At 42.4% G+C, this 72,089-nt stretch overlaps 2 protein-coding genes across 6 annotated transcripts in view; one reads left to right on the top strand and one right to left on the bottom strand.

Moving 5' to 3' along the window:
- The first annotated feature begins 22,914 nt into the window (after positions 1-22,914).
- COMTD1 (catechol-O-methyltransferase domain containing 1) lies at positions 22,915-46,965 on the top strand. The gene is made up of 7 exons (XM_060694130.2): positions 22,915-23,090; positions 29,229-29,371; positions 32,972-33,077; positions 35,813-35,931; positions 38,634-38,688; positions 40,542-40,675; positions 45,743-46,965. The coding sequence occupies exons 1-7, from the start codon at positions 23,006-23,008 to the stop codon at positions 45,893-45,895; spliced, it is 795 nt and encodes a 264-aa protein (XP_060550113.2). The 5' UTR covers positions 22,915-23,005; the 3' UTR covers positions 45,896-46,965.
- A 12,171-nt stretch (positions 46,966-59,136) lies between these two features.
- The window catches only part of VDAC2 (voltage dependent anion channel 2), an 18,636-nt gene continuing 5,683 nt past the window's right edge, over positions 59,137-72,089 (bottom strand). For all 5 annotated transcript variants that reach the window (XM_034435422.3, XM_034435423.3, XM_087871902.1 and 2 more), the window contains 7 exons: positions 69,506-69,555; positions 68,229-68,381; positions 68,092-68,144; positions 67,133-67,360; positions 64,626-64,776; positions 61,381-61,438; positions 59,137-59,695 (listed from right to left, as the gene is read on the bottom strand). In XM_034435422.3, the coding sequence (XP_034291313.1) occupies positions 59,604-59,695; positions 61,381-61,438; positions 64,626-64,776; positions 67,133-67,360; positions 68,092-68,144; positions 68,229-68,381; positions 69,506-69,555 (785 nt within the window). In that variant the 3' untranslated portion in view covers positions 59,137-59,603. The remainder of the gene's footprint in view (positions 59,696-61,380; positions 61,439-64,625; positions 64,777-67,132; positions 67,361-68,091; positions 68,145-68,228; positions 68,382-69,505; positions 69,556-72,089) is intronic.

A 72,089-nucleotide genomic window follows, 5' to 3' on the forward strand; every position in this document is an offset into this window, starting at 1 on the left:
AATTCTTGAATACAGTTCATCTGTCTGGAACCCGCACTGCATATCGGATATTAATACAATCGAATGAGTCCAGAGATATTTCACAAGAAGAGTCCTCCACTCCTCTGCTCGCAACAAAATACCTTATGCCACCAGACTCGTAATTTTGGGCTTAAGACAACTTAGAACTTCACCGTATTCGGTCTGACCTAAGCATAGTACATAAAATCATCTGCTACAATGTCCTACCAGCCAATGAATGCTTCAGCTTCAACTAAAACAATATAAGAGCACACAATAGGTACAAACTTAAGGTAAACCGATCCAAACTAGACTGCAGAAAATACGACTTCAGCAACAGAGTGGTCAATGCCTGGAATGCACTACATGACTCTGTGGTTGCTTCCCCAAATCCCCAAAACTTTAACCTTACACTGTCTACTATAGACCTCACCCCATTCCTAAGAGGTCTGCAAGGGGCGTGCATAAGCGCACCAGCGTGCCTACCGTCCCTGTCCTAATGTTTTCTTTTATTCGTATCCTTTTCATGTATTTATAATTATGTTTACACTTGTATCTGTCATAAACTACATGCTTGATGAAATAAAATAAATAAATTAAATCAATCAATCAATCAAATCAGAATGTATCCGACTGTGATATCAATGAAGGACTATCTTGTACGTCTATTCCATCAACTTGGAAGGACCCACAGATACCATCTCAGGATGCATTAAAAAGTTAACAGCGCTTTTTTATAAAAACCCTAACCTATTACACTCCAGTAAATTAGTATACTGCTGTTAACATGGGTACTATAGTCCACGTTGAGTAAATAGCTTTGCTCTGTCTGAACTCTTCAAATCCTTCACATCCTGAAAGGGTTAACCTGGCAAAAGATCACCTAGACTCTTTCTCTGTCATTATTTCTTCTACCAAGGAAGCTCTCTTGTTTTAACACGTGGAAAATGGATGCAATTTAAGAAAATTAGACATTTGGCTTGCATAATGAGCAAGGCTGATTCTTTTTCTTTCTTTTTTTTCCCCCCCTTAACAATTTGCAGCTCTATTTTCTGCAATGTGACAAGTTTAAATGGCATTCGAGTAGCTTTTCAAGGAAAATGTCACTCTGTTTTCTTACTAATGCTTGAGCAAGTGCCTTGCCTATTGTCAGGCTGTTAATTCGCTATTATTAAGTACTCAGGAGCTTCTTCCTTGAAAGGGCTGTCAGTTATCCTTCCAGAATGGGTGAGCTTTAGAAACCTGGAGATGCGTCAGGTGTTATGCAGTCCCTTTCAACTGGCTGGAAATCCACATTTCAAAAAAAAAAAAAAACCCAGGAGGCTTTCTATAGCTTGCTCTTCCTTTGTCAACCGGTAAAAATGCACATTTGGAAAATGGGGGGGGAAGGCGCACCGAGCGAATTTTTTTAAAAAAGCAGCCGTCGCATTTGCTTGCATCCATAATGCACATTATAGGAAGAATAGGTTGGAGGGACAGTTTCCCAAATTGCTGGAAATTAAAAGAATGCATAGCCCTGGCTTGGCAATATTTTTAGCATTTTTGCCCCCGATTTGCAATATCGGTCCAACTTTTTTTTTTAAAAAAAAAAAACTACACACACACACCTTAATATTGCTTAAAGGTAAAGGTTCCCCTCGCACATATATGCTAGTTGTTCCCAACTCTAGGGAGCGGTGCTCATCTCTGTTTCTAAGCTGAAGAGCCAGCGCTGTCCGAAGACGTCTCCGTGGTCATGTGGCGGGCAGCACTAAACGTCAAAGGCGCACGGAACGCTGTTACCTTCCCACCAAAGGTGGCCCCTGTTTTTCTACTTGCATTTTTTACGTGCTTTCGAACTGCTAGGTTGGCAGAAGCTGGGACAAGTAATGGGAGCTCACCCCATTACGCGGCACTAGGGATTCGAACCGCTGAACTGCCGACCTTTTGATCGACAAGCTCAGCATCTTAGCCACTGAGCCACTGCGTCCCTTAATATTGCTTAACTTTGGTAAAGGAGAATATTGGTAGCTCAGGGTTGCAAGGAAGGGTCTTTGGTGCTCTCTGAACTTGGTTGTTTTCTTGTACACATTTCATTACCAAACTAGGTAACATCATCAGTTCTGAGACCACCAAGGACCCCTCGTTGCTCATTTTCTCTTCCCTTCGTACAAATACACTAAAGAAGCAGGACATTATGGTCCTTAAAATTCTTGAACTTTCAGGATTCGGCTATGAAATTCTTACTTGTAAGAGATATGCCTTGGGGAGTCCCAGGCTCAGCTGTTTCTGTGTTTAGCAGATGAACAGAGTTGGAAGGGACCTTGTAGGTCATCTAGTCCAACCCCCTGCCCAAGCAGGAGACCCTACACCATTTCCGACAAATGGCAGTCCAGTCTCTTCTTGAAAGCCTCCAGTGATGAAGCTCCCACAATGTCCGAAGGCAATTTCTGCTCCATGGGTTGATTGTTCTCACTGTCAGAAAACTTCTCCTTATTTCTAGGTTGAATCTCTCCTTGGTCAGTTTCCATCCATTATTCCTTGTCTGGCCTTCGGGTGCTTTGGAAAATAGCTTGACCCCAGTGGTGGAATTCTAATTATTTTACTACCGGTTCTGTGGGCACGGCTTGGTGGGCGTGGCAGGGGAAGGATAATGTAAAATCTCCATTCCCTCCCCACTCCTGGGGGAAGGATATTGCAAAATCTCCATTCCCACCCCACTCTGGGGCCAGCCAGAGGTGGTATGTGCTGGTTCTCTGAATTGCTCAAAGTTTCCACTATCGGTTCTCCAGAACCTGTCAGAACCTGCTGGATTTCACCCCTGCTACAGTAAGATGGGCAGCGAATAAATTTTATAAGTAAAATAACTACTCAAAATTTCCACTACCGGTTCTAAACCAGTATTTTCTAAAGCCCCTGAAGGCCAGACAAGGACTAATGGATGGAAACTGATCAAGGAGAGATTCAACCTAGAAATAAGGAGAATTTTTCTGACAGTGAGAACAATCAACCTGTGGAACAGAAGCTGCCTTCAGAAGTTGTGGGAGCTTCATTGACTGGAGGCTTTCAAGAAGAGATTGGACTGCCATCTGTCAGAAATGGTGTAGGGTCTCCTGCTTGGGTGGGGGGTTGGACTAGATGACCTACAAGGTCCCTTCCAACTCTGTTAATCTGTAATCTGTAGCACTTCTTCCTTATTGTGATAATCTCCACATCTGTCTGTATGTCTGTCTGTCCTTCCATCCATCCATCCAGGCCTGATCAAAGAGATAATGAAACCGCTGCAGGAATTGTGGACAGCTGGTTTTGGAATAAATTCCAAAGAATAAGTTCAGGAATAAATATTTCTGATTTATTAATGTAGAAGTGAAGTGGGGGGGAGGGAACCGAGCTGAGCCTCATGCTGAAAACAGAGAAACAATGGGGAGAAAGGCATTCAGGAAGCTTTCCCATTATTCATTGTGACAAGAATGAAAGTTCAGATTAGCGAGTCCCTTTCTCCCCTCAGCACACACACAAATACAGAAGGATATGGAAGCAATTATGCACTCTGAAGGAGATTTTAAAAAAGATTTTAACACTCAAGCACATGTACTGACACACAAATTCGGAATATTCTAAGTGTGGGGGGCGGAAGAAAGTAGAAAAAATGCTCTCTTTTAGTGAAAATAGGAAGCTGAAAGGTTAAACTGAGACGGAGAAGAAAAGATCGCAATTCGGGAGAAAAGATTTACAAAGCTTGTTCAATTGATGGGGAAAATGAGATTTCACTTCCAAAGTTGGTCAAGGATCTCTGACTCTTGGCCACCAGCCAAAATCTTGGACTTGTAGCCGAAATTACATGCTGACCAGATGTCACAAGCCAAGAAAATTTAGCATACCGTTGTACAGAAAGAGCCAACAAAATGGCTTCCTAGTGTTGGAAGAAATGTCCTTCTGGTTTCAGTTCCAAGTGGGAAGAAGGACACCGGAAACATGGTGGCTGCTTGGAAAGATGGTTTTAATGGTGGACAGGATCACATGCCTTGATTCAACCAGAAGTGTCGCGGCAAGACAGTCGGGGAATTTGCGGGCTCTGATGAGCTCCGCAAAAATCCGGACTGATGAACCGCTGCCAAGGGGTATTCAGACCGGAACCGTCCTGTAGGGACGGGGGTGAAGGAGAGGCACCTTGGAAGACCAAGAGGAACAGGCAAGTTCCTCGATGGTCACAGGTAGCTCTCTATGACGTGGCAGCAGGGGCAAAAGCCATTGCAGCTGTCGTGAAGCTGGGGCAACCGGACTAAGCATGGAGCAGGAACAGTGATTTGATCAGAGTTTTTGGAGCCGGGTGAGTGTTGGCCAACTCATAATACGGAAAAAAAATTTTTTTTAAACCTGAAACCCCCAGTGAGAAAACGGCAGCTAATAAGCATGGGGGGGAAGAAAAGAGGACATTGGAGCATATTTTTAAAGAGACAGAAAAAAGAACCCGAAATAGAAAATTGATTTTTGAATAAAACGACTTGGAAAATAATTTGGAAATTGTTAAAATAAAAGAAACTACCCCAAGATTAATTAAAGGATCGGAAAGGAATAATTAGATCCTTTTTCTCTCCTCCTTCTTGTGAACTTTAAGAAAAAATAAAAAGAGAATGGATAATAAGCCTTGTAACAGAAGTGTTGTATAAACAAAGGCAAAAAGAGCTCTGGTAGCGCAGCAGACTAAAGCACTGTTATTAACATCAGCTGCCTGCAATTACTGCAAGTTCAAATCTCACCAGGCTCAAGGTTGACTCAGCCTTCCATCCTTTCTAAGGTAGGTAAAATGAGGACCCAGATTGTGGGGGCAATAAGCTGACTTTGTATAAAATATACAAAAGTATGAAGGCTGTTGCTTAACGCATTGTAAGCCGCCCTGAGTCTCCGGAGAAGGGCAGCATATAAATCAAATCAAAAATAAATTAAAAAAGGGGGAAAAGAAAGGAAAAGAGTTGTTTAAATTTGGACTGAACTACAAAATTGACTTGGTATTCTCAAAGCCAAAAAGAAAAAGTTAAGATCATTAACATACTGAAACAAAATGGATACTTGCTAAATAACCGGAAATTGTGGATTGCAACAGAGACACCAACAGGAGCAAAAAGGAACTTGGTCTATGTTTTGGAAAATAGTGAACTTTGCAGATAATAGCCGTGAGAACTTTTGGGGAGGATCTTTTTGCTTGCAAGAGGCTTGACTTTGGGGGAAAGAAAAAAAAGGAATACTATTGAATTTTTGAAATTGGAACAATATCAACTTAAAAGGAATAAAATGGCACAGGAAATCAGAGAAATGATTAAAGCGATGTACTTGTCATGGAAAATGGAAATAAAAGAAATAACTACAATGATACACGGGGAATCAAAATTTGAGGACATAAAAAATGGGAAAGAACATGTGCAAGCTGACGAGGAAACAAAGAGGGAGAAGCGACACGCAGAGTTTGAAAATAAAGAAGACAAAGAAAATGAGGCCAAATGTGAAAATGTATTTGAATATGTGGATAGTAATAATAAAAAAGAGGTGTTTTAAAGATTACATTGGGATTAACAATGAAAGTAATAGGGAGGATAGAAAGAGACAAACATGGAAAGAAGAGTGGAACAGAAAGGATATAAAGAATTTAAATGATTACACTGGGATTTACAGTGAAAAAACACAAAAGAGAGAAAGAGGAAATATAGGGCAGAAGAGAAGAATCCAGAACTTTTATATCCAGAATGACAATATTGGGTTAAACAGTGGGCTAAATAGTGGTGAAATTAAAAAAAGAGAAAAGAGAGTGGGAACAATGGGCAAAATAGGGCAAAATAGGAGCGATCAGGATTTTAAAGTGCAGGAAAGAAGGGGAAAGAAAAAGGTAAAAATAAAACTGAAAAGGGAGAAAAGGAGAAGGAAATGAAAGAGGAATTTGAGGTATACATTTAGAACTGAAATGTGAATTGTAGTAAGTAATAATTGTAAAGTATATTATGATGAAAATGAAATGTACAATAATTGGAATATTATCATTTATATTTTTGAAATCTAGATAATGATGAGTTTGTTATTTTTTTCTTTTTTGAGAAATAAGTTTAAAATGTAATACTTGAAATACTGTTAATGGTTTATGGTGGTATGTATTAAAATGATTAAGTGAGGATTTGAAACAATACATAGGGGAAGCAAGTAAAGAATAACAGTCAGAAGTTTTTTAAATTTAATTAAGGAAATCGTAATAGATGAAATAGTCTTAATGATATATTGAGATGAAAGTAGAAATGATTAAGATGTGGTTTGGAGGAACACATGAGGAAATTATTTGATGTACGAAAATGGAACTAATTGAAACACCTATGCTTATATATATATTTTTTATTAAATGTTTGAATGTACAAATAGAAAAGATACCTATAGAAGTAACTGATTATATTAAAATGTTGGACTGTAATACTTAAGAAAAAGTAAGTTATAAAATAAGTGGGCTCACTATTCCTGTAAGAATTGAACAATTGTAACATCATAAAATTAATTATTTTGATGATGGATTGGGGTTTAATATAGAATAGAAGGGAAATTGGAATTTGGTTAAAATTAAGCATGAAAATGAAGGATAAAATTGGTAAAAAATAGATGAAAATGAATACTATGGCAAAAAGGGAGTATAGAAATGGTAACCTTAGTTGTAAAAATTAAAAACTGTTTAAATTTGTTAACCAGCCAAATACCCTGATCAGCAAAAATATACTATATGTTTGTGTGTGTATGTGTATGTGTAAAAAATAAAGAAAAACTTTTTACAAAAAAAAAAGGGATCACATGCCTTGAAGATCTTGGGTGAAGAAAAAGGGCAGAGATGCTGAGAGTGCCTGAGTTTTATACCCTCTCTGGCTTTTGAATTTGAGCTTGTATTCTGATTGGTTGTCAGACTCCCATGGGGCCCTGCAGAGGTAACTTTGTACGTTGTGTTTTTGAGTCCCGAGCTTGGTTGAGCCTTGCTGGGTGATGATGTAATGAAAGGGCTTTGGGCAATTCCTACTATGGCTCTGCCTGAAGGAGGTAGATCTTTGTTATGTAGAATGGACTGGCCCAGGCCTTAACGGCCCATTGACAAAGGTGGGGGGGTGAGTTTCTGCCTCCCTTTTAGGGGAAATATTCCGCCCTTTTAATATTTCCTAAAATATCTCATTTTTCTAGGAGCGGGGTGGGTGCCAACTTCCTACACTAGCTTCTACACTAGCTGTCTACATTAACGCAACACATTTAAGCAGGTCCACTAGCAGTTGCACTACTACAATGTGTTACAATGCATTCACATTCATTTTCGTTTTGGTCCAATGTCATGTTCTGTAGTAGAGAATCAACTGGTTTTGTCAGTTTATCATTCGGTATGTGGTGTGAACCAGTGGTGGGTTTCAAAATTTTTTACTACCAGTTCTGTGCGTGTGGCTTAGTGGGCGTGGCATGTCTTGGTAGGTGTGGCTTGGTAGGCATGGCAGGGGAAGGATACTGCAAAATCTCCATTCTGTCCCCAATCCAGGGGAAGGTTACTGCAAAATCCCCATTTCCTCCCGACCAGCTGGGACTTGGGAGGCAAACAATAGATGTGGGCGGGGCCAGTCAGAATTTTTACTACCAGTTCTCCGAACTACTCAAAATTTCCGCTACCGGTTCTCCAGAACTGGTCAGAAGCTGCTGAAACCCACCTCTGGTGGGAACCCAGAAAGTGGTCTAATAATCCCATAATCAGGATTAGTGTGTTGGGTGAGCTCAGCCACCAACCATTTTTCTTTCTGAGGTAGATATGATGATAGTTTACAGATATTCCTCGACCTAGAACCATCCATTTAATGGGTGAGGAAATTGTAACAAATCAGATTGTTCCTCTTAACTTTATACCTCATACGATCTCAATGAGTCCCTACCCAGGTACATTTCTGAAATCATCTTTGATCTACCGGCAACTTCCAAAATAAAGGAAATGATTAAAGGCATCTCACTGTCAGAAAATGTCTCCTGATTTCTAAGTTGAATCTTTCCTTGTTCAGTTTCCATCCATTATTCGTTGTCCGGCCTTCAGGTGCTTTGGAAAATAGGTTGTCCCGCTTCTCTCTGTGGCAGCCCCTCAAATATTGGAAGACTGCTATCGTGTCTCCCCTGGTCCTTCTTTTCCTCAGGCTAGCCATGCCCAGTTCCTGCAACCATTCATCGTATGTTTTAGCCTCCAGTCCCCTAATCATCTTGGTTGCTCTTCTCAACACTCTTTCTAGAGTCTCAACATCTTTTTTATAGTGTGGTGACCAAAACTGGATGTGTCAGAGTAATGATGATTTAATAGCTGACCTGCTGTTGTAAGGCTGTAAATTGAAATGATGATGCAATGAGAATGAGTCAGCAGGGTTAACACTTTAAGAGGCTGTCTATATAAGAGGAGGGACGCGGTGGCTCAGTGGCTAAGACGCTGAGCTTGTCGATCAGAAGGTCAGCAGTTCAGCGGTTCGAATCCCTAGCACCGCGTAACGGAGTGAGCTCCCGTGACTTGTCCCAGCTTCTGCCAACCTAGCAGTTCGAAAGCATGTAAAAAATGCAAGTAGAAAAATAGGGACCACTTTGGTGGGAAGGTAACAGTGCTCCGTGCACCTTCAGCGTTTAGTCATGCCGGCCACTTGATCACAGAGACGTCTTCGGACAGTGCTGGCTCTTTGGCTTAGAAATGGAGATGAGCACCGCCCCTAGAACCAGAAATGACTAGCACGCATGTGCATGGGAACCTTTACCTTTTTTACTATACAGTATAAGATAGGCCCTGTGGGGGCATCTCTCTCTCTCTCTGTGCTGTAGTTGAAGATTGATTGCCTGACTTTTCCTAGTATGTGTATGTATATATTCCTTGTAGATAAACCACTGTTTGAAAGACAAACCTCTGTGTACTGTATTTTGGTCCTGGGTTGTCTCAAAACAGTCACACTATGCCCACTCTGACAGGATGCAACTACCGCACTCACTTCTCAACAATTTAAATCAACTCAGTGGCTCAGACCAGATTTTAAAGAGAGCAAGATTTTTTTCAGAAAAAAATATATATCCAAAAACACCTGGGGAAAAGATCGTATATATATTACAGTAACAGAGTTGGAAGGGACCTTGGAGGCCATCTAGTCCAACCCGGTGCTCACGCAGGAAATCTGTACTAGGGATTCAAACCGCCGAACTGCCGATCTTTCTGATCGGCAAGCTCAGTGTCCTAGCCATTGAGCCACCTAGTCAGGCTATTAGGAAACTAATATAAATGGAATTGGGATCTCTGATAGATCAGGAGTCGGGAGAGACCATTCTAGAATCCAGAGGGCAGCTTCTTTCTTTTTTCTGCAAAAATGCAAGAAGAAGAAGGAGGAGGAGGAGGAGGAGGAGGAGGGGGGGGGAAGGAGAAGGAGAAGGAGAAGAAGGAGGAGGAGGAGGAGGAGGAGAAGGAGAAGGAGAAAAAGGAGGAGAAGAAGGAGGAGGAGGAGAAGGAGAAGAAGGAGGAGGAGGAGGAGAAGGAGGAGGAGGAGAAGGAGAAGGAGAAGGAGAAGGAGAAGGAGAAGGAGAAGGAGAAGGAGAAGGAGAAGAAGGAGGAGGGGGGGAAGGAGGAGGAGAAGGAGAAGAAGGAGGAGGAGGAGAAGGAGAAGGAGAAGGAGAAAAAGGAGGAGAAGGAGGAGGAGGAGAAGGAGGAGGAGGAGGAGGAGGAGGAGGAGGAGGAGGAGGAGAAGGAGAAGGAGAAGGAGGAGGAGGAGGAGGAGGAGGGGAAGGAGGAGGAGGAGAAGGAGGAGGAGGAGGAGAAGGAGGAGGAGGAGAAGGAGGAGGAGGAGGAGGAGAAGGAGGAGAAGGAGGAGGAGGAGGAGGAGGAGGAGGAGGAGGAGGAGGAGGAGGAGAAGAAGAAGAAGAAGAAGAAGAAGAAGAAGAAGAAGAAGAAGAAGAAGAAGAAGAAGAAGAAGAATGAAAAAAATAATAATATTCCATATACAGACAGTCCTCAATTTTCAACAGTTTATTTAGTGACCGTTCAAAGTGGCACTGAAAAAAACAACTTAGGACCATTTTTCATACTTACGACCGTTGCAGAATCCCCATGGTCATGTGATCAAAATTCAGAGGCTTGGCAACTGACTCATACCTATCACGTTTGCAATATCCCGGGATCACGTGATCCCCTTTTGTGACTCTTTGACAAGCAAAGTCCAGCGGGAAGCCAGATTCACTTAACAACCGGGTTACTAACTTATCAACTGCAGTGATTCATTTGTGGCAGAGTGATCAACTGTGGCAAGAAAGGCGGTAAAATGGGGCAAAAGTCACTTAACAAATGTCTCGCTCAACCACAGAAACTTTAGGCTAAAAATCCACTACGCAGCCCAATTTTTACATAAATCATCAAACCTTAACTACAATCAACATATATATATAAATGGCTGTGTGTGTGTGTGTGTGTGTGTGTGTGTGTTCCAGCATAACTCTGGAACGCCTCAAGCAATTTCAATCAAACTTGGTACACAGATGACTTACCCTCTGGAAACAAATACTGTGGGGAGTAAGACACCCCTAACACCCCTATGTGTGTGTGTTCTGTTAAAATACAGCCTGTTGTGCCTTAAAATGGCTTCTACTGTACAGCACAGTAAAGTTGCCATGGTAATGGCTTCACAGTACTCCACAAGGGGGCTCCCTCTGGTAAGGGGGAAAATCCAACATTAGAAATTACCCTTGGTCCAGACATTTTCAACAAGGTTTTGATTATTCTTGAGGACAAATGTATGGCCATGATCAATAAAATATTAGTGGAACTCTACGAGACCGACATGATATACTTAGTGCAGATTACATACAAGGAAAGAACTACAACATCGAACAGCTTAGTGCATATATCACGGACAAGAAGCCACTCCTAAATCAAGATCAGGAAAAAAGTATACCAAATGATCATGGATCAGCTAGCAAAACAAGAAGGTGGTATCATTTCACTTGACATTTCTGTTGTGGTCCGCCAGCAGCCTGCGGAGCTGACAGCAGAGTCGGACAGCGATGAGGCTGAGGAAGAACAGGGGCCAATCCTGGAGGCTGGGGAAGGCCCGGATGAGGGCTCTACGAGGGCCCTCTATGAGGGCAGAGATGGGGCCAGGGCCATTGGGGAGTGATGTGCGGACTCCAGAGCCTCCAGAGGCTGACAGTAGAGAGACAGAGGAACAGGAGGAGCCTGTTCCTAGTGCACGTATGAGAAGAGCTGCCAGAAGGCAAGAGCAGCTAAAGCAAAAAGGACGACTCGGGAGAAAGGCCAGGAGATGATTGGCCCCTCCCATAAGGCTTAAAAGACCAGCAACGGCTCTTGGGCTCTTTGTCGGAAAACAACGTTGATAGATTTGTTTCTTGTCTTGCTGCACTTATCTCTGGTCGGTGTCTTCTGCTTCTGAACTTTTGCCAAGAGAAGCCTTTGGCAGTTTGCTTAATTATACTAAGGTTGGTGATTAGACTGAGGAATTTGTGTTTTGATTTAGTTTGGCCTACGCTGAGAATGAGTTAATTCTCAGCTGTTCTAATAAAGTCTGTTTGTTTTGGAACTGTTTGCATCTAATACTACCTACTTGGGCCTAGGTCACAACAGCTTCTGGGGGCCCAGGGAAAACATTTTTAACTAATTTAATTCTCCCTGAAATCAGGGCTCAGGGTAAAGTTGCTCTTCCTGTCTAATACAGGATTGGGATAAATAAATACCCGGGCAACGCTGAGTTATCAGTTAGTGCAAAATAAAATTCATCTGTCTTTCCATGGTGTTGATAGAGTACCCAGCCATAAACTGAATATTTATCAGCCTATCAAGGATCCAACTTTCCAGCATTCCACCTTTGAATAACTATCTCCAGTCATGATACAGCCACAAAACTCATAGAAGGATGGATTCCAAACTTTTGTCATGTACTGTACAAGAACATATTTGCATTTATTTTTAACCATAATGAGCTTTATAACCCCATGTTGGAAGAGACAGGGGGGAAAAAAGCTTTTATTTTTATAGATCTATCCAGAGAGGATCTGGATGGAGAAACCAGGTCCCATGGAAATGACCCAGACTGAGGAAAACCTCCTGCATGTTTCTCATTCAATTCATTAAGGATTTTGCAGAAAGACAAGCCCACAAGATTGTGTTTCGAGGCTCTGAAAGCACAGCCTTCATGCACTTAGGAGTGTAAGCGTGACATATACAGAGCTGATTGAAAGCAAACAGGCTCGTTTTAAGCCTGCAGGGAAAACAACACCTCGTATATTTTCTCGCTGACAAACAACTGTGAAAATAATTGAGAGCCTCGCAGAAACCAATGTTGTTACCTCAGCATTATTGATTTTCATCAGACATCTTAATCTAGCCTATGACAAAACTTTGGCCCTTGTGGTAAGATACAGCTTTCCTTTCCAGGAAAAACGGTATTTGTAGAAGACGTTTGTGATCCAAGTTATGGATTCTTTTGAAGGTAAGCCCATCCTGGAAGTGAGGGAAGGAGGTGACATTTTTCCACTTAATTTGACTCTTGAAGAAAGCCAAGGAAAGAAGGTTTGGGGACTCAAACTGGGCCTAAAGTCTTCTGTCCTTTCCAACACAAAATTGTTATATTTATAAACCTTAGAACCTGGAATCGTAAGGCTGGAAGGAACCTCGGAGGCCTTCTAGTTCAACCTTCTGCTCATCGCAGCCAAATGGATGTCCAGTCTATTTCTGGAAATCTTTAGCGATGGTTTAGGCGAGCTTTTCTGTTAATTCCTTCACACAGGAAAATTAAAACAAGATTAAAAACCTTCACACACTCCCATAGTCTATGTCTAAAACTAGATTTGTAGAGAGCAAAAACTGTTTTCAGAGTAAATTCCAAAATGTTAGTCTATTGGACAGGGGTGTCCATGAAGATGATGTCCAAAAGGTTGAAATGTTGGCTGTGACTGCAGAATCAAAATCCCAAATCTTTTTTCTTTTTTTTTTTTGCAGGAAAAAAAGGAGGTGGGGATTTGATCCCATTGGATGCTGGGACTTCCTTTTCCATTCCATCATCTGCCTTTGTCCTCTTCTTCCTCGTCTCTCTCCTTGTCCATCGGGACAATCTTTTCTCATGGATCTGATGATTTCCTTGGGGTGAACCAATGTTTCCAACCTTGGCCACATAATGATGTGCAGACTACAACTTCAGAATTCCAAGATTGGGAGAGGCTTCATTGCATGTCTTCTGGAATTCAGTCTGGTCCCTTTACCAGTGGGGGCCATCAGAGACATCCATCCATCATCCATTCACTTGTCCATCCATCCATCCAACCAATCAACCATCCATCCATCCAACCAACCAACCAACCAACTATCCATCCCTCCATCCCTCCATCCATCCATCCATCCATCCATCAATCATCCATTCATTTGTCCATCCATCCATCCAACCAACCATCCATCCAACCATCCACCCATCCACCCATCCACCCATCCACCCATCCATCCACCCATCCATCCATCCACCCATCCATCCATCCATTCCCTATCCATCCATCCATTCCCTAAATGGGGCATGGGGCACACACACACCTGTGCCCTGTTTTGGGCCTAGTAGGCCTCCCTGCACTTACCTGGGAGCCAAAATAGGGTGCATGGGGACTCCTGGAAGGGGCAGGGTGGGAAGGGGCGGAGCCAACCAGCAACTTAACTTACCAGTTCACCCAAACCGGCTGAATCCCACCACTGCATGTGCCCCACTTCCCTCTGCAGGTGATTTTCCTAGCAAGGAGAACGAAAAGGAGAAAACACAACTACAGGTAGGCCTCGATTTAGAAGCATAATTGAGCCCACAATTGCAGTTATAAGTCATGGCAGTTGTAAAAGGGGTCATCGTGTGACCGTGACCGATTTTATGCTCTCTCTCTTTTTTTTTTTTTTTGCAGTGGTCATAAAGCAAACCCCATGGCCGTAATGTAAACACCAGAGTGTTCAGTGGACCCATTGTTCGCTAGGGGGCAGGTTTTACCAGAAACCTGAAGTAAATGCTAGCTTCGGGCAAAACCGTGGTGAATTGCAGTCATGTGACCACTGCAGAACCCCGCAAATGGCCATAGGTGAATGTGGGCCAATTACAGAGCGTTCAGAACATGGTCATGTGACTGTGGGGGGGAGGGGCAGCCATGCGAACTTCAAATCCAGGCCATCAGTCGCTTTTTCAGGTTCCATTGTAACGTCGAATAGTTGTTAAATGAGCAGTCATAAGTTGAGGACTACCTGTTGCCATTGGGAGGGAGGAGCAAAGCCCCACAGCCCCATTGAAAAAAGAAAGAAAGAAAGAAAGAAAGAAAGAAAGAAAGAAAGAAAGAAAGAAAGAAAGAGGGAGGGAGGGAGGGAGGGAGGGAGGGAGGGAAAGTGAAAGAAAGAAAGAAAGAAAGAAAGAAAGAAAGAAAGAAAGAAAGAAAGAAAGAAAGAAAGAAAGAAAGAAAGAAAGAAAGAAAGAAAGGGTAAAATTACTAAGGGTAATTTTGCTATTGTTAGACCACAAAGAAGTCATCTTGCTTCATATATTAATATATTAAATTCCACACAGATATATAAACACACACATACATTTATACACGAAGCACACACAAACTTCACAAACCTCTTTCTCTCACCCAACCAACCAGATTCCTGAGATGGCAACAAGAAGGAAAAACAAAAATTGGTGACTTACAGGCAAACTTTCCTCCTTACCCCAAATTTCACCTTTTACTACTCCCCCCAAAATAAAAATTTTAAAAATTTAAATGATAACTCGACTTATTCATAAGCAGGCCAGTATTTGCCTAACTCAGTTAATTGCTGATGAAGAGGCTATAGGAGCCATTTTCCAAACCGAAGCGTTGTTATTTTTTCAATATTTTCATTAGCATTTACAACTTACTTTCCACCTATTTTTTTCTGACATTAGTATTTGTTGATTTTTTTTCAATTTTACTCTTCAGCAGATTGCTGTCATTTCCACACATGACTGAGATCATTTTATTCCTTTTATTTTTTATTCCATTCGTGCTCGCTCTTGATTTATTTACCATATATATATATATATATATATATATATATATATATATATATATATATATATATATATATATATATATATATATTCCAAAGCACCTAACTCAAATGCGTTTCCCTTGCTGCGGTTGCTGAGATTCACCACAGGATGGAGCCAGATAGTTGCAAATCTGATTTATGGTCATTCTCTCTTCACCCCCAATTAAGGTTTGGTTTGCTAGAAAGTCACTAATCCCTCTTTTCTACTTGGGATATTTTTGGCTGTCAGATATTTTCCATTTTTATTTCTAGTTTTCCAATTGTTCAGAATAGGTCAAATGATGTACAGACCTTGATGTTAAAATCCAATTTTTATCAACGGAAAAGTTGGCTCCTTTAGAAATTGGGCTGAACATTTTTTTAAAAAGAAAACCCTAATAAAATATGACGCGGTGGCTCAGTAGCTAAGATGCTGAGCTTGTCAATCAAAAGGTCAGCAGTTCAGCGGTTCGAATCCCTAGTGCCGCGTAAAAGGGTGAGCTCCTGTTACTCGTCCCAGCTTCTGCCAACCTAGCAGTTCGAAAGCAGGTAAAAAATGCAAGTAGAAAAATAGGGACCACCTTTGGTGGGAAGGTAACAGCGTTCCGTGAGCCTTTGGCGTTTAGTCATGCCGGCCACATGAGCACGGAGACGTCTTTGGACAGCGCTGACTCTTCAGCTTTGAAACAGAGTTGAGCACCGTCCCCTAGAGTCGGGAATGACCAGCACATATGTGCGAGGGGAACCTTTACCTTTAATAAAACATAATTATGGAAATATACCAATGGGTGTGTGAGAAAAATGTATAGTTGAAGAACATGATGTTTCATTTGTAAAAAATCACTTTAATAAAGCTAATGATGCATACACAAGCACAAAAACATTAATTAGGCACACCCATTAACCAAGACTGCAAAAATCTTGCTGGCCACAAGATGTCAGGAAAAGCCATCTTTTTCTGTACTTGTGATTGCCTGGATTTTGACAGCTCTTCTAGTCCTCATTAACGAACATGCTTATAAATAATGTTTTTTATAATGTAACAGGCACAATCCAGCAAATATTAAATATTTAGCTGCGGAGAGAGAGGGGGGGACGGAAAGGGAGGGAGGGAGGAAGAGGAAGGGAGGGGGAGGGGGAGGGGAGAGAGAGGGGAGGGGGAGGGGAGGGGGGAGAGAGAGAGAGAAATTCTTAAATATCTCATACTGAAATGTGGGGTAGCTTTTGCCTGAGCCATATTCAAAACGTCGTATAAATTACAAGATAATATCTAAAGAAAATGGTTCAACTTAGCCTGATGTCACAAAAAGATATATTTTCTTCCATAAGAACTGTAAATTTCTTGCTAGGGCAGTATTCCGATCTTTAATTTTCCATTCATCGATCACTTATAATTTTATGCAAAATCCTGCAACGACTCTGCCAATTTATTATCCGATGTATAGGATCAGCTTTCAGGGATTAGAGTAATATATTGCATAAAAGGTTACCAAATTAAAAAAAAAAAAAAAGCAAGGAGAAGACTAGAAGACTGCAAGGCCTTAAAGTACAGTTGGAAAAAAAATAAAATAAAAAGCAGAATGCAGCCACCCACAAAACAGCAGCTTAGCATGAGGCAGAGATGTCGGCATTGGTTATCTGAGGTAATCTTCTTTCAAAAACAAGATTTGCCTCCGTTGGGGACACAGGGGATCGATTTATAGCTCTGTTCTCGGATTTCCCATGGTTCAAGAACAGGCCACGGCCTCCATTTTGAATGTGGCCATTTCTAATAACGGATGAGGAGAGAGGCAGTATGGTGTAGAGGTTAAGGCATCAGGCTAGAAGCAGGGAGACTGTGAGTTCTAATCCTGCCTCGGACATGAAGCCAACTGGGTGACTTTGGGCCAGTCATTCTCTCTCAGTCCTAAGAAAGAGGCAATGGCATACCATACTTCTGAAAACCCATGCCAGGAAAACTTCAAGAAGTAGAAAAACAGTCAGTGGTGCCAAAAAGGTCACTGCCGTAGATCACTTCAAACAAATGGATGTCCAATCTCATCTTAAAAACCTCCAGTGATGGAGCACCCAGACCAAGGGTGAAATCCAGCAGCTTCTGACAGGTTCTGGAGAACCGGTAGCAGAAATTTTGAGCAGTTGGGAGAACCGGCAAATAACACCTCTGGCTGGCCCCAGAGTGAGGTGGGAATGGAGATTTTGCAATATCCTTCCCCAGGAGTGGGGAGAGAATGGAGATTTTGCAATATCCTTCCCCTGAAGTGGGATGGGAATGGAGATTTTGCAATATCCTTTTCACAGGAGTGAGGTGGGAACAGAGATTTTGCAGTATCCTTCCTCCTGGAGTGGGGAGGGAATGGGGATTTTGCAGTATCCTTCCCCCTGGAGTGGGGAGGGAATGGGGATTTTGCAGTATCCTTCCTCCTGGAGTGGGGAGGGAATGGGGATTTTGCAGTATCCTTCCTCCTGGAGTGGGGAGGGAATGGAGATTTTGCAGGATCCTTCCCCCAGAAGTGGGGAGGGAATGGAGATTTTGCAGGATCCTTCCCTCTGAAGTGGGGAGGGACTGGAGATTTTGCAGTATCCTTTCCCCAGGAGTGGGGTGGGAATGGAGATTTTTATTTATTTATTTATTTATTTATTTATTTATTTATTTATTTGTTTATTTATTTATTTATTTATTTATTTATTTATTTATTTATTTATTTATTTATTTATTTATTTATTTATTTATTTATTTATTTTTATATGCCGCCCTTCCCCGGAGACTCAGGGCAGCTTACAATGCATTTGCAGTATCCTTCCCCCTGGAGTGGGGAGGAAATGGGGATTTTGCAGTATCCTTCCTCCTGGAGTGGGGAGGGAATGGAGATTTTGCAGTATCCTTCCCCCATGAGTCGGGAGGGAATGGAGATTTTGCAGTATCCTTCCCCTGCCACGTCCACCAAGCCACGTCCACAGAACCGGTAGTAAAAAAATTTGGATTTCACTACTGACCAAGACCCATAAGCCATTCCACCAATCACTTGTTCTCAAGCATCAGGAAATTTCTCCTTAGTTCTAGGTTGCTTCTCTCTTTAATAAGCTTCCATTGGTCATTTCTTGCCCTGCAACCAGGTGCTTTGGAGAACAGTTTCATCCCCCTGAGATAGCCCCTCGAACATTGGAAGATTGCTAACATGTCTCCCCTAGTCCTTCTCTCCATTAGACCAGACATGCCCAATGCCTGCATTCAGGTTTGGTCACCACATTACAAAAAAGATGTTTAGACTTTGGAAAAAGTGCAAAGAAGCGCAAGTAAGGTGATTAAAGGCCCGGAGGCAAAATCATATGAAAAACGGTTGCAGGAATTGATTATGGCCAGTCTAGAGAAAGAAAAAAACTAGGGGTGAAATGTAGCCAGGGTGGATAAAAATCAATGATTTTTTTTAGAAAAATCAAAAAAAATCAGATTTTTTTTTATTTAAATCGGATTTTTTTGATTTAAATCGGATTTTTTTTTAATTTTTATCGAATTTAGTTTAATAAAAAACTTTTGGGGTAAAAATCTATTGTAAGATAGTTTTCTATTTAAGATACATAAATTATTTATTTATTTAATTAATTAATTAATTAATTAATTAATTAATTTGTATACCGCCCTTCTCCCAGAGGGGACTCAGGGCGGTGAACAGCCAAAATTAAAAAACATACAAATACAAAAGTTAAGATAATTAAAAAAAAGAATTAAATCATTAGCTTCCCAATTTGAAACCCCAAAATCCATAAAATTTAAAATCCCAATTAAAAACCATTTAGGCTAGGCCTAAATGAATAAACCATTTAGTTTATTCAGCATGAAATGGAGCTTAGTTATGTAGCATGAGGCTGTATATTCTGCAACACTGGGACTATCGGTGAGTCAACAGTGGGTCAAAGGAGTAGCAGAGATGACAGTTGCTCTTTAAAAATGATGATTTAAATTGAGTTGATTTAAATCGAGCCTTTTTACTAGTGGTTTTAAATCATGATTTAAATCGTGATTTTAAATCAACTCGATTTAAATCAAATCCACCCTGAATGTAGCAGTTTACGCCAGCACCCCTAAGTCTAAAGAGCGCTTCTTGCAACATTGTTTGTTAGGTTCTAACTTGCAGCTAGTGAAACGGATTGCCAAATTGATGGAAAAAAGGACACCGTTGGCACAGCAGAATGTGGTAGATTGCAGGAAAGAGCATTTGATTTAATAAAGTAATTCTAATAGTAGTTTTAAGACTGATTGGGCAGATGCAGGGGTGACATTGTAATATAACCTTAATCATATTTAATTTGTATCTCAAATTATTGTATTCTATTCTGATTTCATTTTAGATTGTATTTTACTCTATTTTCATTTTAAATGAAATTTAAAATGAGCACATTTTAAATCATGTTTTATTCTTATTCCAATTTCATTTTAAATTGTTTCTATCAAATTTTTGTAATAATTGTTTCTGGAACTCTGCACTTTGATATGGCCCGAGGGCTAATCAATAAATAAAGAGAATGTAGCAGTATTACAGTATTTGAGGGGCTGCCATAAAGAGGGGGTGGGGTTGTCAATTTATTTTCCAAAGCACGGAAAGACAGGACAAGAAACAATGGATGGAAACTGATCAAAAAGAGAAGCAACCTGGAATTAAGGAGAAACTTCCTAACAGTGAGGACAATTAACCTGTAGAACAGCTTGCCTCCAGAAAGCGTGGATGCTCCATCACTGGAGATTTTTAAGAAGAGACTGGACAGCCACTTGTCTGAAATAGTATAGGTTCTCCTGCTTAAGCAGGGGGCTGGACTAGAAGACCTCCAAGGTCCCTTCCTGCTCTATTCTGATTCTTCATCTTTGTTGCTCTTCTCTGTATTCTTTCCAGAGTCCCAACATCTTTTTAAAAATCTTGCATTTTGTAAAATGAATGAATGAAATGAAATGAATGAATGAATGAATGAACGAACAAACAAACAAAATGGGGTGCAATGTAAATATGCAGCCCTACCCCCTTCTCTGCCCTGGTCAGCTGCCCTGTCTAATCCAAAAGTTGCAGATAAGCACATTTTAAAACCCAGGAGCAGGGTGGATTTGATTTAAATCGAGTTGATTTAAATCACAATTTAAATCGAGTTGATTTAAATCACAATTTAAATCACAATTTAAATCACTAGTAAAAAGGCTTGATTTAAATCAACTCGATTTAAATCATAATTTTTAAAGAGCAACTGTCATCTCTGCTACTCCTTTGACCCACTGTTGACTCACCGATAGTCCCAGTGTTGCAGAATATACAGCCTCGTGCTACATAACTAAGCTCCATTTCATGCTGAATAAACTAAATTGTTTCTGTATCTTAAATAGAAAACAATAGATTTTTACCCCAAAAGTTTTTTATTAAAATAAATTTGATAAAAATCAAAAAAATCCGATTTAAATCAAAAAAATCCAATTTAAATTTTAAAAAACTGATTTTTTTTTATTTTTTAAAAAAAAATCATTGATTTTTATCCACCCTGCCCAGGAGGAACAATTCCAGGCCCTGCTCCATCGCCTTCTTGGATTGAAGCACAGTTCAGAAACCTATCCACAGGAATTCCTGTGCAGAGAGAGAGAGACAGAGACAGAGACAGACAGAGAGAGAGAGTGAGCGAGTGAGTTCAGGTAATCCTTGATTTACGACCACAACTGAGCCCCAAAATTTCTATTGCTAAGTGAGAAATTTGAGTTTTGCCCCATTTTAACGCCTTTTCTTGCCGCATTTGTTACTGCCGTTGTTAAGTTGTTGTTACGTACGGCTGTTACGTGAATCTGGCCTCCCCATTGACTTTGTTTGTCAGAAAGTCGCAAACGGGGATCACATCACACACACACACAGAGAGAGAGAGAGAGAGAGAGAGAAGACATTGCAATTGTCATAAATACAAACCGGTTGCCCACGAGTCAGAATTTTGACCGTGTGACCACAGGGACGCTGCAACAGTCATTAAGTGTGAAAAACCGGTCACGAGTCACTTTTTTCCCCAACGCCGTTGTAACTTCGGTCACTAAAGGAGCTGCTGTAAGATGAGGACTACCTGTACTAAATGTGTCTTCTTGCCCCACCCCACCCTACGTTACCCCCCCAACCCCTACCCCTAGGGTTGCCAAGTGTCCACTATTTGAGCGGACAGTCCGCTTTTTTCACATTATGTTCACTATTTTTTTTCACAAAAAAGTGGACATTTTTTTATTCAAAAGCTTTATGATGAAATGGTACGTATATTTTGTGAGTCAGAATTCCATGAAGTTTTGCGCCATGTTCCAACACGTTGGTTAAGTTTGTTTAAAGCGGTTGAAAGACTTCTTTGAAACTGGATACCTCTAAAATCGAATTTTATTTCTCTTGGATCTGATGAGTGCCATAAGGTTATCTGGAACCTTATTTGGGATGAGGAAAATGAACTTGCAAAGGACGATGAACCAACAATTTCAGAATTGTATTTATATTTCACGCACTTCTTCATGTCAATAATGCAAAACACCCTACTGAAGCTGGAAAGCAAGAAAATTCTTGCATGTGATCTTCACATTATCATGTGTAAGCTGCGTGATTCTTTGCAAAAAAAAATACGATGAGCAGTTTTTTGGAATGAAAGTTTTATTTGCCTTACGTAAAAAACATTTGCCTGAGAATGCCGTGCAAAAGTTCAAGAAAGAAGCCATCAACGTGTATCAAAGAGCCATTGCGTACCTAGAAAAGTGGTATAATTTCACCGATTCAGTATATGAGACACTAAGTTGTTTCAATCTAATTGATCGCAATAATCCTCCAACTTTAGAAGAAATGACGAACATCTGGTTATTATCACCATGGCGAGAAGAACTTCCACCCAACACTCTCTTTGATGAAATTTCTGCCTTCGAAGAAGTTTATGTTCATCTGCAGGGCGATTCATCCCTTGATAAGTGGACGTACTTTTTCAAGAAAGAGCCAGCTCCGAGTTTACTGAAACTGTTCCAGTATTGTCCATCAATTCCGGTATCAAATGCAAACGCTGAACGAATTTTCAGCGTCATGGGAAATTTGTGGACTGACGAACGTAACTGACTGCTTGTACCATCAGTTCGAAGTGAACTTTGTATATTTTTTAATATCTCTCAACGTTGTACTGAAATTAAAGAATTATTCCTTAAACACAAAGAATTGATCAAAGCTGCGCAGTCAAATAAAAAATACACACGGCAGCAAAGTAAAATGTAATTTAATATTTTACATATGATTATAATATATTTGATGTTTTGAATTTTAAGTAAAGTTTTGAAGTGATTGTTTTAATACGTGTTAAAATGTTTGTTAAGAAAATATATAATTTAATTGTAAACATTTTTTATTTTTTTACTACTTAACAACCCCCCACCCACCCACCCCCACCCCTGCTTGTCTGCTATTTTTTGGAAGCAGACCTGGCAACCCTACGCCACCCCCAATGACAAACCGGATTCACTTCTGCAACTTCAGCGACAAAAAAACTCGATTTTGCCACCAAGTATCTTCCTCGCATCCCAGGCTGGCCAGAAATACAAAGTTGCCGAACAAGCTCCGCGCAAAATCCACTTGCAAGCAGGTCAGCGGGACGCATTCAGACGTTCTTTGGGGACCCGGGATATGATGCTCCCCCTCTTCCCAACCCCCTTCTGGGCTGCCCCCCCCACATTGGACCCAGAGGCCAGTCCGAGGCATTAAGGACCACCCCACAGCCCCCCTCCCTCCCCCAGGAGCCTGGTCCACACCGCTGCGCAGGTGACTAGTCCTCATTGCGCAACGGGGTTAAAATTCAAGTCCCGGGTTCAGCCGCCTGCAGGGGCCGCTCGCCAGCCCGGGACACGTGACGGACAGGTCTTGGGGAAAAAGCAGCCAAAGCTTTTCCTTGCCGGATCCGCTTCCCACCACCTTTGCTCCGGGCATGGTTTTCTCCGGTTTCTCCCGCGAGACCCTCCTGGGGGGCACGGCGGCTGTTGGGGCGGCGCTGGCGGTGGGCTTCCTGGCGGGTAAGGCGACACGTGGGCAGGAGGGAATCCCCGGGCGCTCGCGGACACGCGGGTGGGTGGGTGGGTGGGAGAGGGAGGCGGGTGGGTGGGAAGCGCCAACCTGGCGCCCGCGTGGGTGGAAGAGGGAAACCCACCCCCACCAGCGCTAGTGGGGGGGCAAGGGGGACGCCCACCCGAGGACTTTCCCGCCCCCGTGATGAGCTTCTTCCCCCCCCCCCAGCTTTTTTGGGGTGCCCCGTGCACGATTTTGATCGTCCGGGTTTAGGATCGCTTTGGGAATGGGGGCTGCGCCCGCGGGCCACCTGTTGGAGAGAAAGGAAGCGGGCAAGGCATCTGTTCCCCCCGCCTCCTAGCGGCGTTGGAAGGCATTGCAGCCTGGAACTGGCCAGCGCTGAAAGCGGGGCTGGTTGGAAAATGGGGCAAGGCATTTTGATCTGTGGCCAGTACCACACCTATCGAGATCAATTGACACACCAAAAGTAGGCAACTATCACAGCCATGGAAACCCTTCCTGAAATGCAGCCGAAGTATCTTTTTCATTGAGGGTGGAGGGATCAGTCAGGAACAGATCTTGAGTTTAATTTAATTTAATTTAATTTAATTTAATTGATTCGTTTACCACCCGTCGCACGTCAAGGCGACTCCAGACAGCTTACAAACATTATTTATTTAATTAATTAATTAATTAATTAATTAATTTTTTTATACCACCCTTCTCCCGAAGGACTCAGGGCAGTGAACAGTCAAAATAAACATATATATAAAAATGTGAATAGAAGCAATAAATAATAATTAAGTCAATTTGGCTTATCAGTTAAATTTAAGATCTTCAGAATAAAATTTACACAATTAGGAAAAGGAAAGAAAAAATTAATTATGCCAGCCCGGCTTGGTGAAAGAGGAAGGTCTTAAGTGCCCGACGGAAAGTAGGACTTTGTAAAGTACAAACATGACTTGGCTTTGGTAATTTTATTGCTATTATTACACTACCGATTTTCCACCTCTTCCGTTTTCTAAAAATTGCACTTCTTTACCCACCGATTCTCCCTCAGCTGCTGCAGTTCTGTGTCTCGATGCTGGGAACTGTTACAGGGTTAAATTAAACAAGGGGGTAACCATTAAAAAAAAAACGTGGGCGATGAGAGAAAATAAAAATCCTTACAGGCAGGGGGTGGCATGTTTCTTGTTTTTCTGTTCATAGTTCCTGACTTGGTTTTGTTTTAATAAAAATTTGGGTGCATGCAAAAAAAAGGGGGGGGCAAGGCAGGGAAGGGGGTTGGGACATCCCACTGCCTAAACGGGAGGAGGAGGAGGAGGAGGAGGGATTAGATTGCAGGGATCTCCAGCTTTTTTTTAATTCTGCAGGCCCCAGTCCAAGATCATCCTAAAAATCTCTGGCTGGGAGAGAAAATTCTGGGAGTTGGAAGTCCGTCCCACGTTAAAGTGGCCAAATTTTTTGGGGGGGGGGGTTGAATTCTGTAAGGGGATTTAAACATAGTTGAGGTCTTCTTCCCTGTCAGAGCGTAAATTAACTTCGATACTTCTCTGGGGTAATTGCACTTCATTAGAGACGGATGGATCTTGTTTTCCATGCTGTATACTTTAAAGAAAAGAAACCTGAAATATATTCTAAGAAACATTATATTATAAAAAAATAAAACAAACTTACTAACTACATCGTTACCGGCAGTTTTATCTCAGAGACGGACAAAGGAAAAAGATCAGGAACTTTCTTCCTTAAGCTTGGACATGCGCAGTAGCTCAGAAATCACAAGATAGTCTTATCTCTGTTACTACAGAGACGTGCTAAAGTTCTCTGGCAGGCTACCGTAAGTCTTAGGATGGAAGCTCGGCTGACAAACACATAACGCAGTGACATTCCCTCCATCATTTTCCTGTCTCACAACTGTCCTCTGGCTCCTGGACCTGTGTCCTGGACTTTCTTAGCGACGTAATCCAGACATGCTCAATCACCCTTTGGAGATACCTAGCTCACTTTAAAAACTTAAGTGGGATGGGAGACCACCCAGAGATGCAGCGGCAGCCAAAAAAGGCCAATGCAATCCAAAACTGCATTAAGAGAGGGATACAATCAAGATCAAGTGAGATAATAATACCAAGCCTTAGCAAAACCACACCTAGAGTCCTGCATCTAGTTTTGGTCACCACGCTATAAAAAAGATGTGGAGACTCTAGAAAGAGTGCAGAAAAGAGCAACCAAGATGATTAAGGGACTGGAGGCTAAAACATACGAAGAACAGTTGCAGGAACTGGGCATGGCTAGTCTAGTGAAGAGAAGGACCAGGGGAGACATGATAGGAGTGTTCTCAATATTTGAGGGGCTGCCACAGAGAGGAAGGGGTTTATTTTCCAAAGCACCTGAAGGTCAGACAAGGAATAATGGATGGAAACTGAAAGAGATTCAACCTGGAAATAAGAAGAAATTTTCTGACAGTGAGAGCAATCAACCCATGGAACAGGAGTTGCCTTTAGAAGTTGTGGGAACTTCATCACTGGAAGCTTTCAACAAGAGACTGGACTGCCATCTGTCAGAAATGGTGTAGGGTCTCCTGCTTGGTTGGGGGGTTGGACTAGATGACCTACAAGGTCCCTTTCAACTCTGTTAATATTTATTTATTTATTTATTTATTTATTTTATTAGTCATATTTCTATGCCGCCCACTCTCCGAGGACTCTGGGCGGTTTACACCAAAGACAGTATACTAAATAGCATATTGCCCCCAACAATCTGGGTCCTCATTTTATCCACCTCAGAAGGATGGAAGGCTGAGTCAACCTTGAGCCGGTGAGATTTGATCCGCTGATCTGCCGAACTAGCAGTCAGCTGAAGTAGCTGCAGTACTGCACTCTAACCACTGCGCCACCTCGGCTCGGTTATGCAAGGCTGTAAGGCCAAATGGAGAAATCTTAAAAATGCTGGAAGAAGTTTGGGGCAAACCACTTAAGTATTTTTGCCGAGAAGGTGCATCGTTGTGTCTTGAGTGGCCATCAAAGCAGAATCAGATCAAAAGAAGCAGGTTTTGGTTTTTTGGTTTTTTTGCCTTAAGCAAGTGATAGGAACAAACTTTTGAAAAAAGGTGCTTTGTGTGGGGCAAACTATGATCAAAACGTCACTGTGCTTTCACAGTGACCAGTGACTCTGCTTAGGAGGATTGGAGTAGATTGGGCTAAGCCCCGATTAGTCTACTTAGTTCCCTAAGACACGATTTACCGTTGTCCCATCCATCTTAATCTTCTGATAAGGCAGGGGTGTCAAACTCAATTTCATTGACGGCCGCATCAGAGTTGTGTTTGATCTCGGGGAGGGGGGGAGTAGGGGGGGCATGGCCAGGGGAGCATTCTGCCAGCAAAAAAGGGACCCTGAGCTCCGTTTCGGCTGCAATGGCCTCCTGCAACCCTCTGCCAGCGAAAACGGAGCTCAGGAGGGCCCTTGTGAATTCCATTTTGGCTGCCAGAGGTACCACAGGTCGGTCCTTTGCTGTTTCCACGGCGGCCCCGTGGGTCAGATCTAAGCACCCCACTGGCCGGATCCGGCCTCCGGGCCTTGAGTTTGACACCCCTGTGATCACGGTTTCTTTTCTGGGTAGGATGACGTGTTTCAGACTACACATTTTTAAGCGCTCATGCGTACCTCTAGCAAAAGATTCACACAGCACACTAAACTTGTGTTCATTTTGGTTAAGCTTTAACAGCTTATTGTCATGGGTGAACTCAATGTATTGTATTGATACAACAGCGGAAAGTGAGTTAACTTATTCCAGATTGCCATTTTTTTTTTTGACTCCTGCCTTGAGCAAGGGATAGTAACAGTAACAGAGTTAGAAGGGACTCTTAGAGGTCATCTAGTCCAGCGATGGCTAACCTTTTTACCATCATGTGCCAGGAGTTGGGGTCGCATGTGGGGGTCACAGGTGTGCATGCCCACACCCATAATTCTATGTGTCCCGCCCCCACGCATGCACACGCGACTCCCCCCGCTCCTGGCACGCGATGGCCCAGTAGGCCCGTTTTACTCTCTCCCCAGGCACCAGAGCCTTTCTAGTCCCACTGGAAGTTGGCAAATGGGCCGTTTCCGACCTCCAGAGGGTGGGGAAGGCCCTTTTCGCCCTCCCCAGACTCCTAGAAAGGCTCTGGAGCCTGGGGAGAGAGAAAAACGGGCTTTCCCCACCACCCCTCGAGGCCCTCCGGAGGCAGGAAACAGCCTGTTTCCCTACTTCTGGTGGGCCCAGAAGGCCTGAAAATCAACTGGCACGCGTCGGAGCTGAGCTCGCGTGCCCACCGATATGGCTACACGTGCGACCTGTGGCACGCATGCCATCAGTTCGCCATCACGGATCTAGTCCAACCCCCTGCTCACGCAGGAGAACTGTACTAGGGATTTGAACCGCCGAACTGCCAACCTTTCTGATCGACAAGCTCAGTGTCTTAGCCCCTGAGCCACCTAGCTAAGGGTAAGGGGTTGGATTAGAAGAGGTCTCTTCCAGCCGTATGATCTATGACTTTCAGCTCTTCTCCCACCACCCCCCCGGTCAGTTCAGAAACCAGGATATAAGTATGTTGTGTGAACAAGGACTGATGTTCCCGACAGCCACTCTTCTTAGCTTATTTCAATGTGTTCTTCTCAAGCGTTTCAAAGATAGATACAGAATAACAGTTGGAAAGGATCTTGTAGGTCTTTGATGGTGAACCTATGGCAGAGCCATCTCTCCGGGCACACGAGCCGTCACTCTTCCGTTGCTCTTCCGGGATCTGGCACGCCAACCAGTTGGTCTTCAGGGCGGTTGCTCTTCTGGTTTCCAGCACATGCATGTGCCACCTGGTCTTCTGGTTTCTGGTGTGCATGCATGTGCAAAAACTAGCTAGCTGGTGTGCATGCATGTGCCAGAAACCGGGACATCATCTTTCCGGCGTGTGCATGCGCACCGGCCAGCTGGTCTTCGCATGCATGCGCACCATCCAACGGCTCTTTGTGTGCCAGAAATAGACCAAGTGGCCGGTGCACATGCGTGTACCAGAAACCGGAAAAGCAGCCATCCGGCGGATGCATGTGCACTGGGAGGCTGTTCTTCCGGTTTCCGGTGCGCGCATGCATGCACTCCCATTTTGGCACTCGGTGCCGAAAAGGTTCATCAACAGTATTGTAGGTCATCTACTCCAACCCCCCGACCAAGCAGGAGATCCTCCACCATTTCTGACAAATGGCAATCCAGTCTCTTCTTGAAAGCTTCCAGTGATGAAGCTCCCACAAGTTCTAAAGGCAACTCCTGTTCCTTGGGTTGATTGTTCTCACTGTCAGAAACTTTCTCCTCATTTCCAGGTTGAATCTCTCCTTGTTCCGTTTCCATCCATTATTCCTTGTCTGGTCTTCAGGTGCTTTGGAAAATAGACCCCTTCCTCTTTGTGGCAGCCCCTCAAATATTGAAAACACTCCTATCATGTCTCCCCTGGTCCTTCTCTTCACTAGACTAGCCATGCCCAGTTCCTGCAACTGTTCTTCGTATGTTTTAGCCTCCAGTCCCCTAATCATCTTGGTTGCTCTTCCCTGCACTCTTTCTAGAGTCTCCACATCTTTTTTATATCGTGGTGACCAAAACTGGATGCAGGACTCTAGGTGTGCTCTTGCTAAGATTTGGTATTAGTATCTCACTTGATCTTGATTGTATCCCTCTCTTAATGCAGTTTTGGATTGCATTGGCTTTTTTTGGCTGCCGCTGCATCTCTGGGTGGTCTCCCATCCCACTTAAGTTTTTAAAGTGAGCTAGGTATCTCCAAAGGGTGATTGAGCATGTCTGGATCATGTCGCTAAGAAAGTCCAGGACACAGGTCCAGGAGCCAGAGGACAGTTGTGAGACAGGAAAATGATGGAGGGAATGTCACTGCGTTATGTGTTCGTCAGCCAAGCTTCCATCCTAAGACTTACGGTAGCCTGCCAGAGAACTTTAGCACGTCTCTGTAGTAACAGAGATAAGACTATCCTGTGATTTCTGAGCTACTGCGCATGTCCAAGCTTAAGAAACTTCCTGACGGCAACATCTGTCCCATGGGTTGAATGAAATATTAACAAATATTTAAAGTATTTATGATATGACTGAGGATGGATTGGTTTGCTTTTGAAAGGCAGAAGATACCGTGGGTCAGATTTATTCGCCTTTGGCACCTCCGGCCATTCATACGGCTTCTTGCAAGGGACTGGCAACCTACACAAATACGTCTTGGATCATTCGGTACGAGAGCATCCGCTTTTGAAGAAGCTGAGATTGGTGAGTCCCGGTTGTCAATGGATCTGACCAACTTCTGATGGTCTCTTCCTCAGGGGGATCAACCCAGGATTCATGAACCCTCCAAATTAACTCCATCTCCTCTGTACTTGGGGGGGGGTCTTTTCAGCCCTTGTGTGTGGAAGAATTAAGAGTAGACATCCCAAATAATTTAATTTAATTTAATTAATTAAATTTATATGCCACCCCTCTCCGAAGACTCAGGCTTCGGAGACTAATGTACAGCCAGTCTGTGGGGCCCGCCGGCAGCCTGTGGAGCTGGCAGCAGAGTCGGACAGTGAGGAGATTGGGGAGGAACATGGGCGAGCCCTGGGGCCTGGGGAAAGCTCGGGCAAGGGCTCTGCATCGGAGGCAGAGAGGGAGCTAGACAGCAGTGAGGCAGAGGAAAAGCTGGAGCCCGTTCCCAGTATACGCATGTGCAGAGCTGCCAGAAGACAAGGACAACTAAGAAAGCAGGGTCGACTCAGGAGTAAAGCCATACCTTGGAGGTGATTGGCCCCTCCCATAGGAAACAAAAGAGGAGCGAACGGGGAGTGGGCTTTTCCAGGAAACAATTCATTCAGTTGGCCGTTGCCAAAGTGGAAAGTTCTTTTCATGACTTGAAAAGACTCTGTGCCAAGTTTTGCCTTGTCTGCAGTTGGAAACTAGTTATCTGGCAGCTTTCCCAGCGAGATAAGGTGTGTTAATAAATATGCATCTGAAAGACTGTTTGGACAAGCCTTGCTGACTGAATGAACGTAATTCACAGTCACATAAATTGGTCCCGTCAAAACCGGGACCAAGTCCTTCCTCCTGCTTGTTAAGGGAGCTTAGGTCAGAACGTAGTCCTGGACTTAATGACATCTCATTTAGTGACCATTTCAAAGTTACAACAGCATTTTAAAAAGGGACTTATGACCGTTTTTCACACTTACAAACATTGCAGCATCCCCATCGTCAAAATTCAAACACGGCTACCGACTCACATTTATGACGGTTGCAGTGTCCTGTGGGAGTCACGTGATCCCCTTTTTACGACCTTCTGAGAAACAAAGTCAACAAGGAAGCCAAGTTTCCCTAAACAACCACCGTATTACTAAATTAATGCCGACAGTGATTCCCTTAACAGCCGCGGCAAGAAAAGTTGTAAAATGGGGCAAGACTTGCTTAACAAACGTCTCACTTAGCAGCAGAAATTTTGGGCTCCATTGTGGTGAGGAAACAATAAAAACAATATAAGTTGTAAAGGTACAAGCAACATGGTTATAGCCATAAGTGGGAAGAGATAGATACTAGGAAGGATGAGAAGAATAATAGTAATACAGTCTTAGTAGTTAATTCAACAGTGTTGTGGGAATTAGTTGTTTAGCAGAGTGATGGCATTCAGGGAAAAACTGTCCTTGTGTCTAGTTGTTCTGGTGTGTAGAGCAGGGGTGAAATGCTCCCGGTTCGGACCGGATCACCCGATCCGGTAGCGATAGAGGCGGGTGGTTCAGAGAACCAGTAGCAAAAATCCCTGGCCCCCCCCCATGCCCAGCTGAGCCGCACAATCATCAGAGGCTTTTTTTTATTATTTTTAAAAGCATTTTTTCTACAACCTCTTCAGAGCGAAGAGGTTGTAAAAAATGCTTTCAAAAGACTCTGAGGATCCCAGCTGAGTTGCCTGATTGGCAGATGCTTTTTTCTTTTAAATGCCTCTGTCGATCCAAGCTGACAAAATCCAACAATTTATGTCCAGGATGTGAGGTGATTATCAGGTGAATATAATTATATGAATTATATTATATGAATAGAATAGAACCAAGATGGCGAACCTGTGGCACGCGAGCCACAGGTGGCACACAGAGCCGTATTGGTGGGCACGCAAGTGTTGCCCTAGCTCAGCTCCAGTGTGCATGCACGCGCCAGCCAGCTGATTTTCGGGCCTTCCAGGCCCACTGGAAGTCAAGAAACAGGCTGTTTCCGGCCTCCGGAGGCCTCCAGGGGGATGGGGAAGGCTGTTTTCGCTCTCCCCAGGCTCCTAGAAAGCCTCTGGAGCCTGGGGAGGGTGAAAAACAGGCCTAGCAGGCCCACCATCGCGTGTCAAAAGTGAAGGGAGTGCAGGGGGGTCGCACGCACATGTGCGGGGTGGGGCGCAATGAATTATGGGTGTGGGCACGGACACTCACGACCGCCCCGCGTTCCCTCCGCTTTTGGCATATGACGGCAAAAAAGTTAGCCATCACTGGAATAGAATATATATAATATAATATAAGCTTGAAAAGATAGTAACAGGCTCCTTCGAAATAAAACTAATGCAGTTGTATTTGTGTGGCTGGCGTAGACTTAGTTTAACATTTTTTATTGAGTTATAAGATAAAATAAGATACAAAATACAATAATAAATAGGATAACAGTGGGGAGGAAGAGGGGGAAGAGAAGTGAGGAAGGATAAGAGAAAGAGAAAAAGAAGCATTGACTTCCAACTCTCTATTGCATTAACATCTAATCACAAATTTTTGTTTTTTCACAATATAAACAAGCCATTTCTATAAAGAGCTATCAATCTAATTGGTAAAACCCAAAATCAAAATTTCACTCATTTCCACTTCAAGCACAAAGTTCAGAAGCGGTCTCCATGCAGAAACAAAAGTACTTATATTCTTTTCTTTAATCAAAATAGTCCATTCTCACGATTTCAGCCAACTCCATCAACTTCGTCCATGGTAGGAATCGAAGTGTCCTTCCATTTTGTCATGGCGTAGATATAGTTAGTTAGTTTAGTTAGTTTATTTGATTTGTATACCACCCTACTCCCAAAGGACTCAGGGCGGTGAACAGCCACAAGATAAAAACACATAAATACAAAATTTAAAAACAGAATAAAACCGAATTAAACATATATATATATGATTTGTAATTTCTGATCGATCTCATGGGCAGGAAACAGCCACAGGACCTGGTGTGACCCATGAATCCAGGTCTGCATTAAACAATAAATTGAATTGTGGGATAGTCACAATATAAGCCTAAAACTGAAAATCAGGCTTGTCAGATGTTACATCTTTTCTATCCTGCTCTACGGAGTAGAGAGTTGGTCTCTGACAGAAAACCACTTGAAGAAACTAGAAGCATTTGAAATATGGATTTACAGGCGGCTGTTACGTATAAACTGGGTTAACAAAATCACAAATGAGGAGGTGATAAGCCGCCTGGGTAAGCAAAGGGAAATAATCAAAGCCATTAAAAAGCGAAAGTTAGAGTATTTTGGACATGTGATGCGACACCCAGAAAAATACGGCATCCTTCACTTAATCCTCCAGGGAAAGATTGAAGGCAAACGAGGTCCAGGCAGAAGAAGAAGATCATGGCTTCAAAACCTTAGGGAGTGGTTAGGACTCAGCAGCACTATTTCATACAGCTGTTGACAAAAATAGGATTGCCAACATGATCGCCAACGTCCGATGACGGACATGGCACAAGAAGAAGAGAGAGAGAGGTCATGCAGGACTTCTCAGTTTCCAGAGGTCCCCCCCCCCCAGACTTACTAAGGTTCTTTCAGAGATGACGTTCATGGACTTGCAGGAGAACGTGTCACATGTCTCCCTGTTTGGCTTTTTCTAGGCTGCAACTTCTACTCCTGGCAAAAAGCTGTGGATCTCTTGTGATCAGGCCCAGTTGGTGACAAACCTGATCAGGCTTGTTGGAGCAAAAAAGGTAATTGAGATAGGTAAGTGAGACTGCCTACAACCAGGAAGATTCGGGATTCAGTACCACAATGGTACTGGCTACTCCGCAGGTCACAGTCTCATCTTCTTCTACCGGTAGTCCTCAGGTTACAACTGGTCCCTTCCCTCAAACTCCCCTCTTTTATTTTTAAGCTGTATGATGTGGCGACCAATTCCAGACTCTGGCGAAATAAAACCAAAAGGCAGTTTGTTTTAAACCATCTGTCACGGCTGCATCTCCTCCTGTCCAAGCTTCATGAGCTGACAAACTGACATTAGCAATGGGGGTGGAGTGGGGGAGGGAAAGATTGGAGTATAAGGAAAAAAGGGGGGGATGGAAGCCCAGTTGAGCCTTATGAGAAGCTTCAGCCAGCCAAGGTCAACCATTGGCATGCAGAGCTGGGAACTGAGAACCTGTCCCCTAAACAATATACAAACACCTAACTGGACATTTACAGATAACTTTACTTAAAAGTAAAGGTAAAGGTTCCCCCACACATATGTACTAGTCATTCCTGACTCTAGGGGGTGGTTCTCATCTCTGTTTCAAAGCCGAAGAGCCAGTGCTGTCCAAAGACGTCTCCATGGTCATGTGGCCGGCATGACTAAACGCCAAAGGCGCACGGAACGCTGTTACCTTCCCACCAAAGGTGGTCCCTATTTTTCTACTTGCATTTTTCACGTGCTTTCGAACTGCTAGGTTGGCAGAAGCTGGGACAAGTAACAGGAGCTCACCCCGTTACGCAGCACTAGGGATTCAAACCACTGAACTACCAACCTTTCGGTTGACAAGCGTCTTAGCCACTGAGCCACCAAGTCCCTTACTTTACTTACTTTAATTTACTTTGCATCGTTGGCCTGGGAAATCCTCAGCTTATGCTACTTCTGCAACCATTTAAACTTCAGTTAAAGGAGACGCTTGGCAAAAACAAATGGCCAGGAGTCTTTCTTTGCTAGATGACTGAGTGGGATAGCTGACACCATCCTTTTCTTTTGAGGATAAGTGTCTACTCTTTGGGGTTCTTCAGAACTTAAGAGCTAGACCAGGGGTGTCAAACTTGATTTCATTGAGGGCCACATCAGGGTTTTGTTTGACCGGGGGGGGGCAGAGTGGGCGTGGCCAGAGTGGGCACCGACATTCGTGTCGTGGGCACATGTGGTGACCCGAGTGCTGTGCCAGATAAAACGGGCTCCCGAGCTCCATTTTCAGCTGCCTTGCCCTCCTACAACCGTCTGCTAGTGAAAACAGAGCTCGGGAGGGCTGCCCATACCCTTCCCGAGCTCCATATTCACTGGCAGAGGCATCATGGGCCAGTTCTTTGCCGTTTCCAGGGCAACCTGCATGCCAGATTTAAGCATCCCATAGGCCGGATCCAGCCCCCAGGCCTTGAGTTTGACACCCCCGAGCTAGAGTGTTAGAGGAGAAAGCTGACATTACTTTACTGTTAAGAAGAATGGGGTATGAAATAAGTCCTTGACTTTGGTTTAGTGATTGCTCGAAGTTACAATGGCACTGAAGCGTGACTTGTGATCAGTCCTCACATTTAAGACCATAGTGTCACAGTGGTTAGAATGCAGGCTAATTCTGCCCACTGCTAGTAGTTCGATCCTGATGGCTCAAAGTTGACTCAGCCTTCCATTCTTCCGAGGTCAGTAAAAAGAGGACCCAGCTTGTTGGGGGCAATATGCTGACTCTATAAACAGCTAAGAGAGGAGTTGTAAAGCACTGTGAAGCAGTGTCTAAGTGCTGTTGCTATTTTTTTTTTAATTTGATTTATATGCCGCCCTTCTCCGGAGTCTCAGGGCAGCTTACAGTGCACTAAGCAATAGCCTTCATCCTTTTGTATATTTATACGAAGTCAGCTTATTGCCCCCACAAACTGGGTCCTCATTTCACCTACCTTAGAAAGGATGGAAGGCTGAGTCAACCTTGAGCCTGGCGAGATTTGAACCTGCAGTAATTGCAGGCAGCTGGTTTTAATAACAGGGTACTTTAGACCACTGTACTACCAAGGCTCTTGCTATTGCTATCCTCATGGTCACGAGATCAAAATTTGGGCACCCTGGCCTGTATTTTCGACAGGTGCATGTGACCCAGGGTTACGTGATCCCCATTTGTGATCTTCCCAGCCGACGTCTGACAAGAAAAGTCAATGTGGGAAGCTGGGTTTGCTTAAGGATTTGCATGATTCACTGAACAACCGCATTGGTTCGCTTAACAACCATGGCAATAAAGGTTGTAAACTTGAGCACATCTCACTTAAAAAAAAAAACCCTCCCGATTGCGGTCGTAAGTGGAGGACTACCTGTACGTTCTTATTCATTCGGAAACCGGATGTCAGGGTTCCGACGGATGCCCTAATTAAATCATGAGCCAAGTTTCAAAAGAAATCCAGTTATTTATTAGGAGCTTCATGTCGGCACATTCCAAGTGAAGCCAACTTTGACTCCACATAATTTACACCCCAATCATGACCCTGTTTTCCCCCCTCCCCCCAGGGTGTGTCATCAATCACATTCACCAACAGTGATTTGTGGATTGTAGAGATCACTCCCCTCCGGCCGCTGTGGATAACCTTGGGACAGCCTTGAGAAAGATATGTCTGGAATGTGCTCCTGTCTTTGGCTGCCATGTTGCTTCATCGGTTTCCCATCCCCTTTGCCTATGGCAACTCGAGGCCAGGGATGCTTCAACATTAAAACTCCCTTCAGCCGTGTTTTTGTAATTTCTCTGTAGGAGTTTCTGCTGGGTACAATACTTTAAGCATGGCTCTAGTCCTACCAGAAGATGGCAGAATTGTTGCCTGCGAGATCAATGAAGATTTGGCCAGCATCGGAAAGCCAGTGTGGAAAGAGGTAGAGTAAGTCACTCAGAGAACTGGGGCTTAATCAAGGCATGAGAGAGGATGTGGTATTAATATTTGCTGACATTCGATTGATTCGCTGGTTTGCAGGGATCCACAAATCTGATTAGAAGAACGGTGCTGTTATGGATTTACGGTAGTTAATCCTTTCTCCCCCTGATTATTCTCAGGGACGCCCATAAACTGTGTCAAAATTGCAAGGCGGTGAGCGCAGCACCACAATCGAAGCCAATGCTGACAATCTGTCCCGTGACCCCATCTCTCTCACCCCACAACTGTCATCTCTCCTAGAATTCTTATTATCTAACAAGATCATATTATTTAATTAGATCATGTTTCATTGCCTACTCAGATATATTACTTCTTAGACAATAATTTTATTGTCACTTTGAATGTACCCTAATCGGCATGCATTAAAGTGAAATTTCATTGCGTACAGCTCTCAAAAGGTCACCACCTCCAATATATACTACATATATACCGTGTTACCCCGAAATAAGACCCTGTCTTATATTTTTTTGAACCCTGAAAAAAGCGCTTGGCCTTATTGCCATGCACTCAAAAGCCCGATTGGGTTTATTATCAGGGGATGTCTTATTTTTTTTATTTTTATTTGATTTATATGCCGCCCTTCTCCGGAGACTCAAGGCGGCTTACAATGCATTAAGCAATAGCCTTCATACTTTTGTATATTTATACAAAGTCAGTTTATTGCCCCCACAAACTGGGTCCTCATTTAACCTACCTTAGAAAGGATGGAAGGCTGAGCCTGGTAAGATTCGAACCTGCAGTAATTGCAGGCAGCTGTGTTAATAACAGGGTGCTTTAGACCACTGTACTACCAAGGCTCTTTTTTATTTTGGGGGAAACAGGGTATATTAAAGATAATAAATACAAAATTATGCATATATCCAGATATATTATATGACACAGAGAAACAACACAGTCTAGTTCAGATGTATACATGTACGTGGCAAGAAAAACGAATCTTGCGAGTTTACCAGACGGATGGCATTGGGAACAAAGCTGTTACTGAAACTGGTAGTCCTGCTAGAAATACTTCGAAACCTCCTCCCAGAGAGGAGCATGGAGTGGATGTGTGGGGTCTCTAACGATGCTTTGACCTCTAAGCACAGTATCCAGAGCAACAGGAAGCGAGCTTCCTATAATCTTCTCCGCTGTATTCACCACTCTCTGTATGGACTTTCTATCTGAGGCATTGCTGCCACCAAACCACAAACAGGGATGCAGTTTGGTAAAACGCTCTCGATCATACCTCTGTAAAAAGTGGCCAGGACAGAAGGAGAAAGATGTCCTCTCCTCATCCGACGCAGGAAATGCAGGCGCTGGTTTGCACGCTTCACTGAGGATGATGTGTGGAGAGACCAGTTCAGATTGCTACTTATCTACACCCCCAGATACTTAATACCGTTGACCACCTCTACAGCTGCATCCTTGATACTGATCCTTGAGTATGACCATGCCAGCTCTTTCTAAAAACTACGATGATCTCATTTGATTTATTAATGTTAATATATATGTTTATATTGCATTAATAGTATCCCCGTGGTCATGTGATCAGAATTCCGATGCTTCGGCAACTGACTCATATTTATGACGGTTGCAATGTCCCAGGGTCATGTGATCCCCTCTTGCAACCTGACAAGCAAAGTCAATGGGGGGGGAGCCAGATTCACTTAACAACCATGTGACTAACTTAACAGCTGCAGTGATTCACTTAACAACGGTAGCAAGAAAGGTCATAAAATGGGGCAAAACTGACTTTAGAAGTGTCTTGCTTAGCAATGGAAATTTTGGGCCCAATTGTGGTCTTAAATTGAGGACTGTGTGTAGTCTTTTACCCCCCTCCTCATCTTTAAACACTTTAAAATTATCATTTGGGGATCTTTTGGGCATTTAAGAGGACTTTTCAAGAGTAGGATAAATCCCACCCACAGAGTTCTTGAAGCAGTGCTATTTCCCTACTTTAGACCCATTAAAAAATAGACTACTAAAAAATTCAATTCCTTTCTTGAAATGCTACCACCTCAATGGATTGTCTACGCCAATGATGGCGAACCTTTTCGGCACTGAGTGCCCAAACTAGAATGTGTGTGCATGCACATGTATGTGTGAGCACTGGAAACCTGAAGACTAGCTGGCCGGTATGTGCATGTCTTTTTTGGCAGTTTTTCAGGCTGTTTTCAGGCTGTTTTTCAGGCCGTTTTGTGCCCCAAAATGGCCTGAAAAAAGCCCAAAAAACAGCCGCAAAATGGCCTGAAAAAATGGCCAAAACCAGGCTGTTTCCAGGCTGTTTTGGGCCATTTTTTGGACCATTTTCGGGCTGTTTTGGGCCTGGAAATGGCCTGGAAAATGGCCTGAAAACAACTGGAATAACAGCTTGTTTTTTGGCCATTTTTCAGGCCATTTTCCGGTGCTCCAGCACTCGGAAAAACCAGCTGGCCAGCATGTGTGCCGTAAACAAGGAGAGCCGCTGGCGATGGCATGCATGCCACCACAGAGAGGGCTCTGTGTGCCACCTCTGGCACACGTGCCATAGGTTCTCCATCACAGGTCTACACAAACAAACCTAAACAAATACACACACAAGATGGGGAGGCTGAGCATCTGGGACCTCAAAATGTGGCCGATCCCTTCCTCATGAAATCTTTGACCTGTTTTGTTTCCTTCCAGGCCGGGGTGCTACGTAAGATCGATCTAAGGATAAAGCCAGCCATTGAAACGTTAGGTAGGTGGAAGCAAAGGGGTTCGACTGGAAGGGTTGGGGGGCTTGTGGGGGGGTGTCTATTCAGGCATCAACTCTCCCTCCAGTGGTGGGATGCTGCCAGTTTAACAATCGGTTTGGTGAGCGCGCGATTTGCACGCAGCGCTGAAAATGGAGCATTTAGAAGCTCAGCTGCTTACCTTCCAAGACAGCAACTGTAAGTACAACAGTTAGGAGGGGGTATCAGCTGTACCACGTGATTTATTTATTTTTTACCAAATCATTTTTTAATTTTAAAACAAAAAAATAAAAATAAAACATATAAACATCATTCATTCAATCAAGTACAGACAGTACATCGGTCGGTTTGCATCCCTAGTGCCCTCTCCTCTCTTCACAATATCACTACATATCCAAAATTTATTCTTATATAAAATATATCGGTTGTATCATCATTTAAAATATTTCAACATTTACTTACATAGCAACATTTTTTATTATCTACCCAATGGTAAAATAGATCCCATATCAAATTATGGGGTATTTTAAATTTGTTCAGCCAAACTATTTAATTTGTTTTTATTTTATTTTAAATTTTTGTATTTATGTGTTTTATCTTGTGGCTGTTCACCGCCCTGAGTTCTTTGGGAGAAGGGCGGTATAGAAATTTAATAAAATAAATAAATAAATAAATAATATTGTTTTTCTTCCTGCTCTCTTATTTCAAATGTCAGTTTACTCATTTCGGCACAGTCCCAACATTTTCCTAACAATTTCTTCATCCTAGGTATCATTTCTTCTTTCCAATTTTTAGAGCTGTACCACGTGATTGAGATGAGCTACAAACCAGGAAATAAAGGACAGGATAGAGTGGGGGGAGGGGGGCTAACTGATTGTTGAATCAGTTGCCTCCTGAAAAAGCACCTTTGGGAGAGATGGGAACTCCATCCCCAAAAACTGTGGTTTCACAGATAGAGTCATGTCTGAATAGTGAGGTTGGTTTGGCTTAAGAGGAAATTGGAATTCAGGATTCTTATCGTTCCTCGTCCCCTTCCCTTTGCAGGTTGGACTTGTCCGAATAGTAATAGAACTGAGACTTATATACCGCTTCACGGTGCTTTTACAGCCCCCTCTAAACAGTTTACAGAATCAGCACATCGCCCCCAACAATCTGGGTCTTTGTTTTACCCACCTCGGAAGGATAGAAGGCTGAGTCAACCTTGAGCCCGTCAGGATCGAACTGCTGGCAGTGGGCAGAATTAGCCTGCAATACTGCCTTTTAACCACTGCAGATAAGAGTACGACGACATATTACAACAGCAGCGAGAATAATGTATAATGCACAAAATTGGAAAAATAACAATAAACTATCAGAGGAAAATGTGATAAGGAAAGTTCTAGAGTGTGCAGAGATGGATAGACTTACAAAAGAAATAAAAGATAAAGAAGAAACAGAGTACTATATGGTATGGAATGAATGGTATAAATGATTAGAGGATAGGTGTAAAGATTAAGGAAAGTTTGAATGAAGAAGATATATGAGTTAGAAATTAGTAACAAATTTATATAAATGGAAATGACACATAATGAATGATTGTAATTTACTATATGAATATATTATGATGTATAAAAAATAATGGAACCACATGTGTAGATAAAGATAAATTGAAGTAAGAGTGGGAAAATGGATATATAATGGATGTGGAAATGTTGTAAAGAAGAAAAATGTCAAAAAAAATTTAAAAACTGTTTAATAAAAAAAAATTTAAAAAAGAGTACAATGACAGAGAAGGTGGACAGAAGGGAATTTTTGCATTTAAAAAAAAACCAAAAACTTATTCTGATTTGTGTGTGTATGTGTGTGTGTGTTTTTGTAGAGGAACTTCTGGCCAATGGTGAAGCTGGAACATTTGACCTGGCTTTCATCCATGCGGACAAAGAGAGTTACAACGATTACTATGAAAAATGTTTACGGCTCATAAAAAAAGGGAAGATATTAGTTCTTGACAACGTAAGTACTTCAGAAAAAGTGGGAACACTTTTTCACTTGGTGGCTTTTCTGGATTAGAACCTGTTTTATCCACCCTTCTTTTGGGTCACTGGCCAGAGGGGAGAAGGGGTCAATCATAAAGCATATTCTCAAGAAAAACAGAGTAGAAGGTTCAGCCTGAGGCCCAAATCCAAAACAACATTCTTTGGAATCTAGTTTTCTTCTCCTTCAGAAGAACCAATTCTTTTCAGACCTACAAGATCCTCTAAATGCTAATAATCTTATGTTAATGCTAGATCATCTAGAGGTCATCTAGTCCAACCCCCTGCTCAGTAAGAGGATTCATTAAGCCACCCTAAACAAACCTATTTGTAAATCCAGCGTAGGATGGAGGAGTCCCTCCACTTTTCTATGCAAAGCAAATCTTAAGAAATTCCTCCTAATATTCTCTCTGAATCTCCTTTTTTTTAAAGGAACTTTCGGACCTCTAGGCCTTGCCATACCCATTCATTCGTTCATTCATTCATTCATTCATTCATTCATTCATTCATTCATTCATTCATTCACTCATTCATGTTATTTTGCTATTATTGTATTGAGGTTATTTTATCTTCATTTATTTGGTCATTATCTTTGCCTACCACTGCAAGTCCCTGGATTGTACCAGTGTAGAACCTAAATAAATGAATCAGTCAATTGATACCCAATCATCTACCTTCTTCTAAGCCCAGAAATAGATGAATCCAACCAGCCCAGGATTCAAGACAAGGCAGGAATGCAGGGTGTCTCTTAATCCAACCCAGATCACACTGATGGTTCTATTCGGTTGCTTAAGATCAAGTTCAGCCCATGATAAGAGCCGAGGTGGCGCAGTGGTTAGAGTGCAGTACTGCAGCTACTTCCGCTGACTGCTAGTTCAGCAGATCAGCGGATCAAATCTCACCAGCTCAAGGTTGACTCAGCCTTCCATCCTTCCGAGGTGGATAAAATGAGGACCCAGATTGTTGGGGGCAATATGCTATTTAGTATACTGTCTTTGGTGTAAGCCGCCCAGAGTCCTTGGAGAGTGGGCAGCATAGAAATATGACTAATAAAATAAATAAATAAATAGTCCTACAGTAGTGGCCAAAATTGTGGAAACCTTTTGGGAAAAGTGTATTTTTGAGATTTGATGGCGAATAACACCACTTTTTTTTTTTTTGGGGGGGGGGGGAGTTTCAAGTTAATCATATTCCACTGCTGGAATGGCCTGGGAATAGCCCAGACCTTAACCCAATTGAAAATCTATGGAACTGACCAGGGGTGGGTTCTACTTACTTTTACTACCGGTTCACAATGGGGCTGCGCATGTGCAGAAGCGTTTTGATGATGTCGGGGTCAGTGGGCGGAGCCTCCCACCGGTTTTACTACCAGTTCTATAGAACCGGTGCGAACTGGGGGCAACCCACTGCTGGAGCCGACTAAAGAAACTTGTTAGTCAGAAGCGACCCAGCAATAAAACCCAGTTAATAGAAGCCATCATTCAATCTTGGTTTCACATTAGCACAGCTGCAGAACTAAAAGGCTTGGTTCACTCCATGGGAAGACGTTGTAAGGCCGTCATTCATGCTAAAGGTTACCCAACTAAGTATTAACTGACATCATAATTTTTGTATATCTCATTTTTTCTATGGTGATAATTTTTGTATATCTCATTTTTTCTATGGTGATAATTTTTGTATATTTCATTTTTTCTACGTGTTTCACTTTTCTTCTTTCTACTGTAACTGCTATTCTAACAGCAAATCCTTCATAAAAGACATTGCATTACATTCTTGATTTAATTATCTTTCCACTGATATATAATTTTATGGTACTACTCCCCCCAAAAAGTAGTGTTATTAGCTAGTTTTAGAAAATACACTTTTCCCAAAAGGTTTCCACAATTTTGGTCACTACAGTAGATCCATTTCATGTGGGCTGCCACCAAGCCACGTCTCCCATTCTGTATCTCTGCCTTTGGTTTTTGGATCCTTGCACGGTTGAACATCCTACAGCCTTTGCCCCAAGATGCTCCATCATCCAGGTCATGTTTGTCCCAAAAGTGCTTTTTCCAAAAGGCAGCTGGACTTCCTTGATTTTTTTTTTCCTTGAAAAAGTTTCGCTTCTCACCCAAGAAGCTTCGAAGTTCTCTGAAGAACTGAAGAAGCTTCTTGGATGAGAAGCAAAACATTTTCAAGGGGGAAAAAAACCCCAAGGAAGTCCAGTTGCCTTTTGGAAAAAGCACCAGTGCAACTTATCCATGAACATGGCGGCTTTTCCCACCTTTTTGTGTGGCGCCATTTAGACTCTGGATTAAGAGGCATCCCGTGCCAAAATCTGAGGTTGGTTGATGACAGAATCATCGAGACTCAAAGGAGAAATCAGAGTAATGACCTTGGAGTAGAAATATGGCAGCAGTAGGCAAAACATCTAGGAAAGCAAACTTAGCATTGCCTCACCTGGACTCTGTGATACAAGGCAGTGGCCCCCAGCCTGAGCAGGGGGTTGGACTAGAAGCCCTCCAAGGTCCCTTCCATCTGTGTTCTGTTCTATTCTTTTGAGCAAAGGGCCAGTGTCAAGTTTCGAGGTCGTCTCAAATAAATTGCATTTCAAATGAAGTCTTTGAAGGAAAACTCCTATTTATTAAGCACGGCATTCTAAACCCGACTACAATCGAAGCCAACACTGACGTCCAGCCCCAAAACCCTCCCTTTCCGTTACCCACTCCCCTGCACTCATTGGCCATCTTCCAAGTCATTCTACCCCTAATCTACTCCAACTCAAAGGAATTCCCCCCTCCCATCTCATCTCCTCGGAAACATTATCTCCAGGGAAAATAAGTAGGTGAAAAGTCAGCCGTCCCTTTCCAGACGCCTTCGCTTCTCCTTCTTATGTCAGCACTAGAGTAAATGCAGGTTGAAGTGCTGACATCCAGTTCTGTGGGGAGAGGAATTTCTGTGGACTGAAGGGGGCCTGGTTTCATGTGCTACCTGCATCCCTCAAATGGGGCTTTGCTTGTTTGCCCGGCCCGGTTTCTGACATACCGCGGCCCAGTGCCGGTCCACGGACCAAGAGGTGGGGACAGAGGTGGGATTCAGCTGGTTTGGGCCGGTTCGGACGAGCTGGTAGTTAAATGGCTGGCTGGCCCCGCCCCACCTCGCCCCTTCCAGGAATCCCCACATGCCCCATTTTGGCTCCCAGGTAAGTCCAGGGAGACCTACTAGGCCCAAAATGGGGCACGGGGGGGGGCGGTGCGTGGACCCTCCCTAACGCATAACACATGAATAAGAACACCTTAAAGGTCACCATCTTTAGAGCGCTCCATGGCTTAGGACCTGGGTACTTGCGGGACCGCCTACTACCACAAACAGCCTCCCACCGGCCGGTACGCTCTCATAGAGAGGGGCTCCTCCGGGTGCCGTCAACCAAGCAGTGTTGACTGGCGGCCCCCAGGGGGAGGGCCTTCTCTGTGGGGCCACCCACTATCTGGAATGAGCTCCCCCCGGAGATACGGAGGATCCCGGATCTGCACACTTTCCGCCGTGCTCTTAAGACCCTCCTATTCCAGCAAGCCGGCCTGGCCTAATTTTCTCCCCTTTCTTTTAAATTTTTAAATTGAAATTTTAATTTGTTTTAAATTATTGGGATTTTTAATTTTCTTGGGCTAAATTATTTAATTTGGTTTTAATTATGTTTCTAACTTTTGTATTTATGTATTTTATTTTGTGCCTGTTCACCGCCCAGAGTCCTTCGGGAGTAGGGCGGTATATAAATTTAATAAAACAAACAAACAAACAAACAAACAAACAGAGGGATAGAATCAAGATCACCTGAAGGCCTAGTAACGCTTTACAAAGCCTTAGTTAGTAAGAGCACACTTGGAATGCTGCATCCAGTTTTGGTCGCCATGATGTAAAAAAGATGTGGAGACTCTGGAAAGAGTGCAGAGAAGAGCAACGAAGATGATTAGGGGGCTGGAGGCTAAAATGAAGAACAGGAAATGGGAATGTCTAGTGTAATGAAAAGACGGATTAGGGGTGGCATGATAGCAGTATCGCAATATTTGAGGATTAAAGTTGCAGTGCAGCCCGCCCTGACTTTGTAATAAACCTCCCGGACGGTATGGAATCTTTGCTTTAGCCAGGGTGATTCATAAAACAAAGGTCCAATTGTAAACTTAGTCATGCAAGGGTAGGGCAAGGCAGCAGTTTGGAACAGACAGATTGTAGAGGCCCCAATTGCCTGCACCTTACTAAACTGCCCAGAACTGTTTCCAGGTTTGTGTGGTTGCAGCAGAACACGGATATCCTAGCGCTGTAATGGCGAACCTATGGCACGCGTGCCACAGGTGGCACACGTAGCCATATCGGTGGGCATGCGAGCTCAGCTCTGGCGTGCATGCGTGCATGCGTGCGCCGGCCAGGTGATTTTCAGGCCTTCTGGGCCCACCAGAAGTAGGGAAACAGGCCGTTCCCTGCCTCCGGAGGGCCTGGGGGAGGTGGGGAAGGCTCATTTTTCTTTCTCACCTGGCTCCAGAGCCTCTCTAGGAGTCTGGGGAGGGTGAAAACAGCCTTCCCCCCCACCCAGAGGTCTTCCGGAGGCCAAAAACGCCCCATTTGACAACTTCCGGTCCCACCAAACGGGGTGTTTTTGGCTTCCGGAGGACCTCCAGGGAGGTGGGGAAGGCCGTTTTCACCCTCCCCAGACTCCTAGAGAGGCCCTGGAGCCAGGTGAGAAAGAAAAACGGGCCTACCGGGCCACTGTGTGCAGGAGCAGGGGGGAGGGGGGGTCGCACGTGCATGTGTGGGGGAGGGGTGCATAGAATTATGGGTGTGGGCACACACGCGTGCAAACCCCCCCTCCTGGCACCCGATGGCAAAAAGGTTAGCCATCACTGTCCTAGCGGTTTAGTCCTGAGAAAAGAGGTAGCTATTTTAATGAGCCTCAGCCAAGAGTTACATTTGAGTTTCCAGGCCTTCTCTGACGCTTCTCTCCAATGTAACAGTGTTGTAATACATGGCGTGAATCCTGCATGCTCTGTATGGTTTACTCTCTGTTTTCTAACAGGTCTTGGTATCGGGAAAAGTACTTAAACCAGGCAAAAGTGATCGCGCAGCCCAGCATATTCATCAGCTAAACGAAAAAATCTTCCACGATCCTCGTGTGAACATCAGTATGATCCTGATTGGAAATGGGATAACTTTAGGATTTAAGCTATAGTTAAGGAGGGGAAGGAAGGTAGGATACGCTGAGCACTCTCACTCCTCAGGGATAATGATTTAGAGTTGTGAAATTGTCTATTTTGTCCTTATTTCTTTAAATGTGTTTAGGGTGGCATCGTGCATTACACAAATTAAAAAATAATAATAATCCCAAAATGTCCTTTCAGTTTTAAGCATCACTTTATTTATTTGTATCCTGTCTTAATTATTTTTTACAAATAACTCAAGATGGCAAAGATATCCAAGGGACATTCCTCCTCCTTATTTTCCCCACAACAACCCTGTGAGGTGAGTTGGGCTGAATAAGAGTGACTGACCCAAAGTCCCCCAGCTGGCTTTCCTGGCTAAGGCAGGACTAGAACGCAACAGTCTCCTGCTTTTTACCTGGTACCTTAAGTCACCTTGATTGGAATGGTGTATAAATAAATAAATTTACTATATATAAATATACCATATTTTTTGGAGTATAAGATGCACCGGACTATAAAACGTACCTATCTTTTTTGGTGAGGAAAACAAGAAAAAGAAATCTGCCTCTGCCTCCCAGCAATTTTGCCTCCTTGCAGCAAACAGCCTGCTTTACTTTCATTTTCGTTTTCAGCATAGCTTGATTAGCACAAGGGGGAAAAAAAATCTGTTCCAGCAATTTTACCTCCTTGCAGCAAGCAACAGAGGCCCGCACAAAACAGCTGAGAGCAAAACAGCTGAGAGTCGGGAGGCGGACCCAATCAACTTGTGCTAATTAGGCTGTGCTGAAGCTGAAATGGGCTGTTTCTTCTTGCTGCTTGCTGCAAGGAAGTAAATTGCTGGGAGGCAGAGGCCAAAAGGTGGGGGTCAGTGGGTGGGCGGGGTTACATTCGGTGTATAAGACACACCTAAATTTTCACCCCCTTTTGGGGGGGGGAAAGGTGCATCTTATACGCCAAAAAATACGGTATATATATTTCCATTTTCATATTTTTCAACATTTTGGCTTATTTTCTTTTGAGAGCGGGCATTCGAATTTCCTTTTTTAATGTGTGCCGATGTGTTCACAGAAAAAAAAATGACAATAAATATTATCTTATATCTGTCTAACATTTCCTTGTGAAACTGAAGCTAGCTGGCATGTGTGGGGTGAATGATCCTGTTTGTATCTCCGTTGGGCTGCAAGAGAAAAATGGGCTCAAAGTCACCCAGTCACCTCCATGGTTGAGTGAAGGAGAGAAGCATGGATATCTCTCCCAGGCCGATTCCAACATCATAGCCACTATTCCATGCTTTTCTCTTTGTTACATATTGTGCAACGGAGTATTAAAACACACACACCACAATTTGGTAAGTACTCATTGCAAGAATCAAAGTGAGGTCCGGGGTTTCTGTGCAAGATGCAAAAACATTTATTTATTTTAACCTAAATGCAAAGAACTTTATGTTTGCTTTTTAAAATGGTATAAGTTAAAATGGGCACAAGCTCACACATGAACACACGTGCTGGAGAGATAGATTTGCTACTGTTGGAAGAAATGGCCTTCTGGGTTCAGTTCCAAGTGGGGAGAAAGACACCGGAAACATGGTGGCTGCTTGGAATGATAGTTTTAAGGGTGGACAGGATCACATGTCTTGAAGATCTTGGGTGAAGAGGAAGAAAAAAGGGAGGAGATGCTGAGAGTGCCTGAGTTTTACGCCCTTTCTGGGGTTTTGAATTTGAGCTTGTATTCTGATTGGTTGACAGACTCCCATGGGGCCATGCAGAGGTAACTTTGTAGGTTGTGTTTTTGAGTCCCGAGCTTGGTTGAGCCTTGCTGGGTGATGATGTAATGAAAGGGGCTTTGGGCAATTCCTACTATGGCTCTGCCTGAAGGAGGTAGATCTTTGTTATGTAGAATAGACTGGCCCAGGCCTTAATGGCCCATTGACAAAAGTGGGGGGGGGGTGAGTTTCTGCCTCCCTTTTAGGAGAAATATTCTGCCCTTTTAATATTTCCTAAAATATCTCATTTTTCTAGGAGAGGGGAGGGTGCTAACTTCCTACACTACCCAAAATCTTGACAGCCAGTTCTCGGGGACGGTGGGTGGTGAGGCTCTACACCACGAGTTAATTTTCTACATACAGGGGATTTTTTTTCTGAAGCTGAGCATTGATGTCACCCTCCTCCGCCAAGAACACTAATCCATGACTTATTAATAGGCAATAACTTTCCTTGTTGTAAAAAGGAATTGCACAATTGTGCACAATCGGAGTTGTAAAAAAAAGGCAGGAATGGCCCTCCGTTTTTTTGTGATCAAAAAACAGAAAGTGTGATTTTTACCCTTTGTCTGGATGGATATCTCTGCCTGATCTCCTTGCCATTAACAAGAGCAGTCAAAGGGCTGCACATAGATTGTGTTATTCAGAATAGAGCTGGAAGGGACCTTGGAGGTCTTCTAGTCCAACCCCCTGCTCTGATAGGTAAAGGTAAAGGTTCCCTTCGCACATATGTGCTAGTCAGTCCTGACTCTAGGGGGCGGTGCTTATCTCAGTTTCAAAGCCAAAGAGCCAGCGCTGTCCGAAGACGTCTCCGTGGTCATGTGGCCGGCATGGCTAAATGCCAAAGGCGCACAGAACGCTGTTACCTTCCCACCATAGGTGGTCCCTATTTTTCTACTTGCATTTTTTACCTGCTTTCAAACTGCTAGGTTGGCAGAAGCTGGGACAAGTAACGTAAACTCACCGCGTTAACACAGCACTAGGGATTCGAACCGCTGAACTGCCGACCTTTCGATCAACAAGCTCAGCATCTTAGCTACTGAGCCACTGTGTCATATATATATATGTGTGTGTATGTGTTTGTGTGTGTGTGATAGGTACCTATAAACGCAGTACCTAACACCACGTGATAGGTACCATATCAGTAATCTGATGGAGCAGCAAGAAGCATAATAACTGGATCAAACCTGTTAAGTAAAATGGAGGAAAATGACTAAATATGAAATAAATTCTATATTGCCACTGCCTGGCCCAGTAACAGTGAGGAGTGTGACCAGGGAAATCAGCCTCTTTATTAAGATAGACGAGTGGTCAGCAATCTGCGGCTCAGGAGCCACATGTGGCTCTTTTATCCCTCTGCTGCGGCTCCCTGTCGCTGGTCTGCTCCACAATTGATAGGGCTTTTGGTTAGGGCAGGTAGAGGAAAAAGGACATCGCGCTAGGAGGAGATTCTATGGTGGGGAAACTGGACTTCTGGTCGGCTCCAGAATTGAATGGAGGGCTTCCGGTTAGGACCTTTGTGGCTCTTTGAATGTTTAAGGTTACCGACCCCTGAGATAGACCAATATCAATAAAGATTAAAGAGAATCACTTTTTTTTAAAAAAAAGAAAATATAAAAATGCCATTATAATTGGAAGTAGTTACATGCAAAGCAAACGATGGAAGAAAATACAGACCTGCATATATATATATATATATATGTAGGCTTTTATGTGCATATTCTTTCTAGCCAGGTTTTACCTACGTAAGCTACGATGTTATGCAGCCCTGGTTCTGTCTCCCAAAGGGCAGCACAGAGTCTGCTGTCTGTCAGCAAGAAACAAAAAGCCCAGAAACTTGTGAATGAGATTTCACAGAACCAGGGCTGCATAACATCGTAGCTTACGTAGGTAAAACCTGGCTAGAAAGAATATGCATATATATATACAGTATATCGTATATAATATATATCGTATTTTTAGAATAGTTATATATATATATATATATATATATATATATATATATATATATATATATATATATATATATATATATATATATATATATATATATATAAAACTATTCTAAAAATACGATATATATTATATACGATATACTGTATATATAAACCCCACCTTTAAAAAAACTACTAAAAGAAAAACATGCAGGAAAAAAGAAAATTCTGAGATGTTCTGTTCCTATTTAACTTTGATGTAAAGTTTGGCCAACTTGCACAAAACCCACCCACCAGGACTAAGTTTACAAAGAGACATAAATCACGATACAAAAGGTCAGATGTGCCAGCTTGTTAGATAGAAAAATCCTTCCAACTTCCCCGAAATTCTGAAGTTAATTTTAATTCACGTTAGTTAAATTCAGCACTCTCTCCCTGCCCCTTACTCCACTTCTACACGTGATTTCTTGCTGTTTTTCTCTTGCGTGCAGTTTTCAAGGACAAAAAAAAAATGTTCTATGAGCCAAGGCATTCAACTGTCCGCTGTGTAGACACGGATTTCATACCTGAGATTAACAGAGTTGGAAGGGACCTTGTAGGTCATCTAGTCCAACCCCCCAACCAAGCAGGAGACCCTACACCATTTTTGACAAATGGCAATCCAGTCTCTTCTTGAAAGCTTCCGGTGATGAAGCTCCCATAACTTCTAAAGGCAACTCCTGTTCCATGGGTTGATTGCTCTCACTGTCAGAAAATTTCTTCTTATTTCCAGGTTGAATCTCTCCTTGTTCAGTTTCCATCCATTATTCCTTGTGTGGCCTTCAGGTGCTTTGGAAAATAGCCTGACCCAGTGGTGGAATTCAAATTATCTTACTACCGGTTCTGTGGGCACGGCTTGGTGGGCATGGCAGAGGAAGGATACTGCAAAATCTCCATTCCCTCCCCACTCCTGGAGGAAGGATATTGCAAAATCTCCATTCCCACCCCACTCTGGGCCCAGTCAGAGGTGGTATTTGCCGGTTCTCCAAACTACTCAAAATTTCTGCTACCAGTTCTCCAGAACTTATCAGAACCTGCTGGATTTCTCCCCTGCTTGACCCCCTCCTCTCTGTGGCAGCCTCTCAAATATTGGAAGACTGCTATCATGTCTCCCCTGATCCTTCTCTTCACTAGACTAGCCATGCCCAGTTCCTGCAACCGTTCATCGTATGTTTTAGCCTCCAGTCCCCTAATCATCCTGGTTGCTCTTCCCTGCACTCTTTCTAGAGTCTCAACATCTTTTTTATAGTGTGGTGACCAAAACTGGATGCAGTACTGTAGGTGTGGTCTTACTAGGGCTTTATAGAGTAGTATTAGTACCTCACTTGAACTTGATTGTATCCCTCTCTTAATGCAGTTTAGGATTGCATTGACTTTTTTGGCTGCCGCAGCACATTGCTGGCTCATATTTAGCTGGCTAAAAACTAAAACTCCAAGATCTCACAATTACTGCTATTAAGCCTGGTGTCACCCAGTCTATATGTGTACTTTTGGTTGTGTAGGACTTTACTTTTCTCTACATTGAATATGATTTTGTTAAATAGTGATGTATGAATGTTTCCTGAGAAAGGAAGTCACTTTTCACATCATCACTCAAAAGAGCTACGATTGGACATAAAATGAGACAGCTGATCAGCCTGCTCAAGTGTCGGGGAGCCAACCATAGAAGTTACCCCCTGCCCCCCACTTTACAACACTGTGTATTGCCTGAGACCACCTCAGAAGTTGGAAGCGAAGTGCTTCAACTGGCTACAACATGTTCCAGAAACACACACAATTCCACAGTGTGTGAAATGCGGTTTCAGTTCAGGAATCTACTTGCATAACCTCGTGTGAAGTTTCACTCAACTTGAGGCACCGCTCCACAGATTTGCACAGACCTGACTCTGGAAAATTAAACCCTGGAGAAACCTAGAAACAAATAGATCTAAACTTTCTGAACCGGACTTTCCAGAAAGTCCATTTGCCTCTTGAAAAAGCACCAGAAAGGAGTACATAACTGGTTGCTGTAATATTTATTCGTTTTACAGGAGCAGTTAATATTAGCCAGTAACTCACTGGTTTTATCCCCTCTGTTACATTTCATATTTCAGAGACTGATTTAAGTTCATGGGAGGAAATAAATCCCTCATTGTTTGCATTTCCCTCCTGAGCTGCAAGCAAATTTTACTCACTTATATTTTATGATTTTTAGATAATTAAAACTAATCTTCCCCAGAGTTAGCAACAAGGGTATGATTGACTAGCACTCCTATACAAAAGGAAGGAGGAGGTTTTTTTTTTTTAAAAAAAAAAGCTTGGTAATTTTCCTGCCAGTGACGTGCTAAGTGCTGTAAACTCCTACACCGTTCAGGCTCCAGGGAAAAGTGGAAAGTTTGCAACATTTACACTGTTGTGAATGCCCCATCAGTTACTGAAAACAGCTCATGTTTAGGTCCATTTGCCAATATGGGATATAAATAAAATATCAAATGTTGGGAATATTTCTAGTGCCACTGCATTTAATTACAGTAAAACACAACAGAAATAGCTTAAGTGAATAAAGGTTGATATTAATTGTTTTGTTTAGTATCCTAGTATGATTTATGTTGATTATTTAGTATCCTAGGACGTATCACTTAAGTGTTGTATCTTATGATTCATAATGACTGTATTTTTAGGATGATTATGATCATGATTTGCACTTGTTGCTTGTACATATACACTGAGAGCTTCTGCACCGGAGACAAATCCCTTGTGTGTCCAATCACACTTGGCCAATAAAGAATTCTGTTCTGTTCTGTTCTGTTCCACTCCACTTCGTTCTGTTCTGTTCCACTCCGCTTCATTCTGTTCTGTTCCGTTCTGTTCTGTTCTAATTCCATTCCATTCCATTCCATACTTCCATTCCATTGTATTCCTTATTCTATTCTATTCTATTCTATTCTATTCTATTCTATTCTATTCTATTCTATTCTATTCTATTCTTTATTCTATTCTATTCCTTATTCTATTCTATTCCTTATTCCATTCCATTATTCTGTTCTATTCTATTCTGTTTTATTCTTCTATTCTATTTCAATTTTCTATTCCATTCCAATTCCTATTCCATTCTATTATTCTATTCTAAATGAATAAAGCTGCCCAGAGAGTCTCTAAGGCCATTCCCCTCCCTATCAAATTAAAGCATCATTTGCCCCCGTCTTGTTGCAGCACAAATCAGCTCCATCCTAAAACTGGACATCCACATCACCAGGCCTTGTATCTTTGCCCTGATGTAATTCCCTGAATTGCAATGCATTGCAGGTAGTTTTTGTTTAGCAACTACTTCAGTGAGCACCCATTTGCAGTTACGATGTAATCAAACGGGAACTTTGCAGCAATCATCACATGTATGACCTTTGCAGCATCTCAGTCATGAGTTCACGATGACAGTCGATCAGTACATGTTGGCCTCTGCCTGACCAGTCTCCCTCCCCCAACAGCAGCAGATTGCCTAAATAAGCCATTTCTTCTTGAGGTACTTGTCCCTACTGAGCAGCAAGTCCCTAAAATGTACTCAATGAAAGTTAACAAGCTCAGCTCACTGACCTTAATTGGTTGATTAGTACCCTGCTAGCTCTAAGCTGCTGCCTAACATCAACAAGATCCTAATCAGTTCAGCTTTTTTGCTTCCTAAATAGCATGTTAGGCAAATGGTCAGCACTAACATGCTGCTCTCTTTATGTATCTTTGTGTGCATGCTTGCTCTCCTGTAATTTAATTTAATTTAATTTAATTTATCATATTTCTATGAACAAGGAGCATTTCACCCGTACTTTGGAGGTCTTCTAATCCAACCTCCTGCACAAGCAGGAGACCCTGTATCAGTGTTGGCTAACCTTTTCGGCACCGAGTGCTAAAACGGGAGCATGCACAGGGGGGCGTGCCAGAAACAGGAAGAGCAGCTCCCCGGCGCCTGGGAAGCTGAGCATCCATTTTCCAGAGTGCGCATGCGCACCGGTCACCTAGTCTTCTGGTTTCTGGCGTGCATGCGTGCATGAAGAGCAGCTGCATGCCAGAAACCGAAAGCTCAGCTTCCCAGTGCGTGCATGCGCATCAGGGAGCTGCTCTCCATTTCCGGTGCTCCCTTACGTGCAAAGACCAGCTGGCTGGCACACATGTGCACACCGGAACCTGGAATAGCAACGGGTGATAGCTGATGTGCCCGGAGAGATGGCTCTGCGTGCCATTTCCAGCACACATGCCATAGCTTCGCCATCACTGCCCCATACCATTTCAGACAGGTGGCTGTCCAGTCTCTTCTTTAAAAAGTCTAGTGATGGAGCATTCACAACTTCTGGAGGCAAGTTGTTCCACTGATGAATTGTTCTCACTGTCAGGAAATTTCTCCTTAGTTCTAGGTTGCTTCTTTCCTTGATTAGTTTCCATCCTTTGCTTCTTGTCCTGCCTTCGGGTAATATGCAAAATAGGTGGACCCCCTCTTCTTCGTGGCAGCCCCTCAAATACTGAAATATTGAAGAATTTGAGATGTGGCGTGGAGGGACACCTCCTCGCCACACTTTGCAACCTGCTCCATGCATGGGAGAACATCTCTTGAGTTTTTCTCCCTGAAGCAGTTCAGTCCCCTTCCGATTCACATCCATAACGAGCCTTGGTGGCGCAGCAGACTAAAGTGCTGTTAAGTAACACCAGCTGCCTGCAATTACTGCAAGTTCAAATCTCACCAGGCTCAAGGTTGACTCAGCCTTCCATCCTTTCGAGGTAGGTAAAATGAGAACCCGGTTTGTGGGGGCAATAAGCTGACTTTGTATAAAAAAAACCACCACTTAGGAGGGCCCGAAAGCCCTACTAAGCAGGTATATACAAAAGTATGAAGGCTATTGCTTAAAAGCATTGTAAGCTGCCTTGAGTCTCCAGAAAAGGGTGGCATATAAATCGAACCAATAAATAAATAAATAAATAAAATAAAACGTCTGAAGAGCTGTTGTCCAACCACTCTGAAAGCAGACTTGGCTTCTGTATGGGCCTTAGGGTTTTTTTTAAATCATTATTGATCACTTTGATTTTTTCACAAAAGACTCATTGGCTCGGGGCCTCTCAGGAATAACTTTTATTTCACCTAGGGAAAAGATCGAATTCAACTTTTGACAAAATGGCCTCTCACTTCAGTGTATGGTTGCTAGGGCTGGAGAGCACCAATTGGGATTCAAAAGAATTCGGATTGATGCTCATTGTGACTGGAAAGGGACCTCGGTGTTCTGACCTAGGCTTCCTGAGAAAGCATAAATCACAATCTTAGTCCCCCAAAAAACCTTTTATTGAGACGGCTGTGAATTATGGTCATTCACAGCCTGTAATGCTTCACAAACAGTCTGTGCAGATTCTGACAGATGTCTGCTCAAGTTGACACAGTCTTTCAGGGTAATGTTGATAAGCGCCCACCTTTATCTCCCTTGAAACGCTGCCAGAGACCTAATTGCCAATTAGTTTTGCTTGACTATATGAACTAATTGCTTCCTGCAAAGGTTCACGTACCTTTGCTCCTCTTTTATGTCTGATGGGAGGGGCCAATCATCTCCAAGCCTTCCTCCCGAGTCGCCTTTTTTTCCTTAATTGTTCTTGCCTTCTGGCAGCTCTGCGCATGAGCACACTGGGCACAGTGTGTTCTTCTGCCTCACTGATGAGATTCCGGAGGCTCCGGAGGTAGCACATAACTACCAGATGGCCCTGGCCCCCTCTCTGCCTCTGACGCAGAGCCCTTGCCTGAGCCTTCCCCACACTTCAGGACTGGCCCATGTTCCTCCCCAACCTCCTAACTGTCTGACTCTGCTGCCAGCTCTGCAGGCCACAACACTTGGAGGTAATCTACTCCAACTTCCTACCGTGTCAAAGAATCCTGCCATCCTAGACAAATAGTTATCCACAGTAGCCTACGAGGAAACCTCGTACCCTGGCAAATGAACCACCCAACTTCCCTGCCCTTCTTGCTATTAAAAGGGACATATAAGTGGTATTCAACCTTGGCAAATTTAAGGCTGGGGAATTCTGGGAATTGAAATCCACAAGTTGCCAAGATTGGACACCCATTACAATACCTGAATCCAAGACTAATTAATTAGGAGACTGGGAGACACTGAATCTGTTCCCTTTGTCTTATTGTGTGAGCCTTTTTATGCAGGTTGGCATTTAGACTTAATAATCCTTTTTTTTTTTTTGGCCAATGTCTTTTTGTGAAACATCCAGAAAACTAGCTAAATATTGTGCAAGGGCTATTGCCATTTGAAGGCTATTTTGATTTTGATTCATCTATTTCCCCCTATCTTTAGTATATTCCATTTTGATCTTATTTATTGGTTTATGGATAGAGGAAATACATAATTTGTTTTTCAGTTTCAGAGTGCAAGGAAAACCTTTACTAATTTTTTTTTAGTAATACCTGTCCCGAGTTTGCTCCAGTAAAATACTATGATCTGTTATTGTAATGTAAGGAATTTAATCCAACTGGACTTACTGGTTTTATTTGAAGACATTTCGCTTCTCATCCAAGAAGCTTCCTCAGCTCTGACTGGATGGTGGGCAATGGAAGGAGCTGGTCATTTGCATTCTTTTAGCAAATGACCAACTGTCTGCAAGGAGTATAAATCCTTCCATTCCCCACCATCCAGTCAGAGTTGAAGAAGCTTCTTGGATGAGAAGTGAAACGTCTTCAAAGAAAAACCAGAAAGTCCACAACCATGACCTGGATGGCTGAGAGTCTCCATAGACATGTAAGAATTTACATTTAAAAAAAAAATTAAACCTGGGTGCCAGTGGGCATCAAGATACATGTCCATAGGCACCTGGAGCCCTTGGGGACTTCAGAATGACATGACACAACAGAACAACAGTTGAGAAACAACTGGCTTTCCGTGAACAGCCATTTTGAAAGGCAGAGCATATTCTTCTACCAGAATTTCTAACTGGCTTCAGGTATTTTAAATTGCTTTAATTTCCCTCTAGCTGTGTTGACCAAAATTTCCTAGCCATCCTAATCAATGTCAGCTGAAAACCCGGGGAAGGTCTAATTCAATAAAACTAGTCAATATCGCAACTCAGGCAGAGTTTTTCCCTAACTGCAATAATGCCAAAAATGAAATGTGCAGCATGGCACTACACATAAACTCCGCCCTTCCTTCCTTGCATTGTGGCATTGCCTGCAAATAGATTTAGAGACAGGGGTGAACTGCAATGCAGGCTTTGTTACTTGCACCTCCCTCTGGCCCCAGATCAAGGTTTGCAAGGTTTGCAACCTTAAACACTCAAAGAGCCATTTGGACCTGTTTCCCACAGAAAAAAAAACACCGGGAGCCACAAAACTCTTCCTGTGCCTGACTATTTCTTGAGCGGCCAAAAAACAAGCATATGTAGTTGAATTAAACGTTGTTTTTTTCTGAAACTTTTTCTTTTTTTGGATTTATCCATGGTTGGCCTACCAGGGGTTGAAAAGGTCAATAAATCGCATGCCAGCGGGTGTCGCACATTGGCGGTTGACACATATTTTGAGTGACAGGGAGCCACAGCAGAGGGGTAAAAGAGCCACATGCGGCTCCAGAGCCGCAGGTTACTGACCCCTGCCCTAAGGACTTTCTCCCCAAAAGTTTTGTTTCCCCTCAGCTCACTTTGGGGGTCTCGTTTGTAAACTGGGGAGAGAGAGAGACATGAAATCAAGTTTCCTCATTGGAAACATTTCAACTGAGTTTTTTTTTACAGCTTCCTTCTTGATGCAATTTCTGAGTAAGTTGAAATAGCCCTTTTGCACAGGCCTTGGGGCAAATTAATAATGTATTATTATTATTTCCTACGGCAATTGGGAAGCTGACTTTCTGGTTCTAAAGTTGTCTGGTAAAAAAGCGATTTTCACATACAGTTACTAAACTGTCGTTTATTTGCTTTCACTTCATGTGACCTTCAAGCCCATTCTGAGTGGGTTTGTGCCTTAGGTCAGGGGTGGGCAATTGTGGCTCTTTTACAACCTGTGGACTTCAACTCCCAGAATTCCTGAGACAGCCAAGCTGCCTTAGGTGGTTTGAGCAAGGATGCCATATAGCCTGCTTAACCATGTGTCAATGAAGACATCAGAAAAACACACACAGCTATGGGAAATTCAGGTCGTAAATTGAAATCCCTCCTTTTTTTTAGCCTTGATGTTAAAAATAAACATGGAAACAAAGTGGCTTCGTTTTAAATAGTTCTATATTCCCAAACTCCCTAAAGAGATTCCTAGTTCGAAAGCTTGCCTCAACCATGTATGTCAATTCTAACAACTAGCTATTCTCAGCTCCCCAGCTCACATTCCTGCAATAATGGGACAATGCTTAGCTACCTGTCAGTAGTACGAAAGTGAACATAACACAACTGAATATGATTTTTTTCCCCATTCAGGCAAATACGCAGCAGTCTCCCATACAATAGACAAAACCTGGGAAGAAGATTGTGATGAAAGCAAAGGATTGGGAATTTACACAAGAATTTTTCCTATCATGGCAGAGAACTTATAGCAGGGGTCTCCAATCTTGGCAACTTTAAGACTTGTGGACTTCATTTCCCAGAATTCCTCAGCCAGCTTTGCTGAGCCCTTTCTGTGGGCACGCTCTTCTGGTTTCCGTTGCGCACATGCACATTGGCCAGCTGGTCTTCACGGATACTGGATCACCGGAAAACGGACTTAAAACGCCCATTAACCAGGCAGTTTTCCGGGCTCTTTTCAGGGCAGTTTTCAGGCAGTTTTCCAGCCATTTTCCAGGCAAGTTTTTAGGCCTTTTTCCCGGGCCAAGAATGGCCCATAAAATGGTCCAAAATCAGCCCAAATAACTGCCTGAAAACGGCTCGGAAAACAGCCAAAAAACAGCCCTGAAAACGGCCCAAAAAACTGCCTGAAAACGGCTCAGAAAACATCCCAGAAAACATCCTGAAAAACTGCCGGAAAACGGCTTGGAAAACATCCAAAAAACAGTCCTGAAAAACTGCCTGAAAACGGCAAAAAAACAGCCCGGAAAACGGCTCGGAAAACAGCCAAAAAACAGCCAAAAAACAATCCTGAAAACGGCCAAAAACAGGCATGTGCACACCAGCCAGCTGGTCGTCTGGTTTCCGGTGCTCCGGCACATATGCACGGGCATTCTGGTTTGGGCACTCGGTGCCGAAAAGGTTCACCATCACTGCTCTTGGCACTATACAGAAATACTTATTTTATGGTTATTTTTAAAGATATAAATTTCAGCAGGATGGACTTACCACCCCTTGTTGTGTACATGTTGAATTCTTGTGCGCACCTAATCTAAATCCAAGACTAGCTGCTTCGAAAGCCTACAGTAGTGTCGTCAAACAGTCCCCCGTTACCTCAGAAGAGTTCCCAGGATGGATCTGAACAGCTTAAGCAAACTTGCACTTATTATCACTGAAAAGCTAAGTTGTGCTGAGAGTAACAGGCAGCTTTACAAGCAAATCTTACAGGGAGAGGAAAGTGGGTGTTTCAGCTTTACATTTCAATAACTTAACATATCTGGAGGCACGAGCATGTGTGTGTATTTGTTTATTCATAATTCTGAATTGCCTTGGGATACCAAAAGTCATTCTAATTTAAGGTGATTTAACAAAATTGCTGGCCTCGCTTTTCAGAACATCCATTGATCCGTTTTGTTATTTCAATGGGCTACCATGTGTTAAAAGAAACATAACATGCACACATGTGTACAGGTTTCATAAAGTCTATTTCATTATTTGTGGGTACCGCATCCAACAGTTAAATACATTTAAATAATGTATTATGTAGTTACTGCACTAATGCAGAATTGAGAACTAGATAGAGAACCAATTTAACTAAAACCAGCTAACAAGGAACTGCCTAAATATTCTTAATACAGCTCTTGTTCTAGGGCATCCCACTGAGGAGGGAAAAAACCCCTCCAAGTCATACTGGAATTACATTTTTAAGGCCATATTCTTCCGCTATCCCCATTTTCTGCAGCAGTTTTCTTCACGCCTTTAAGCCTCCAATTCCAGGCCAAGACCAAGTTTGTGTCCACCGGCATTGATGTTCTTCCCATCCACCAGGGCAGACAGCGTGAGCTTCACACCTGCAGAGAAAACACAATTAAAAGCAGGTTCTATCACGTCTAACTTTCCCTTAGCAGATGATGCTGCCCAAACCTGTCAGTCTAATCCTCCCCTTCATCCTTCTAGCCTCCCTTTTTTTGGCTGGGTTTTTTTTTTCCCCATCCCTTGCATCAGCCTGGAAGTTCCTTTCATTGATTCAAGGGGCGTCCCGAGAGAGAGAGAGAGAGAGAGAGAGAGAGGAAAGAATACAAAACTTAGTATCGCTTTGAGGATACAAAAGAATTGTTTGAAAGAATGCCACCTCTTTGATTATCAATAAAATATTCTCTTGCCAACATATTTACTAAGCCCTACATGCTACTGACTGAGAACCCTGGCAGATTACCCAAAAGAATTATGACCTCAATTCATTGAAGGAGGTATCCGGGACTGTGTGACCAAAATATTTAGGAGATTCAGTGCTGGCTTCAACCCCAAAAAAGGGGAGGAGGAAAGGCCAAAAACAAAAACAAAAACAAAAAACCGCTGAAAAATGAAATGGACTCTTTATAGTTGTTTTACAAATTTCTGAGCATGAATCGGAACACTTCAAATTCTAAATGTTTTATCATTTATTACAAATGTAAAAATTTGGGAAAACTCTGAAGCAATGGTATTTATTGATCTCTAGGAGGGGGATGAGCTGTTTAGAAATGGGAATATGAAATACTAATTCTTGAAAAGGCCAGAGAGACAGAAATATTTGCAATATTTTCTTTGGCCTTTTTCACAGACATACTCTTGCCAATTTTTGATGCTCTGGGGCCTGGCAGGAAAAAGATCCCCCCTCCTCTGAGTCAAAAGGAAACAAGGTACTGAGCAAAGGACTTCGTCTTCTAAAAAAAAGCAAGAATCTCTAACAGAAGGGCATTCCTGTCTTTACAGCTGGGGGTTCTCCTGCAGGGCAGCTTGCACAGAAATATAATGAACTAGAGTTGTAAATAAATTTCCTGTTGCATAGTTTCTGGCAAATCATCTCAGATAGGCAAAATCTGGGTAGCAACAGACAACCATTTTTAACTCTTTTAGGTGTAAACATATAAGTTCGTAGGATAGAAAGCAAAAAGGTCCTAGAAGATAAAAAATACCCTCTCTGCTGTGCCTTCACACAAGTATTGCCCACTTTCTGGTAATAAACAGCATGTCTTTTCAAATACAAGGAGACCCCTTCAAACAGATGGATCAGTTGTCTTTAAGTACAGATGCATTTAAAAAACATATTAAGCCTATGTATAAGTTAACAGCTATTTCACCTCAATATTGGTTAACTTCAGTGGTGGGATTCAGATTTTTTTTACTACCAGTTCTATGGGCGTGGCTTGGTGGGTGTGGTGTGGCTTGGTGGGTGTGGTGTGGCTTGGGAAGGATACTGTAAAAACTCCATTCCCACCACACTCCAGGGGAAGGTTACTGCAAAATCCCCATTTCCTCCTGATCAGCTGGGACTTGGGAGGCAGAGAATAGATGGGGGCAGGGCCAGTCAGAGGTGGTATTTCCTGGTTCTCCGAACTACTCAAAATTTCCGTTAATAGTTCTCCAGAACTGGTCAGAACCTGCTGAAACCCACCTCTGGTTAACATCTACATCCAGTTTGTCAGAGCTTCTCAAACATAAAAATTAAGACTGTCATAGTGAAAAGTGCAGTCTTATTTTAGCAAATATTTACCTGGCCTCAGGGACTGAGTGTAGCCAATTCCAATTAGACTAGAGTTGTTCACTTTTGTCTGCAAAGCAAATGACAAGCAAAGTAACATCCTTCTTTCAATTCTATCATATTTAAAGTAACCTACAGAATCCCGTCAGATTGAAATTTACCGTATTTGCAAGGCACACATATCACTTCACCCATATTTGCTTGTTTTACATACACACACACACACACACACACACACACACACATATATATATATATATATGAGAGAATGAATGGGGATTTGGGTATTTACATCTCATAAACTTTGAGCCAGTTAAATACCATTCTGTATCAATTCCAGCCAGTGTTATTCTTGGGCTTGTTAATAGTATAATCTGGATTGAGCCAAAACCTATTCTAGCATGTATATTCTCAGGTTCCCATTCATTTCTATGGATATCTTTGTTCTTGTTTAGCAGGAGAGTGGCATGCCTCATGGTGTTTTATCAATGGGACAGTTCCATTTGGATTGAAGCATGATTCTTCCCCTATTTATAGTAACGTAAGTCACCACTGACGCTCTTGAAAGTCCTCAAGTAGGCCGACCAGCAAGCCACAAACATTCAAAGTTTCCAGGATAGAATTCCCAGGATGGAAATTTCTGCTTTTCCTCTGGCCCATGCTTATCCTGTGGTTATGGGAATGGTTTAATAGTTTTCCAAAGCAAATTTTCCAAAACAGGAAGTAGTTTGTGGCATTTAGCTCCAAATGGGCAAAATATTCCATCCCCCAAACTCTCATTTTACAGTTAGTAATCCACTCTGAATGGTACAATCTAAAAATTAGCCATAGTTTTTTTAAAAATTATAAAGTCTTAGAATACACAAAGCAAACAAATGTAAGCAACAAACATCTCTTCTGCAACGTACACCTGCAAAGAAAAAGAGAGCTGAACCAAGCACAAAATAGTAGCAGATGGTTCCACTTCAACACACAGCATAACTTTTCTTTTAAAGTAGAGTTCAAATCTCTGTTCATATCCTTACTCTACCTTTCCTTAAGTCGCTAATGGCAGGAGGGATGTGGTTTATGTTTGCTATTGATTTAATAGCACACAACTTAAAAAAAAAAAGCCAATCACACAATGGCTCTTTGAAACAATGTGGATCAAAATAACCCTATTTGTCCCAAGAAAAGTTCAGGGGATATTGTTCTAAATTCAGGAAGAAAGCCTCCAACCTTGACTGTAGGCAGGGTGGATAAAAAATCAATGATTTTTTTAAAAAAATCAAAAAAATCAGATTTTTTTGATTTAAATTGGATTTTTTTGATTTTTATCGAATTTATTTTAATAAAAAACTTTTGGGGTAAAAATCTATTGTAAGATAGTTTTCTATTTAAGATACATAAATAATTTAGTTTATTCAGCATGAAATGGAGCTTTGTTATGTCACATGAGGCTGTATATTCTGCAACACTGGGACTATCGGTGAGTCAACAGTGGGTCAAAGGAGTAGCAGAGATGACAGTTGCTCTTTAAAAATGATTTAAATCGAGTTGATTTAAATCAAGCCTTTTTACTAGTGATTTAAATCGTGATTTAAATTGTGATTTAAATCAACCCGATTTAAATCAAATCCACCCTGACTGTAGGTAACCCATGCTAATGGAACAAGAGAGCCAAACTCTATAGTGTATAAAGAGACCTTGAAATTCGTCCCAACATCTGAACTGCAGAAGGAAATAATAAATCCCAGATCCTCTCCTGACCCAACACTTCCTGGCCACAATTTTAGCTCTGGTTTAGCTGTATGTACAACCACTTCTGCTTCTTCTTTTGGACTCCAAGTCATAGGAGGAAAGCAGATACAATGGACTGCCAAAAAGACCAGTGCCCCTGTTCCTCCGTAAAGGGAATGGGGAATTGTATTTATGTTAAGTGTTCAACCGCACATACCCAAGGCAAAGCCTGCAGATTTCTACCAGCCTGGCTAGCTAAATTGAATACTGTTCTCTAATTTCAGAGAGGAGACAGCCGAGATCTTAGTTTGGAAATAGTTACAAACCAGCTGCAAAACTACAAGCTGCGGTTTTAAAATGCTTCATACAGGGAGGATAAGCAGCCATAGGTTTTCGATAGCTAATCATCATGGCTGCCCCAAAATGCCTGATTCCTATATAAAACAGGAGAAAATAATTGGCACAGCTCAAAATGGAGATGCAGACATTAAAAAAGCCCCATTTCTATTGCTTGAATAGAAAAGTGTAACATAGTTTCTTACACCTTGAATTTACAATGGCAATCAGGTATGTTTAATTTATATAAATTCAAAGGATAATGATATATTTAAAGTGAGCCCACATGTCAGAAATCTCAATTCAATGCTGGCATACACCCAATACTTACCCATTAATTTAATCAGACATCAATAGACACAGAGATAAACCATATATACACACCATTCAAAAAAGACAATAAAAAGCTAACAACAGAAAAACCAAAACACATCCTTCCCAGAAGCCTACACCCACATAAGTAGGGATTTATGCCAGACGATCAAACAGAAAATGCCACAATCAAGGAATCTCACCCTCATCAACACTGACAGGATGCAAGCTATTGTATATGAACAAGGTGCAAACCCCACACTCACTAACCCTGAAGTTAGCTACTACAGGAATGAAACATATAACCAAACTCAGCACCAAGGACCCTGCTTAACTTTTAGATGTCACTTTTTTTGGTGACTGAGATTTACCAAACGTTAGAAAGATGCACAAGTGCCTTGAACATTCATGTTTGTAATCGGCATTGCTTACTGTAATTTTAGATAAATTCATGTTATTTCCACGTGACAAATATTACTCAGCAGGTTCACAGCAGAGGTAAGAGAATGAAATGAGGAACTTCGTTTTACAAAATAATCACAAATCACCCAAAGCAGATAGATCCCCACCATCACTAATCCAGCGCCAAGCCCACAGGAAAAGCCACAATCATTTGTAAAACCCCAGACACTAAATCTATGATTCAGTCCTTGGGCATTTAAAACTTTGTATTCAAGTGTCTAAAACTTACAAAGCACGGCTGGGAATTACACAAAATCAAGCACAAACCCTGGATGAGAAAGGCATACTGGCTGCTTCACATCAGCCTGGGATCTTTTCAGTGTGAATTAAAGAGGAATCAATAAAGGAGAACATTTCCAGGTCAGAGTTGAAATGAGGTATTCCTTTAAAGAGGAATTTAGCACTGGGGTTGCAATTAGTTTACTTACAGAAATGGATGCAGTAGGATCCAGCTGGTATTTTGCTGCAATTCCAAAACGAGTGCTATTGGTACCAGATACCCAGTTAAGATTTATGGCAGTTTCAAGGTTCTCGCTGACCTTCTGATAAATGGAGCCACCAAATTCTGACCCATCATTGCTGAAAAATATTTTAGCCACAAAACGATATGATAAAACAAAACAAATTCAAGGGAAAGAGTTCCCATAATTTCCCATTTACCATAATTCTGCCCACTAAAACATGTCAGCTTTATGGGGGGGAAAAGATACTAACAAAATCTTTCTTAAGCAGTTTATAAAAACTGTTTTGGAATATTAGTGCAGTAATGCTAGTTTCCTAGAAAGTCTATACAGGTATGTGTCAAATATAGATCTGCCAGGTTTCGCCAGAAAACCTGACAGCATCAAAATAACCGTGCACACAAACAAATGCAAACAGAATGGGATAGAAGTACTTTCTATAGTCTACACATATGTAAACCAGAAGAAGGAAGAAGTATTTTCAAAGAAACAGCTCTGCAAACATTCATCTCATGATTATGTCAAGGCCATAGACTTGTCCAAATATGTACAAATCCATAAAATGCATAATCATGGGAATAAAGTCCAAAGACATATATAAACGAGAAATTAAATATAACAATATTTTCCTTGTACAGAAGATTATAAGATCAACCTGTTAGCTTTTTTTAAGGTAAAAATACTCTTATTTTCTATATATTTTCTTATTTCTTTGCTCTATCAAAGTAACTGAAATTGCTGTGTCCACGTTTATTTGCCCAAATATAAAAGCTTCAAATATATCAATCAAATGAACAAACTTATAAAATTGGGCCAGAGTAACTTAAAAATATGAAGAATTTCCACCCCAGACCATCCCAATGATGCCTTGGAAGTGATGTCCCAGTGCCTGGAGGCCGTGCGGGTCTGGATGGGGAGAAACAGGCTTCGACTCAACCCTTCCAAGACCGAGTGGCTGTGGCTGCCGGCGTCCCGGTACAGCCAGCTGACGCCATCGCTTGTTATTGGGGGCGAATCATTGGCCCCCACGGAGAGGGCCCGCAACTTGGGTGTCCTCCAGGATGCGCGGCTGTCTTTAGAAGGGCATATGACAGCCGTGGCCAGGGGGGCTTTTTGTCAGGTTCGCCTGATACGCCAGTTGCGCCCCTTTCTGGACCGGGACTCCCTACGCACGGTCACTCAAGCACTCGTCACTTCTCGTCTGGACTATTGTAACGCTCTCTACATGGGGCTCCCCTTGGGGTACACCCGGAGGCTCCAACTGGTGCAGAATGCGGCTGCGCGGGGGATTATGGGAGCGACGGGGCGCTCCCATGTGACTCCTCTCCTGCACGAGCTGCACTGGCTTCCGGTGGACTTCCGGGTGCGCTTCAAGGTGTTGGTGATCACCTTTAAAGCGCTCCATGGCTTAGTGCCAGGGTACTTACGGGACCGCCTTCTGCCACCAATAGCCTCCCACCGGCCGGTTCGCTCCCACAGAGAGGGCCTCCTCAGTGTGCCGTCGGCCAGACAATGCCGGCTGACGACCCCCAGGAGGAGAGCCTTCTCTGTGGTGGCACCTACCCTATGGAACAATCTACCCCCAGAGATACGAGTGATCTCCGACCTCCGGATTTTTCGTCGGGCCCTAAAAACTTATTTTTTTCAGTTAGCCAGTCTGTCTTGATTTTAGGGTTAGTTTTAAAATTTTAATATTGATTTTAATTGACAAGTTTTAAATTATGGGCCAAATTTATAAATTATTTTAACTTATTTTTAACTGTGATGTTATGTATAGATGTTTTTATCTTGGCTGTTCACCGCCCTGAGTCCGAAAGGAGAAGGGCGGTATAGAAATTTGAAAAATAAATAAATAAATAAATAAATAAATAAATAAATAAATAAATAAATAAATAAATAAATAATAAATTTCTAGTATCATAAAAATATGCTGCAATATGCAAATACTTACTTCTTTTAGGCATGGACATTCATAAAAGCAAAATATCCATTTTAGTTTATTTCAAGGTTTGGTTACTACGACATGGAAAGCTGCAGTTTGCTACTTAATAGAGTTAAAGTTCCAACTGCAATTTATACTCCAATTTCTTTAAAATGTGTGCCATTTCTCTTTTAAAAAAATCCAGAAGTGGTCCACCATAAAGCTTCAGTTTAAGATATAAAAACTAAAGATCCCTTGTAAAACCAAATCACACAACAGGATTTCCCATGCTTTATTTAGCTGCTCTGACTGACAGAAGAAACAGCCAGCTTCTCAGTGTTTCTGGCTAACACAGGAGAACAGTGCACATGACTTAAGTCACTTAACTTACTGTGTTGATCACCCTTTCTAATAGTTAATTATTCAGCAATTAATCCCCACGTACTATAGGAATATTCAAGGATATCAGCTCCAGTAAACTGACCTTACTTCGCCAAGAGAGAGGTTTAATTTTCTGGCTCTCTTTGTGAATAGCAATATGGTTTAAACTTACACATTGGTATGCAATTGGAAATCTCCAGTCTTGTAACCCACAGAGAAGTTATTTCTTGTCAACTTGGATTTGGCACTATCAAAAGTCATCTGGTAACCAGCGAGCCAGCCCTCGTAACCCAAGACAACAGAACCATGGATGGCAGGTCCAGCAAAATCGAAGTCAACGTCACACCCAAGATTTATGCATTCACGCTTATAAGCGGATTTGATTTTGCCACTTTTCTTTCTGCAAAGACAAATTCTACAGTAAGATTTTCCCGTCTGATGTACAAAATCCACATCTTATCTTTAGCAGAGAAATAATAAAAGGTCAGCTGGATCTCTTCTTCTGAGTTATGGACAAATAAGGCAGAACTACCATCAAAAAAGCAATGGTGTCAATGTCCTTAAGGGACAAGGAAGAGAAAAAAAATGTTTACTCAATGCCAGAACCTTGCTATGTCTACAGGAAAAAAATTAAAACTGAAGAGAGTTCCATCCAGTTGTCACAACCAATTGAGCAAACTGGAACAATCAAGTGATTCTACGAACAAACCTAGACAAAATTGCACATCATTTATATAATATAAAAATAAATATGCACCACTATTTCTCTGTAGAAATCAAAGCAATTCAAACAGGCTTCCTTCCTTTTTTTCTTTTAAGCCAAGAAAAATGCACCACTACATTTTATACCTACTTCTAGAGAAAGGAAACTGAATATTTCAACTGGATATTTTCCGGTGTTAACGATATCAGTTATGCATGGTCGATAAGGTATCACTGTCTTGGATCAACTAGTTTCTGGTATAAATTCTGTTTCCGCCTCAGAAAGCAGGTGCTAAGCCAAATAGCCACATGTTGTATGAACATGATTGTAACACTGTCATAAATAACAATCTTCCTCCTTAATCCTTTTCTCACATTGAGGTCTCCTACCTGGAATGTGTCAAGACAGAGTAAACAGAGAACACTCACCCAGTGTTTGGCGAGAAAGTTGTATCAAATGTTAACTTCAAACCTTTGGCAATCTAGTTTAGGAGAGAAAAAAAGTTAGCTAGAAACTATCTGCATTTTCTCTGTAATTTCTCCTTAAATCTTTAAACACAAGTTACCTGGTCTTCAATTGCCATTTCTGTTCCCAGAGTATTGTCTGTGTTCCATTTTTCTGTGAAAGTCACACCATATTCAGCCCACTTGTATTTGGTCTCCAAGCTTCCATTCACTTTCCCTGTATCTGTGTTTGATGAACCAGATGTTGCGAATTCCTAGCAAAGCAAGAGAAACATATTTTATCAATAGTTTGATTCAATCCCATTTTATTTCAGCATCTTTTATTACAATTTAGTAACCAATCTGGAAAAATAGAGTACTCTATACTCATTTATGTTAAAAGGTCACTGGTGCATACTTTATAAAAACCTCAAATACTCCTGTCAAATGTAGGGCAGAAAATAGCCGGGACGGGACCAAGGAGTCATGACTCTAAACCAGAGTTTGGCAGTCCAAGAATGAGCTAAGTAAAATCACATATCTCCATGCTACATTTTTAACCGGTAATCTCTGGTTCATGTTTGAAATAAAATGTGATGTATTTTTCCCTACTTTTAAAAACCATGGGAATTTCTGGTCCGTATATGTAATATAACGCTATTTGTTTCTTCCAACAGAACTGTGGACAAATATCAGAAGTTTCTGAGGACATAGGCAACATGTAGGCTTAAAGCTTGTGCAAGCTCTTTCTTATAAAAAGCGTTACTGTACATCTGAATAGTCATTGAATAGAAGCTCAATTACATGGGGCCCAAGTTAAGATTTATAATAGTAGAAATCAGTAACGATAAACATCCTGGCTTAAATTAAGATTCTCTCCCAACCATGAATCGGAAAATAAGAAAAATGTTCCATAATCTATTACTGGATTGCTCTAATGGCAATCCAATTTGTGCTAATAGCAATGCAGCTCATCTTCCAGATTTGTGAATGTTATTTCAAATTATGACTAGCTTTAATTTGCCCCATTAGGATACCATTCAACTAAGATTAGTGCAGACCGGGAAAGAATGAGATGAGATCCACAAAGGAGGAAAAGAAATGGACCCAGAGCACACTTTCTGACATGACAGCACATGTCAAGTAACATTATCTTTCCCTTTCACTTCCATTTATCTGGATTGTCTCACTCTAAAGGAAAATTGGGTGGGGTGGGGTGGGAGAAGCAACAGAATACCCCGGGGAACCAATTTTAGTCCCTCATATTCCTAGAGGTTTCTTGAAAGCCGCTTCTCATGTTTAAATACTTCTGTCTAGGATTCAAGTATCCCCTTTCAGGATAAAAGATAAATCCGTTTACAGCTTAGCCATTATTATTTACTATTACTTAAGTACTTACCACTCCACTTGTGGATTTAGTTTTCACATCCAATTTCACCAGGCCAAAACCTTGACAAAATAAAACCGAAGTTAATACACCGATCTTTCAAATAATTAATACCATAGCCAAGTATTAACTTTAGAAATTTCAGAATAGTCACTACTGCCATTGTAATGAAGCTCTGATCTTTAGAATTATACACAGAAACGCAAACACACATTCTAACCAATAAACAGAAGATTTAAGATACTCGATATCCTATTTTTTTTCAACTCCAAAACTCCTTCCAATGTAGCTAAGGGAATAAGCACTTAACTGCTATTTGTTTTTGAATTGGCAGACACATCTAGAGTTTTAAAAGCGTTATCACTGGCACTTGTAAAATGGCTGCAGAAGTTGTGGCTAGGCACAAACTAATTTACAAGGAACTTGATGCATTATAAAACTCTCCCTACTATTATAGCTTAAAGTTGTCTTTTTTTAATTGGGTAGCATACCCACAGTTATATGTTTTAAGGATGCCTGTGGGCCCTCCACAATATATGTATATTACGTACACTGTATATTGGTAGCATGCACCTTTCCATTTATATATTTTAAATTAATTTTAAAGCAAAACAGATGGAAGTGAGGATCCTGGCAAACATTGAGGGAAGTTTTCATGGGAATCAGATTACTTAATTCTTCTCTACCTGCTGACAGCTCCCCTGTATAGGCCTGCTAACATGCAGATGCAAATGCTTTTAATAGCACAGTGAAGACAGCTGTCTCCATATTGCATCATTAAAAACACTTCCATTTGACAACAGATGTATATAAGCTCTACCCACAAAAAAAGTTCCTCTAGGGCTCAATGATATTTGGAGATTTCTTAATCTTCCTCTCTTCTGTCAGGCTAAACATGTCATTCACATAGAGATCTTTCAACATTAGAAATCTCAATACCAATTTTTAAAAAAAGAAACAGATCAGTTTTCCACTCTCCATGTACCACTTACAACATTATATTCAGGCAAATAAATCAGGTTTAGTTCTTATTTGTTAAGTCATTGTGACATACAGCGGCTGTAGAGTGCAATGAACTGAAAAATTCAAGTTTGATCTTCTGTCAAATGGTATTCAGATCTCAAATGTTACTCTTTCCTGTAACCAGATAACTGGCATCTTCCTCACACATTACAAGTGCCACGAAAAACTGATGCCACTTTGATTACTTCCACTTGGCAGTACAGGTCACTAACCTGAACTTCAAGAACCTCGCCTCTCTCCTCCTCCAGTCTTAAGTTGGCCACAGAACTATCACTCTACTATACCAGGGGTCCCCAACCTCTGGGCTGCAGGCACTAGTGGACCGTGAGTGGTTTGCAACCAAGCTGTGAAAACAGTGGGTGAGCGCGCGTGCATGCACGTTCCATTTGCGTGAGCGACGGGGGTGTGGGTGTACCGGCCGCTCGCACAACAATCCCCTCCGCCACCCCCACCCCCGGGTCAGTCCATAAGGCTGGAAAGGTTGGGGAACTCTGTGCTACACAAATTACATATATTCTTTTTCAGAGCCTATCCCTATATTTCAGGGGGAACAGGCAACCTATTAGTAGCCACAGACTACATTTAATATTTTGAGGAAGCTGGTGGCCATAGTGAGTTGATTTTTTTAAAAAAACTTTCCTTAGTTTTGACACTCTTTGGAGAGCTTTTTATTTTATTAACTTCAAAATGCTAGCCCATTGCAGTGTTTACATTCATTTTTATCTATTTACGCCTTCAAATGGGGAGAACCCACGATATCTATTTCTAGTAAAAGGGATTAAAGCAGGCTCTAGGGCAGGGATGGCTAACTTTTTTGCCGTCGCGTGCCAAAAGCGGTGGGGAGTGCGGGGGGTTGAGTGCGCGTGTGCCCACACCCATAATTCAATGTGCCAGTGCATGCACGCGCAAACCCCCCCCCCACTGCTTTTGGCCCATGATGGCACGCTGGGCCTGATACGCCTGTTTTTTTGCCCTCCCCAGGCTCCAGAGGCTTTCTAGGAGCCTGGGGAGGGCTAAAACGGCCTTCCCCACCCCCCTGGAGGCCAGAAACGGCCCGTTTCCCGATTTCCGGTGGGCCCGAAAGGCCCAAAAATCAGCTGGCTGGCGTACGCATGCACACTGGAGCTAAGCTAGGGCAACCCTCACGTGCCCACAGATATGGCTCCACGTGCCACCTGTGGCACGCGTGCCATAGGTTCGCCATCATGGCTCTAGGGGTTACCCATAGTCTGGGCCTTTGGGTTCCCAACCCCAACTATGTGTGAAAATCTAAAGCACTAATAATTGCTGGTCTATGCAAAATCTTTTCAGGAATGAATGTTCCATAAAACTCTTAGTATGTTGTTTTCCCCTGGACCATGGCAAAACTCTACAAATCACTTTATTAAAATTGCCAGGCTGGTATTGTCCGAAAGAGAAATCCAACATCCCAGTTTTTCAGAACATTAAATCACTACAATGTTAGGTTTTCTACAACCCCATTGGTTGACTATTACAATCAAAATAATTTCTATTTTCTTCTGCACAGAACTTCACTATTCTAAGAATAGCAAATCTTATTTTGAAGTAAAAG

The sequence above is a fragment of the Pantherophis guttatus genome, chromosome 6, assembly GCF_059756535.1.
Source record: "Pantherophis guttatus breed Tessera chromosome 6, ASM5975653v1, whole genome shotgun sequence".
Classification (NCBI taxonomy): Eukaryota; Metazoa; Chordata; class Lepidosauria; order Squamata; family Colubridae; genus Pantherophis; species Pantherophis guttatus.

Bases quoted from the DNA above. Each gene is read 5' to 3' on its own strand.
- COMTD1 (XM_060694130.2), top strand. From the start codon at position 23,006: ATGGTTTTCTCCGGTTTCTCCCGCGAGACCCTCCTGGGGGGCACGGCG. The intron at 29,372-32,971 runs GTGAGTCCCGGT...GGCTTTTTCTAG, and splicing joins TTTTGAAGAAGCTGAGATTG to GCTGCAACTTCTACTCCTGG. The intron at 33,078-35,812 runs GTAAGTGAGACT...ATTTCTCTGTAG, and splicing joins AAAAAAGGTAATTGAGATAG to GAGTTTCTGCTGGGTACAAT.